A 71,117-nucleotide genomic window follows, 5' to 3' on the forward strand; every position below is an offset into this window, starting at 1 on the left:
ACTTTTTAAAAAATAAGAAATGAGGGTCACCTGGTGGCTCAGTCAGTTAAGTGTCCAACCTTGATTTCGGCTCGGGTCACAGTCTTGGGGCTGTGAGATCAAGCCCTGCGTCAGGCTCCACGCTCAGCAGGGAGTCTGCTTCTCTCTCTCTCTCTCTCTCTCTCTCTCTCTCTTTCCCCCTCTCCCCCCCTTATCACTCTGTCCCTCTCCCCACTTGCACGTGTGTGTGCACTCTCTCTCTAAAATAAATAAATAAAAATAATTTTAAAAAAGGAAATGAGATGTTCTCAGGCATGGTCACTGAGAATCGTAGCATGCTACTGATAGAAGGATGAGAATAGTAAGTTAGGGATTCAAGATTATCCTAGTTAGGTACCCTGTGGGCCCCTGTTACAGTTGCTTTGTTTTTTGGAAGAAGAGAATTATAATTTTGTAGTGTTAAATACTAATTTAATGCTCTAGATGATTTTCATGTTTCTGTTTCCTGGGGGTAGGCAGAGGAATTCCCTAGTGCCATTGGAAAATTAAACCAGCCTCATAGAAAAGACTGGTCTAGAAACATCGCATGCTACATAAGGGATGAAATACTTGATGTAATTTACTTCCTGTACTTCTATATGGTGATTAAGTGTTTGGTAGTAGGGTATGACAGTAACTTTTATACTTATTTGCAATATGTGAGTTAGTAGAGGTTTTTATGACCTCTACAGCAATCTTACTCCCTGTAAACCAGAAGGAATAAACATGTTAAGGAATCCTGCTTTGAGAAAAACGTTACTTCTGACTCAAATGCTATGTCAGGGCAGGGAGTTTTGTTCTCCTTTCCTCTTCTACCTGTGTAAGACTCAGTCCACATTCTGCTTTTTATAAGGTACTATCCTTAGTCTTTACTTGGTTTTAACCAACATTTTAATAAATACATTCTCCCAATTTAGTGGTGGACACTTCAATATCAATCAGTCAATCAATCACTAATTTATAAGTCCCAGATAATTGAAGAGTTACTTTTTCCCCCTTCAAATAGAAATTATTCTGGTTTAAAAAAATTTTTTTTGAAGATTTTATTTATTTGAGAGAGAGATGCACAAATGTGGGAGGGGCAGAAAGAGAGGGAGAAGCAGACTTCCTGGTGAGCAGGGAGCCCAATGCAGGGCTGAATCCCAGGACCCCGAGATCATGACCTGAGCCAGCCAGGCCCCCTGAAATTATTCTATTTTAGCTAATGAGTACAAGTCACCTATTAAATTATTTTGGAAGTAATTCCCAGTTTGTGTATTAAGTTTAGCAAAAGCAAAATGGTTTTTGTGGTGGTGGTGAGTTTCTGTGTTTGTGTGTGTGTGTTTTGTTTTGTGGGGTTTTTTTGTAGTATTGCTTGATTGTATTGTGTACCATCTCTAAATAATATGGAGAGGAACTCCTAAGAATTAGCTTCTCCTTTTGACCAATTGAGCTTTTCTACATTTAATGAAAATGTGAATCTTATTGATCATATGGAGGGGTTCCGCTGTTCTGTGATCTGATTTGTTGTTGTAATTGTGATTTTGAAACATCGTGAGCTGAATTTATCCAAATAGACTATATACCCACTGAAAACAGAACTATTGGGAGTTTGCAGGAGAGGACTAACAGCTGGATAAACTTCAGATTGGTTTTTTTGGACGCCAATAAATAGCTTGTGAATTTTATACAAAATCCTAAAGTTGGCTTTTTAAAAAATAAATTTTATTTTTCAACCTTAACAGTGGTTCTGATTTTGATCCTCTTATTCTCTGAGTCCAGGGATTTATGGTAAAATGGGCACAATAAATTTAGCAGGTTATTATAAAATTTGTGAAGAACAAAGATGGGGTCTATGTAATTTTTGCAGATTTGTTCCTGTTATTGGTGAGGGTTTTTTTTTTTTTTTAAGCGTTTGATTGTACAAAGTTAATACTTCTTTTGTAGGAATACTTTCAAGCTTTTTGTTGTATTTAATTTGAAGTCTTGTTTCCTGAGTCTGGATGTGTAATCACTTCTTTCCTCGTCATGGACTTTTATGAATTGACCTTCCTGGTCATATATCTATCAGATCTCCTTTGTCCATATCTAGATTGTGTGTCCTTATTAGCCTTTCCAGAGAAGTCCTGGATCAAATCTTCTGTGAGTGGAAATCATACATGCCTGTCAAAGAGTTTGTATTTTTTACCTCAGTTGTATTTGGCTAATGTTTTCTTTAATCCAGTGGCTTACAGTAGAGATTGGTGAGGCACACATAGTGAATTGGGCTCTTGAGTTTTGGCCAAGAAATGCTCAAGTCGTCATGGTGTAATGGAATGAGTATGGGCTTTGGAGCCAGCATCTGCTATTGTTAGCTGAATGAATGACTTCATTCAGATTTCTTAATTTCACCAAATTAACTTGCATATCTATAAAATAAGAAAAGGGCCCAACTTCTTGGTTTGTTGTGTGGATGAAATAAATATTTAGTTCATCCAAATGCTCAGTGAATGTTAAATCTTTTCTTTTTCTGAAAGATTTTGATGTTCTTCAGAGCATCAGAATTTGGATAACAGTTACCAAGAAGTATTTTAAAATTTATGGTTTTCAACTTACACAATAAGTACCCTTGGTTTTGGATGATTATGATTGAGCTGAAAAGATCCGGGTTGTTGGCTGCCACGTTGTTCTTAATTTTTCAGGACCCTGAAGAAAAATACCTGTTGGTTTGAGAACATCTGTAGTACCTCTGGACCACTAAGCAGTGTGGTATACAGATGACGTACTGGAGTAAACAGCGTACTGCCTTAGCCTGCGTAGTTTTGGAGAATTAAACTCATAGCTAATGGTAATCACTATTGACTGCTTGGTTGTATCTAAGACTTTTGTATGATCTCAAAGACTGGTAGAAATTGACCGGTGTTTAAATGCAGTAAAGTGTATTCAGTGGACTTAAGTGAGCATGATCTCTGAGTGATGGTTGAAAACAGTCTTCGCTGCCCTGATCACACATAGAACCTGGCGAGCCTCAGTTGTGAATTCATCGCTGCTCTCTTGTGGGGATGTATTCAATAAGAGGAAAATGAATTATTTTCTTGGCCCCATTTTTCACAGACATGATTTCCCTTATCTCCTAAAATAACAGCAGTACCTAGATCTGGGGACCTCTGATGGACTTCTGTTAAGTACATCTTACTGTGACTGAGCTGTCACAACATCATCCACTTGAAGCTTAGCTTGGAGAAGATGTAGGGTTTTCCTTTGTAGTTTGTAAATTATTGAATGCCTTTTTCCAGTGGTGAATACTGCCTGATTCGGATTTAGCTCAGTATTTGTTTTCTGAAAATTGAGGTTAATATTAGATTGCTCAGGAAAACTTTTATTTACAAACTAAAATCTTTGGGTAGGTTATTTTTCTCTGTATTCTCTAGGCTCTAGAAGCTTTAATATTTGGAAAAATAAGGGTTTTGTGAGAGATTCTGATGGAGCTAGTACAATTACGATTTGAGTTTCAGAGGCCCAAATGAGACAGGTGTTTGGGGTGGTATACTGATAGGAGAAATCAGCTGAAAAATAAGGACCCTCCCCCATTATTCCTTATTACTGTTTATAAAGAACTTATTTCCTTAAACAGAGATCCTAGAGTAAGGGTGTCCCAGCCAGTAGAGCTCCAAAACAATTATTACTGCTTTACCTCCTTTTTGGTTTGCTTGGATTTCTTCCCCACCACTTTCTGACCCCTTATGAGTACTTTTGAGAAATAAAAATTCCCATAAAGTAATTTGGAGACAGTCAGTCTAAAACAGAAAAAAAATCAGGAGAAAGTTTCAGACATGTCTAGAGTGTTAGTCTATAGAATGACATAGGATGGTGTGGTAAATGGTACATGGAGGGTGAGAAGTTTGCTGGAATGTGAAGAGGAAAGAGTGTTCTAGCTGGGACACAGGAAAGTGGAATGATACTGCAACCGTACTGTGGCTAGGCCTGAACCATTAAAAATTTGTTTTAATTGTGGTAAAATATGCATAACAAGGGCCTAACCCATTTTTATGGAATATGCATATACTATCATGAGTGCTCTGCTCTGAAACCTTGCTGTGATCTGGTGGGATGTAACTTCAACTGCCTTGAGTGGTGTGAGTTGGTAAACTAAATCAGTGTCTACCTGTGGGACAGCTCCAGGAGCAGATCTTGAATGAACACATCTACTGTCTTATCTATGTCTGCTCCCCTGGCACTAGCAATGAGGGGTAAAGACAAGGAGCTTGGTTGGCAGTGTTTGGAAACTAAACAGTTAAAGCATCATGATTTGAGAGGAAACTAGCTCTCATGAATGAAGGCAAAGTTTGGCACTAGGCCAGAATAATGAGGGGGGGATAGTTAGGGTGGGGAGACTAACTGACTTTGTACCACAAATGACATTTTAAAAAATTAAGAGATAATTCCATGTCCTGAGGTTATAAACCGGCTACAACTGGTTTTTCTCCCCCCCCCTTCCTGCCCCCGCTAGGCATCATGGGTAAAAGTAAGCATCCCCCTGTTTCTTTTGTTTAATGTAACAGTACGCCATGTGATTGGCAGGGCAGTGCCCGCTCGGAGACCGGGTTTATGCAGGTCTCTCAAGGGGGCTGGCACGTATGGGGTCGTCCCTGTGCTATAGAAAAAGCCTCTCCTACGATAGAAAAGAGAAAGGGAACCTTTCCCCACCTCCTCCCCCTCAAAAAACCCCCACAAAAACAAAAACCTAAACCCATCTTTTATGCCTTCTTTTCCTGTCCTCCCTACCCCCTCCCCCTTCTTGTCTCCAGCTTTCCTGGCAGCTAGAGGAGGGAGCAGAAAAATGTATACCTGTAAGTACTTTTAACTGTCTTGCTCCCCCCTCCCTTTTTTCTTTTTCTGAAAGCAGAAACTCAGAATTGCTCTGAGTTCTTCACAGCCTTTTCCTGACTATGTGTAGAAGGTGATATGCTGAGGTTTCTAATGGGATTGAAGTAATAAATACTGTTGACTTTTTAAATTTTTGGTGGAGTAATGGTTTCTCCTACAAAGCTCCTTTCGGTTTGGATCCTCAGTCCTTCTGCTTCATCCTTTTGCTGTAATGGTCTCTGGCTTCTAGTTTTCTTAGCTGAAGCTATACGAAGAATGTTATACTAAGGTTTTCTTTTTCTTTCTTTTTTAAAAAATTTCTTTTGTCTGTGGCAATGATGATTCTAGCTCCCCCTTACCCTCACTTACCCCCCTCTTTTTCCATGTCAGCTCCAACCCTGCTCTGTGAATGGAGTCAGCCAGCTGACTGAGTGCTGGCATCACGCCAGGGGCTGCAAAGCAGTGAGAATATGCGCGCGCTCGCGTGTGGAAGTGTGTACAGAGCACAAAGGGGAAGGCCTGCAGTCTAGGAAATCACAGGCTATTATATAAGGAAATCTGCGTCATCTCTGCTTACTTGGGCTGATGGACAAGGAAAAGGGGATGGTTTAGAACAAGAAAAATACCCATTTGATACGCTCTCTCTCTCTCTCTCCGTCTCTCTCACTTTTTTTCCTTGCTGTCTTAAACAAACAAAAAAAGATATTTTTGTTGTGGCAAAATGAGAGGGAGCTTCTCTGTTCCAGTGATGGTCACCGTGTTCCTAGTGGAACTAGTAACTTCCAGTGATGGTCACCGTGTTCCTAGTGGAACTAGTAACTTTGGGGGGTGAGGCGGTTTGTTCTGCATCTTTTCTTCCTGCCCCCACTAGGGGTGTGCCTGCTTGAGGAAGAAAGGTCCCTACAGAGAATTGCTGCCTGCATTTAACAGCTGTAATTTGTTACGATTCCCCCCCACAAACCGTTTCTAATCATTCAAGATTGCCAAGGCTACAGGAGTTGATGGCCAAGGTGGTACTTTTAAGGAGAAGTAAACGCCAGATAATAGAGCAAATAATATCTGTTAACCACTCCTTTGAGTCCTCCCCCTTTTCCTTTTCTTTATTTCTTGTTGTTGTTCTATTTAGTGTATTATAAAAGTGCAGTGTTCTCCCCTGCTATCTGCTATAGAGTTAGAGTTGTACAAAAGGAAAGTCAGATAGCACATGGAAAGAAGGAAAAATTAGAGATGTAAGCTTCCAGACACTGCAGGTGTTGCCACTTGGAGATTCATTTGGGATGATTGTATCTTTCGTTGGTTATTAGGAGCTCAACATTCATTTAGAAATTATATTTCAACTTACCACCAATTTGTCATGGTGTCTTTTTTCTTAATTTCTCTTTATGTGTTTCCTAAGTGTGATACATATATGAAGTGGTTCTTGTGTTAGGTGGAAATATGAAATAAAGTGTATTAATGAATAAAAGAGGGATATACTGTTAAAGTTGTTTTGTGTGAATTTATTTCTGCTTGTTGTGTGACCATTCAGAATAATGGCACTGATAAACAGTAGTCTGGTAAGAGGGATGAGCAGTAGTTGGAGTGGGAGGGAACTTTGGAACTACTTTATCCTCTAATAAGTTTTGTCAGGTTGCAATCTAGAGGAAGTTCCTTAATTCAATCTTTTTGTTATAGCCTATGAATTTGTGCTCTTGCCACATTGGTGGTTGGTTTTTACAACCAACAGTCTGTGTATTTTTCCCTTTGGTATGTGAATTTTGGTGCAAGTTTTAGGAGGTGCATATGAGGTTATACTTTCTTTAAGGGTTGCTGGATGGGATTTATTAGAGTGGCTGGCCCGTGCTCATTCCTTAGGCTGTCCCCAGTTATTCCCCTACCCCAAGTAGCTGGAGCCACTATTATTCATTTTCTTTATAAATGAATTAAGGGAGATTGTTTCCCAGTCAGTTGAATACTGGAAGGTAAAACAGCATCAGACCAACCCAGCTCAGACCTAGACACCAAAGATTCATTCAGAGTTGTGAGATTCCCTAGTTCTTAGAAGTAATAATTAACTTTTTTAGTTGATGCCATTTTCATACGGTTACTTGGTAATGTTCTCCATGGGAATTAGCCGTTTTACATGTGTGTATGTGTGGTATTAGGTTCCCCTCTTACATTGGTTTATATTAAATATAAAGAGAAGTGAGGATGGAAGGTTTATTTTTCCCCTTACCACCTTCTCTAATTTAAGATTCTGTCTGTATTCTGATGCTTATTGGACCAATAGGTTTCAAAAAAAGATCTTTCGTAACCTTTTATTTCTAACTTTTCTCTTGGTGCTTGGAAGCAGATTAGTAGGGATAATCTTATGATTAGATGGTTATAATCAGTGAGGCATAAGTTAAGACATTTTATTAATGGACAGACTTTTTATTTCTTCTCATTAGGCCCTAGTTATTGTTTAGGAGTGGCTGAAGGGTCATTTTGAAGGATGTGTGAAATCTGTCCTTTGACTACTTTGTCTCCTTTATTCTAATATCCCTTGTTTGTTTTTTTTTTTTTAAAGATTTTATTTATCTATTTGACAGAGATAGAGACAGCCCCGAGAGAGGGAACACAAGCAGGGGGAGTGGGAGAGGAAGAAGCAGGCTCCCAGCAGAGGAGCCTGACGTGGGGCTCGATCCCGTAACGCCGGGATCACGCCCTGAGTCGAAGGCAGATGCTTAACTGCTGTGCCACCCAGGCGCCCCTAATATCCCTTGTTTTAGATGACGTCTGGCAGGATTTTCTTTATCTGTCAGAACTTTTGTGCTGGTTTATTATAATATGTATTAGCATAATAATGTATTATTATTTTGTGCTGATTTATTGTAAGGATTTATTATAAGATGACAGTGGGGGAGGATTGCTTACCTTCTATGCATTAGGTTTTTAGGCAGCATACCCTGAATTGTCACAGTTAAGCATAGAGGCCTTTATGGTAATCTTTGGTGTACATTACTAAACACTATGATACCTAAAACATGGCCACCTAGGTTCTTCCATTCGATGACTGAGCCACGTTTGTGTGGGAAGCTCACTGAAACAGAAGAGACACAGTAAGAGCAAGTAAACAGCAATGGCCTGTCCATTCTTATTAGGAATAACTGTCTTACCAGTTTGGATCAAAAAACCAAGAATGGCAATAAAGATAGATACCACATGGACCTAGAAGTAAGAAGGACCTCTGTGTTTGAATTAGGCTTAGTCATTTACAGACTGTGAGACCTTGGAAAGTTTTGTAGTTTATCTGTTTTCTGTAAAAGAATTATTTAAATTATTAAAACGCTTCTATAAAGGACTTAAATGAGATAATGTTTTGTAAAGCACTTTGGCACTAGGCACTTTAGTACTTAGACAATAATAAGAGCTGGGTGCATTTTAGCAACTGTTACTAATATTCTATTGGGTTTGTTTACTGCTGTTTTCAGTGCTCTTACTAGTTCCTTTTAGCCAATCTGTGGCCACCTCAGTTTTTTTATTTTGGCATATCTTTCTGTTAATACTGGATTTGTTGACCTACGTGTTGGAAGAGTTTAGATTTCCTTACAAAAACAGAATTGAGTAGATGGGTCCACAAAGTCTAAAATATTTACCGTCTGCCCCTTGACAAAAAACTTGCAGACCCCTGGTCTAGATCAAGAGGTTTTTTTTCACTAGAAGAGTGAGCCAGTAAGAAAGTTCTAGCAATCAAAAGGTAATTAAAATAGACTTAAATTTAAATGGATCAGAAGGAGAAGGTTTTAGGTATGGGATTTTGTAGCCTGAGGAATAGTAGAAAGAAGGTCTGTTGACATAGCTGATAAGAGTTAAGGTGAAGGAAAGTACAATTTGGAGTTGGTTAGGCGATAATAGCACTTAGGTAGTCTGTTGGGGCATTTCATATGGTGGGTAGTAAAGACAAGTACAAAGAAGAAAAGTTTACCAACAAGTAGTTTGCATTTAACCTGGAAAACAGTCACCTGGCTGGCTTAGTTGGTGGAGCGTGCAACTCTTGATCTTGGGGTTGTGAGTTTGAACCCCATGTTGGGGTAGAGATGACATTAAAAAAAAACACATGGAAAATAATATGAATTGGTAGGTTGCCTTATTAAACAAGTGTATTAGTTGGAGTAGGCTAGCGGTTTTCGAAGTGTGGTCTTTGGACTCCTGGGGATTCCTGAGAGTGTGATTTCAGGGAGTTTTGAGATCAAAACTACTTTGTAGTAATGGACATTTTTTTCTTTCCATTGTGTTGACATTTGCACTGATGATCCAGAAGCAATGGTGAGTAAAGCTGCTGGTGCCTTAACATGAATCAGAGCAGTGGCACCAGACTGTACCAATACTCATTGTATTTTTCACTGCTGCACAGTTTAAACTTGGAGTTAAAAAAAAAAAAAAAAAAAAAGCGGGACGCCTGGGTGGCTCAGTTGGTGAAGCGTCTACCTTCGGCTCAGGTCATGTTCCCAGGGTCCTGGGATCGAGCCCCACATGGGGCTCCTTGCTTGGTGGGGAGCCTGCTTCTCCCTCTGCCTCCCACTCCTCCTGTTTGTGCTCTCTCTCTCGTTCTCTCTCTCACAAATAAGTAAAATCTTTTTTAAAAATTTAAAATAAATGAAGATCCAATTTCACTTAAGAATATTCTGATGGAGTGAAAATGAATTTTATCTTGACCTTTCAGAACATGGCCTTTGAATATTTTGTGTGGTAAGAAGTGGGAAGCACTCATAAAGCACTTCTGCTGCACATTGTGCTTGTACAGTGGGTACAGGGTTGTCTCAAGGAACAAGTACGATTGAGTTGCAAGCTGACCAGCTGATTTCTTCATAGAATACTGCTTCTACTTGATGAAAGAATAATCAACAAACCATGGTCTTTAGATTTGGAAGAACAACTGATTGTATTTGTGCCCAGTGATAATATTAAAATGAGTAAAAATTAAACCATGAGTTTGACAGCTTCCCAGAACTTACCTTTCTGATGCGATTAGTGGTGACATTAACCAATGTGATTCTTTTATTATACTGTATAATGAAATGTGTCAGCACTTGAAATCTATATGACTTAGTGGACCAGAATTTTCCAAATGACCAGCGCATGATGTAACAAAATCACGTTTGGGTAAAAGATCCATTCAAAGTGTAAGAAAAGGTAGACCAGTGGATTTTGGTGTAATAGTGTAAAGAGGTCATTGATAAGGTTTCAGATTTCACATTGAAAGTAACCCTTAGAAACTACTGTGCTTTATTTATTTATTTATTTATTTATAAAGATTTTATTTATTTAACAGAAAAAGAGAGAGCATACGAACAGGGGGAGCAGCAGGCAGAGGGAGAGAGAGAAGCAGGCTTCCTGCCGGGCAGGGACCCCGATGCAGGGCTTGATCCCAGGACCCTGGGATCATGACCTGAGCCAAGGGCAGACGCTCAACCAGCTGAGCCACCCAGGCACTCCTGTTTGTTTTTTTAATTGAGATGAAAGTCATATAATATAGTATCAACCATTTTAATTTGTACGATTCCGTAGCATTTAGTACATTTGCAGCGCTGTGCAACTACCGTCTTAATCAAATCCCAAAACAATTTCATCACCCGAAAAGGAAACCTATACCCATTAAGCCATCACCACCCATTTCTCTTTCCCTTAGCATCTGGCATCCACTAATCTATCTTGATGGATTTCTCTATTGTGGATATTTTATATGCATGGAGTCATACAATATGTGACCTTTTGTGTCTGGCTGCTCTTACTTAGCATGTTTTTAAGGTTCATTCATGCTGCAGCAGGTATTAAACTCACAACCCTGAGATCAAGACCTGAGCTGAGATCAAGAGTCAGATGCCCAACCAACTGAGCCACCCAGGCACCGCAGTACTTTATTCCTTTTTGTGTGTAATATTCCACTATAAGAATATGCCATATTTTGCTTATCCACGTATCAGTTGATGGACATTTGGCTATTGCAAATAGTACTGCTATATACATTTTTGTGTACGTTTTCGATTGAAGCCGTCTTTTCAGTTCTTTTGAATATTTACATATAAATAGTATTCCTGAGTCATATGATAATTCTGTGTTTTTGATAATTCTGACTTTCTGAAGAATGACCAAGCCATTTTCCAGAGCATCTGTACCATTTTACATTCCCACCAGCAATGTACTGTACCAGGATTCCAGTTTCTCCATATCCTCACCAACACTTAACTATTTTCTGTCTTTTTGATTATAGCCATCCTAATGGGGGTGAATTGGTATCTCTTTGTGGTTTTGATTTGCATTTCTCTAATGACTAATGATGTTGAGCATCGTTTCATGTGCTTATCGGCCATTAATATATCTTCTTGTTCAAGTCCTTTGCCCACATGAATTGAGGGTTTTTTTTTTTTTAAGGTTTATTTATTTATTTCAGTGAGAGAGTGATCTAGTAGGTGCACAAGCAGGGGGAGGAACAGAGGGAAAGGGAGAGAGAGAATCCTCAAGCAGACTCCCTGCTGAGCACAAAGCCCAGTGAGGGGCTTGATCTCATGACATGAGCTGAAATCCAGAGACACTGGACCGACTGAGCCACCGAGGTGCCCCGTATTGAGTTTTGAGTATATCAAAGATGAAGATATCCACAATTCTGATCATTTGAAAAGGTTGTTAGAATACCCTTCCCTGGTATCAGTATGAACTCATGAGTTTTAATATATACACGTATTTATGCACACATGCACACATACAGATAGAGATAGAAATAAATACAGATGAGTGTGTGTGCACATTTACGTATATTTCCTTTTTTTGAGAGGACTTGGGAACAATGACCCCACTGTAGCAATGAGCACACTTTTTTTTTTTTTAAAGATTTTATTTATTGGGGCACCTGGGTGGCTGAGTCATTAAGCATGTGCCTTCGGCTCAGGTCATGATCCCAGGGTCCTGGGATGGAGCCCCACATTGGGCTCCCTGCTCAGTGGGGAGCCTGCTTTTCCCTTTCCCCCTGCTTGTGTTCTCTCTCTTGCTGTCTCTCTCTATCAAATAAAAATTTTACTTATTTATTCATGAGAGACAGAGAGAGATAGAGGCAGAGGGGGAGGGAGAAGCAGGCTCCCCGCGGAGCAGGGAGCCTGATGCAGGACTCGATCCCAGGACTCCGGGATCATGACCTAAGCTGAAGGCAGACGCTTAACTGATTGAGCCATACAGGTGCCCAGCAATGAGCACACTTGACACCAGATGTTGGTTTCTAAATGCCATTCTCCAAAAAGAAACTATAGAGTTCCAGGGCACCAGGGTGGTGCTGTTGGTTAAGCATCCAACTCTTAGTTTTGGCTCAGGTTGTGATCCTGGGTTCCAAGACTGATCCCAGGGTCATGAGTTTTGAGCTGCACTGGGGGTGGGGGGGTGGCGGGCTGGCTGCCTAAAAGACTCTCCCTCTACCCCCACTCTTTTGTGCAGAAACACACTCTCTCTTTCCCCCCTCCCCAAATAAAAATAAATCTTACACACACACACACACACACACACACACACACACACACACAAACTAGAGTTCCTTGGAGAAATGACTAGGGCAGAGAAGAAATCATATGGACCTGAACCATTGCATAGGTATCAGAAAGTAACAAAATGCTTTAAAAAGAAAAAATGGTAAGCCAACATGAAGGAGCTTCCAACAACCAGATCTGGGACAATTTGAAGAACAAAATAAATAATGATAGTAATGGGTTATAACCCATAGGATAAAATAAATATCCACAAGTCCGTGCTGGTATAAATAAATATTTGAATAAATAGGAGATGCTTGTTTACTACAGTAAAATTCAGATTAATAAATATAGAAAGAATGATGGCAACATTAGGCAAATACTAGTAATTGTTGCAGATGAGAACTGTCTATGAATGCTAATGTTAGTGGGTGGAAGTTTGATGCAAAAATGAGATTTGGCATAGCCTCAAAAGTACCTCCTCTTGGTAACTTTCAGTGCAGAAACCTGTCGGACACCACCTCAGTCAAGTGATTGCAGTTAATGACATAGTGCAGCATGCTGGCATCACGTGCTTCGGATAGGATACACTGAGAAGGGTCCAGCTTCGCTTTGTGATATTCTTGTCAAAAATATATAACCTCAGTCTGATGAGAAAACATCAGGTAAACCCAGATTTAGGGGCATTTTACCAAAAAACTGGCCAGTACTCTTTAAAAATGTGAAGGTGAAGAGAGTAAGAAATGGTCACTGTTCGGAGGAGAGACCTAGGAGACATTACAAGTAAGTGCAGTGTGGGGCTGCAGATTGAGCAGGGAAGCAGCTGTGGCAGCCCAGCTGTCAGTGAGGAAGTACGCCACATGTGAGATTTGGGGAAAAAAAATAATGCCACTCTTCTCACTATATTGTTCTTTTTTGGGGGGAAAGGAATTATTTTTTTTATAAAGGATGTGTCATGTTAGCTTGGAATGTGAGCTTTTTTTTTTTTAAATAACATTTTAAATTTCTGTTTTAATTTCTAATATGAACTGTTGATAGCTGTAGCCCATAAACAAAATCTCTTTGGAGTTCTTGATGTTTACAAGTGTGCTCTTAAAGTGATCCTGAAGCCACAAAGTTTTGAGAACCGGGAGTGGGTCTAAAAGCTGCAACAAAGATCAAAAATACAATGGCTCAAACAATATAGAAAGTATCTCTCATGTAATTGTCTAAGGTAGGTGGTTCCTTTTGCTCTGTTGTTTCAGGAACTCCGTTTCTCTTACCTGAACTTTTCTACTGATCCCTAGGACAGTGGTTCTCGTGCTTTAGTAGACAGAGAGAGTCACCTGGAGGGCTTGTTAAAACACAATTCCTAGTCCCCATCCCCGGCATTTCTGATTCATAGGTATGGGGTGGGGCTTGAAAGTTGTATATCCAACAAATTCCCCAGGGATGCCAATGCCTCTAGCAGGGGTGCCAATTTCCAGGGTATTGTCCTTCTCTGTAGGGTTGAAACTGGGTTGCAGCCAATGGGAAGACGAAAGAGCATGGGGAGAGTTTGCCTACCGTTTTTAGTTCTTAGCCAGGAAGTGGCACACATCATTTCCTTTTTATTCCATTGGCAAGAATTTAGCCTAACAGCAGGGAAGGCTAGGAAGTGTAGTGTAGCTGTATAGCCATGTGGCCAGTACTTCTATTACTGTGGAAAAAAGGGAGAAATGATTTTGATGGGCAGTGGGCAACAATATCATCCAGACATCGGAAGAATAAATACTTGAATAGGCTTAATTAACATGGGAATGTGTTTTAGGAGGGTGTGGTACAGGCATATGTAGAAGTGAGACTTTTTTTTTTTTTTTGCCTGGAAGATTGGGACAGAATGGCTTGGTTAAGAGAGCAGAGTAGAGAAGACCAGGCAGTAGAAGTAATAATGGAAGATAAAACATATTGCAAGAAGGTGGATCAAATTTATACCATAAATTGAAATAGCAAGAAATCAGCTGAGAAGCTTAAGGGCCTGGAGGTCTTCTCTGTTGGTGATGCTCTGTATTGTTATTCTCGCACTCTAACTCATAGTCACAAACGCTGTTCTAGGGCCCTAGGTGCCCTGGTTGCTAATTATCCAAATAGTGAACCTGATCCGTAATTTCCCCTGAAGTGACCCCAGGGGTGTCAGTGGCATGTGTACTCATCCCCTCACTTCTGTAGCCCACAAACCCAAATAAAACATGGGAAGCCAAGACAGCGAACCATCTAGAATAGGGTGGGGATATTGTATGGGGGTTGAGGCTTCTTTGCTTTAGAAATGGGGAGATGTTTATGCACAGAATAACCATCAGAAATCTTCATCTATTCAGGGGGCTGAATTAATCCTGAAATAGTAGAAATTACTCCGTTCTGCCCTTGAAATTAGAATTCTTTAGTGTTTGCTCAGTCTTAAGCTCCTCCCCATCCCCTGCTAAAACAGCATCAAGGGCCCAGTTATTCTTTTAACAAATAATTATTGAATGATTTTCAAGTTCCAGGAACTTACCTGAGAACTGGTGATGTAGCAGTGAACAGAGTAGCCAAGTCCTCACTCCATAGACTTTAAAAATCAGTGGGGAAGGAAACCTGCAATAAGCAAGTGGAGACCGTGTCAAAAAACCAAAGTGAAGGGGCGCCTGGCTGGCTCAGTCAGAGGAGCACACGACTCTCGATCTTGGGGTTGTGACTTGAAGCCCCACGTTGGGTGTGGAGATTACTTAAAAATAAAATCTTAAAAATAATAACTGCAGTGGAGTTTAGGTGAAAGGATTAATGTGCTTTTGTTTTCGGCGTAGATCAGTTTAAATAGTCGGATCCATGATACTCTCCCTAAGAAGAGCTTAAGACAAATTCAAGTTCAGTGTCATACATGTAATTTTTGTATCTTTAATTTGGAGGTGTAAGCCTTAGCTCAGCAGGAAGTTGGTAAAAGTGGATTGTACTTTTCTTTGGACCCCAGCTTCTTTCTTTACAGGCTTGATGCTTTTGTAGCGGCTTCGGGTGTTTGCAGTAGTCTGCCAGCATCTCTACAGTTGTGTCAGGTTGTGTTCTCTGATTGGGCAGATTTATTTCCAACCTTGCCAGATATATTGTTAGTATGATAAGCACTTTAGGGTGTGATATGTCCTTTGTGTTTCTATCCCTTGTAGAGAGTAGGCTGGTCGCTTTTGGTTCAGTATTAGCTTCATCTCTTCTGTATGAGAAATAGTTAATAGAGCTCAGGTACCCACATTGATGCATACTCTTCTGGAGCCCTTGTCCACACCCATACTATCTCACCAATTGCTGAATTCTAGAGATTGCTATCACTAGGACTGTGTGGAAGCAGTCTCTAAAATGATCCAGCAAAATGGTACATTTGGAGATAATTTCACTCTTTGTAGCATCTAAGATGAAACCTGTTGTATAGCCATTTTGTTACCCCTTAGGGGCTCTTACCCGGATCTGAGGAATTTGTTTTGTAGTTTGGTTTATATGTGTGTGAGTTCCTTAAGGGAACTGAAGTAGAGAGGTTGCATCCAGGGAAAGTGCAGAGTTAATTGCTGGGAATGATTGGCAATAGGAGGCATTAGGTAACGTGGAAGGAGCTCAGCTGTCTGTCTGGTTTGCATTTGAGTAGGTTGAAGATGGCAGAACAGAATCCTTGTCCTGCAGGACCTGGAAGTGCAGTCTGCTTGTAATTCGGTGGAAGATAAATGGCCATTCGTCCTGCTGTACAGTTGCAAGTAGAGGTCACAAGCCCACTAATCTCTGAAGCACTATTGAGATGGAATTTATATGTGTCATTATGTTTGTCCCTTTAAAGTACATGGATTGTCATTGAGAAACTTTATTAGGCCTCCTCTTTGTGGAATAAATATCAAGCTGGGCTACTGCTAACAACATTCTCCCTTCTCTGTTGTGACTAATTTAGTATATAGAGTTGTGAATATTCTGAGGTTTATTCTGGAGAAATTTTTGTGAGGCCAAAGTCTTGTGAGATTTTCCTCTGGCTTGTAGATCACTGCTGTTTTCCCTGTCATGACCACCTCCCAGCTTTCCTCAAAGTGCAAAAATGTGGTTGCCTTCACAGGCCATGAATTCAATGGCCTCTGGCTTTTGTTAGTCTGTTTATGAGGGTGTGGATGTGGTAAATATGTGGTTTATGTGTGTGCTGCTTTTCTCATATGTTGTACCTATGGAAGATAATAACTTAATAAAAGTCTTTACTGATGGAACAGAATGTTATAGGTGTCCACCATCAATGATACAAAGCTGGCTACACTTGCCATCCTTGGTGTGGTGGAAGGGGGGTGTCCTAGGTACTAGAATTAGACGTAGATTTTGTGGGGGGTTTTGTTGTTTGGGTTTGTTTGTTTGTTTAAGATTTTATCTTTAAGGGTGCCTCGGTGGTTAAGTGTCTGCCTTTGACTCAGCTCATGATTCCGGGGTCCTGGGATCAAGCCCCACATCCCCACATTGGGCTCCTTGCTCAGTGGGGAGTCTGCTTCTCCCTCTCCCTTTGTCTGCAGCTCCACCTGCTTGTGTTCTTTCTCTCTCTGTCAAAAAAATAAATAAAATCTTTTTTAAATGTTTGAAAATTTTATCTTTAAATAATCTCTTCGCCCAATGTGGGGCTTGAACTGAAAACCCCAAGATCAAGAGTTACGTGCTCCACTGACTACGCCAGCCAAGCGCCTTTAGACCTAGGTTTTCATCGTGACTCTCCTATTTATTGTGTGACCTTTAGCAGCTTTGTGTAGTCTTCCTAGGTCTCAGTTACCTCATTCGTAGAATGGGTGGGGATCATACGGACCACACAGGAATGTGCTGAGAATTAAATGAAATAGGTTCTTAGCCCACAGTTTTGGTATTTAGCCATCACTCAACTGTTGTTGTTTTCTCCTGTTTTGCCTCCTCTTTACCCCCAGACACACCTTGCTACTTTTCCTGCTGAAGTGCACTTTCTCCCAGCTGTTCTCAGATTTGTGTGATGAATGTATCACCTGAAAAATGGTTTGAGAAGAGGCTCTTCCAAACGTGTGTATGAAATGTACCTAGGAGATATTCTTGAGAGCAGTGAGAAAGATCTCAACCATTCAAAACTCCTCTCTCCCTCTCCCCGTTGTTATTAGTGCCCTGGGATAAAACATGAAAAAGTTTTTTCTTTGTTTCTCCTTTTAAGTGTTATTTTAATAATATTCCCACAGAAGGCCTACATTTGTTCTATCTTGCACAAAGAAAAACGAAGTTTTATAGATAAGTTCTGAAGGAGGTTGGAAAAATGTGTCTCACTCCTCCTGTTCCTTTATTTAATAACAGTACACCCTAGGTTGCTTACTTGCCTGTTTCTTTTATGAAGGTTTAGGTCAATCATTCTTTTTTTTTTTTTTTTTTTTTTTTTAAGATTTTTATTTATTAGAGAGAGAGAGAGCAGGGGCAGGGGGTGGAGGGCCAAAGGGAGAGGGAGAAGCAGGCTCCCTGCTCAGAGCCTGACAGTGTTGGCCTATTCCAGGACCCTGGGATCATGACCTGAGCTGAAGGCAGACACTTAACCGACTGAGCCACCCAAGTGCCCCTGTGGCAATCATTCTTAAAGTATAGACAGTGCCGAATAATCACCAGGAAAACATAAAATGCAGATCATTTGCTTATGGAATTCCAGTTTATTATTATTATTATTATTTAAGATTTTATTTATTTATTTATTTGACAGAGAGAGACAGCCAGTGAGAGGGGGAACACTAGCAGGGGGAGTGGGAGAGGAAGAAGCAGGCTCCCAGCGGAAGAGCCTGATGTGGGGCTCGATCCCAGAATGCCAGGATCACGCCCTGAGCCGAAGGCAGACGCCCAACGACTGCGCCATCCAATTTATTATTTTTAAATGGGCCTGGAAAAATGCATTTTAAACAAATATTTGTACTAATTCTGGTATAGGTAGTCTAAAACAATACTTAGAGAAACACTGACTTAAAGTAAAAGAGAAATGACAAAACAAAACATGTCTTGGGTGCCATCCATGGGTCACACCTTGGTCTTTATTGTCTTCTATAGACATATTTCTCCAAACCTACTGTGGGAAAGGACCGGTTTTTCGTTTTGTTTTCTTTTTTTTTTTTTTAAAGATTTTATTTATTTATTCGACAGAGATAGAGACAGCCAGCGAGAGAGGGAACACAAGCAGGGGGGAGTGGGAGAGGAAGAAGCAGGCTCATAGCGGAGGAGCCTGATGTGGGGCTCGATCCCAGGACTCCGGGATCACACCCTGAGCCGAAGGCAGACGCTTAACTGCTGTGCCACCCAGGCGCCCCTCGTTTTGTTTTCTATACAGCAGGGACCAATACAGTGAAATGAATTACTAGAAAAGGAAGATAAGAAAAAGGTATACAAGACTGTAAGCCCAGTATTTTATTGTTAGTTTCAACAGTCAAAAAATGACTGTCTAATTAAAATAAAAGTTTCTAAATTCTTACTCTCGAGCTTATCTTGTTGCAGAGTGGTAACTAACGGTTCACAGGCCAGCACCGGTCCCTGGATCACACTTTGAATAGTGTTGTTCTTCAGAAATGAAGATGATTTTGTGTTGGAACTGGCAAGCTGGAAACAGCTTGTCTCCTCTGCAATTCTCAGGAAGTCTGATTTCTTCATCTATAAAATTGAGACAGTTTTACTACTTTGCCTATCTTATAGGAATGTTGGGAGGATCATATAAAACATAATGTATGTAAAAAGTACATTGCAGACTGGGGCACTTGGGTGGCTCAGTCAGTTGAGCGTCTGACTCTTGGTTTTGGCTCGGGTCATGAACTCAGGGTCATGAGATCAAGCCCCATGTTGGGCTCTGTACTCAGTGCAGAGTCTGCTTGAGATTCTCTCTTTCGCTCTGCCCTTACCCCCTGCTTGTGCTCACTTGTATGTGCGCACATTCTCACGTGCTCTCTCTCTCTCTCAAATAGCACCCCTGGTTGGCTCAGTCGGTTAAGTGTCTGCCTTCAGCTCAGGTCATGATCTCGGGGTCCTGGAATCAAGCCCTGCATTGGGCTCCCTGCTCAGGGAGGGAGTCTGCTTCTCCCTCTCCCTCTGCTCCTGCCCGTCTTGTATGCATGCTTTCTCTCTCTCTCTCTCTCTCTCTCTCAAATAAGTAAATAAAATCTTAAATAAATAAATACCCTTTTAAAAAGTACATTGCAAACTTAAAAAACGAATGTAAGTTACATTAATCATCACAAATGTTTATCGAACATATCGTTGAGCCAGGGAGTTTGTCAGCAACTAGGGATGTAGAGAGATATGGCAAGGAGCTTACTATTCAGTTATGTATTTGCCACTTAAGGTTGGCAATATGCATAGGTGATTATATTCCAGATCCATAAAAATTTCCTGGACTTGAGCAGTCTTGCTCTGGACTCCAGTAGCGTGCTTACATTTTTAAAATGTGTAACTTGGTGGTGTTTCTTTGTAATAATTCCAAAATAAGAATTTTTGAAGGCATGTAACATGCTTCTCTAATAGGTTGGAAGCATTTTGGAGTCAGGCACCCTTTTGAGTTGAAGTTCCTGGTACTTCTTGTAGGGTCCTTTCTTGTTAATCCTGGAGCAGATTATTCCTCCTCTCAACTGGCTTCCAGTCTTGGACTGGCTGTACAACTCCACACCCTTTCTCTCCTCTTCCTAGCTCCTCCTCTCAGAGTGTTTGCAAGAGACAGAGATCTTTGAAGCCAGGAATTCATTCAACATAATAATTTTTGAGTGCCTGTTGCGTATAGGTTAGGTGCAAGAGATAAGTAAATGAATAATACATATGGTTCCTGACCTGGGATCTCACAATTTTTTAAGGGAAATGGACAAGTAACTTAGTAATGAGACAGGTAGTGACATGTTCAAAATGTTTTGAGAACACTGAGGAAGAAAAATACTGTCTGGGAGAATGGGGAAGCTTTCATAGAGTGACCATCTAAATTTACCCCTCTAAACTGAGACACTTATCAGAAGGAAAAGGGATGTGTTTTAGCATTAGGAGGGGACGATAGGTATAAACTGGTACTGTTCCACGCAGAGTAGTACACACTGTCACCCTATTCATAAAAGAAATGTCTTTATATAGTGTTAAAGTAATAGTTGGAAAATTTACTAAGAAAATATCACACAGTTAAACTTGGAAGCATGAGAGAGTACGTAGGTGTGTCTGGCCTATTAAAATACTTAGGGGTAGGAGTCGCAGAAGATAAGGTTGTAAGGGTAAATTGGGACCAGATATGTAAGGACCTATGTGCTGTTGTTGTAGGTAATAGGAAGTCTTTGATATTAAGGCTGAGATGTTAAGAACACACTTTTCCCCTTTCCTTCCTTCCTTCTTTCTTTCCTTTCTTCTCTTTCTCTTTCTTTTCTTTCTTTCTCTTTCTTTCTTTCTTTCTTTCTTTCTTTCTTTCTTTCTTTCTCTTTCTTTCTTTCTTTCTTTCTATCACTTTACTGACTCTTAAAAATGAATGGGTCGGGGGCAGGGCAGCCTTATGTGCTGAAACCACAAGGGTCATGGAAAGTATTTGCTATAGATTAGGAGAGAAAAGATGATATTCTGAAGAATGGCAGGAAAGTTGAAAGAATGGAGAGACTCTGGAGATATTTAAATCTTTAGAGATACTTAGATTTGTGGGGAAAAGTCACTCTGCTTCCAGGACACCTACTCCTGGCTTCCTACCTCACAGACCACTCCGCATCTTACTTGCTTGGTGTTCTTTTCAATTCGTAAATGTTGGACTCTTCTCTGTTTGCTCTCACTTTTTCTAAATGATTTTGTTTTACCCCCATGACTTCATGCTCTGTTTGTATGTTTAGGGTTCCTGAACTTGCATCTTCACCCTAATCATCTCCTCTTAGCTCTAGCTTGTGTCTCAGGCATTTCAGGTTTACCATGTTAGAGAGCTACACTTTTCATTTTTCACTCCAGACGTCCCATTATTCACCATTTTCATGGAAGGTATCATCATTCACTGACTTGTAGAGATAAAAGACCTGTAGTCATCCTTGACTATTAATTTTCTCCTATTTCACATCCAGTGCATCAGTATTTCTCTTGTTCCTTCTTTCTCCCTTTTTTTTTAAGATTTTATTTTATTTGCCAGAGAGAGCACGTGTGAGAGAGCCCAAGCAGGAGGAGCAGGAGGCAGGGGGGGAAGGAGGCTCCCCGTTGAGCAAGGAGCCCGATGCAGAACTTGATCCCAGGACCCTGAGATCATAACCTGAGCCAGAGGCAAACGCTTAACCGACTGAGCCACCCAGGCACCCCTCTTGTTCCTTCTTTTAAGGTGTATATCCTAACTGATACTCCTGATTCAAGGTCATACCTGATTTGGTCCCTAGATTACCTCTCCTACCTCATTTCCTACCAGTCTCCCTCTTTGATATGGCATTTCATCTACACTTTTTTTTTTTAACCATTTCTTGCATATACTAAGCACCCATCTCAAGCAGTATTCTTGCTGTACTTGTTACATTCTCTCTCAGATACATGCAAACCTCACTTCCTCACTTAATTCAGGAGATAGGACTTCCTGTGCTTTAAGCATAGTTTTCTCCCCTCCCCATCTAATGCTCTTTAACCGTTTTCATGCTTAATCTTTTTAAAGGTACTTATCCCTACTTTACATATGTATGTTTTATTTATTTACTGTTTTCTCTTTACCACTGGAATGTTAAGCCCAGGAAGATACTTTGTTCAACATTGTATTCTCAGTGCCTAGAATAATGCTAATAATAAGTAGTAGGCATTGCATAAATATTGTATTTCATAGAATCGGAGGTGCTTTCATGCTCCGTCCAGGCACGCCCCTGTCCCAGTCCCTCTAACTGTCCACCAACCTGGAAGCTTCTGCACCCATATTTTTTGGATTTTACGGAGGCCCCGTCACATAGGCTTGATGGATCCTTAACTCCATTTCCAGCCCCTCTCCCCTGTCTGGAGGATGGGGCTGGAGAGTGAAAGTTTCAAGCTTCTGATCAACCCTGATCTGACTTATGACCAGCCCTCACCTGGAGCCATCCAAGCGCCCACCCAGATGCTCTTCATTAGAACAAAAGACGCTCCTAGTGTTCTTATCACTTAGGAAATGACAAGAGTTTTAGTAGCTCTGTGCCAAGAACTGGGGGCAGAGTTCTCTCACACAAGCCCAACAGTAACCATATCCATAGTTCAGGAGGGCTGCCTGAACTTCACCTTCATACAGCTGCTCAGTGGAGTGCCGCTGTGTGTATTCTTCTGCCACATTACTTTCCTGTTCTCTATAGTCAAGTTAAAGCCTCCGTTTGAAACAGGAGTCTGTTCTCTTTGCACCCCCCCCGCCTTTTTCAGTTAAAACAATCTAAAAACTTGTCAATTTTCAGGAAAATTGAAATGTTTAAGTATATATAAAAACAACAACGAACAGCTTGTGTAGCTGTCATCTTCAGTTAACAATACACATTTTGCCATATTTGCTTCATTGGTATGTAGCATATGCATGGTTTTTCTGAACCATTTCAAAGTAAGTTTTAGACTTCTAGATCCTTAAGATTTGCTGTGTTCGGCGGAATACTGCCCCTTCCCCCGAGATAGCCACTTTCTAATTACTAGAACCTGGAATATGTTCCACTTTCTTGTGGCAAAGGGGAATTAAGATAGCAGGTGGAATTAAGGTTGCTAATCAGCTGACCTTAAAATAAGGATAGTAGTCTGGATTATCCAGGTGGGCCCTGTGTAATCACAAGGGTCCTTAACATGGAAAAAGGCGGAAGAGAGTCAGAAAGATGACAGCTTGAGGAGGGGGGCCCGTCATTGACCACTTTGAAGATGGAGAAATGGCCGTGAACCAGGGAAGCAGGCAGTATCTCACTAGAGAAGGCAAGACAGTGGATTTTCCATTAGAGACTCCAGAAGGGATGTAGAGGACCTGCCTGCCGGTGTCCTGAATTTAGCCTAGCAAGACCCATTTCACACTTCTAACTTCCAGGCTGTAGGATAATAAATTTGTGCTGCTTAAGCCACTGACTTTGTGATAGTTTCTTATAACAGCCATAGAAAATGTATATGGTTGCTTCTCCAAAAAAATAAAAACAATTTATTGTTCAATCACATACCTTTTCTCATAACAACTTTTGAAGAGACCGGTTTCTGTTTGCAACATCTTCTGCATTTTAGATTTGTCATATTGTTTCCATATGGTATCATGTAACTTTCTGATTATCTGTATTTCTTGTAAAGTAGACTTCATTGTGAAGGTTGTGTGTTTCCGGCAAAAATACTTCATGGGAGAGACTGTGTACTTCATGCTCTGTCGTATCAGGAGGCCTCTCATATCTGATAGTCTCACTGTTGGCACTGCCAAATTTGATCCTGGGTTAAGGTGACAGCAACATTCCTCCATTGTGAAAGTATGTTTTTCCCTTTGCACTTAGTAGTCTGTGGAATTATTTTGTTTATTGAAGCGGGAGGCCTGTCTGCTCTGAAAAGATACTAAAGTAGTTATTATAAATATAAAATTTACACTTTCAGATTGTCATTTTTGACTCTGGATTATGGCAGACCGTATAACCTTAAAATCCTTTGTAATTCCATTGCAAAACACCAAGTAATACTGGATAAAATTTTAAAAACTTTTTTTTTTTTTTAAACTTCCTTTTAAATGCTTAGCTAAGCTTGAAAAAATAAGGAAAGTCCTCAAGGGCAACAAATGAAAGGGGAACTGAGAATGAGCAGTGTGTATGTGACTTAATGCTGTGACAGTTCTGGGGGCTTTTCTAGTCTCAGTAACCATTTAATGCTTTAATTCTTGGAGTCTAGAGACAGACCGTTGGGCCTGGAGCAGAGTTAGAGATGAGAACCCCTTGTAAGGCCAGGACCCTTAGCAGCTCCTGCTCTCAGGGCAAGGAGGTGACTGTAAAAAATCCCATCCCTAGTTCAAAGAGACAGGGAAACTTCTGTCAACACTGTGAGTTCTGATTAGGGATGGGTGAGAATATACCCTGAAAATTTAGGTATGGGCCTGCACTCATACAGGTTTAAATTATTTTCATCTGGAGATCCCCAAGCCGAGAAATAAATATAAAAAATTGTTCAGAACCCTTTGTTAAAAAAGAAAAAAAAAATCTTAAAAAAAAAAAAAGAACCCTTTGTTACCTTGGGGTAACTGGCACAAGCATATAAAAAACTACTCTGGAGGAACAGGTCCACAATCCAAATCACACAGGATTCCTCCAGATAAAGTCCCAATGAAAACAAGGCTTACAATAAAAAATGACAAAAAGCACAAGAAACAATTCATTTACCATGAAGAAGAGTCACTGTTATAAAAATCAGTAGGAACTGAAACTTCGGATAATACATCTCTCGATTATAGCTTATAAAACAAGTATATTTAAACTATTAAGTACAGGGGCGCCTGGGTGGCACAGCGGTTAGGCGTCTGCCTTCGGCTCAGAGCATGATCCCGGCGTTGTGGGATCGAGCCCCGCATCAGGCTCCTCTGCTATGAGCCTGCTTCTTCCTCTCCCGCTCCCCCTGCTTGTGTTCCCTCTCTCGCTGGCTGTCTCTATCTCTGTCGAAGAAATAAATAAAATCTTTAAAAAAAAATAAAAATTAAAAATAAACTATTAAGTACAAAGATTTTGAAAGAACAGAAAAAATAATTTGGGGGAGACAGATTTGAAAAAAGAAACAGAATATCTAAAAATGCGGAATATGGTCTTCTATTCAGCAGGCCAGGCACTGAATAAAATAGGAAAAATAAAATAAAACCTCTCCCAAGGAGCTTAACATTTTAGTGGGTGGAAAACAGATCACCAAATATAAATGTGGAATATTAGTCATAAAAAGAAAGGAAGTCTTGCCTTTTCCCACAGCATGGACGGACCTTGAGGGCATTATTCTCAGATAAGTGAGACAGAGTAAGGTACCATCTTACTTATATGTGGAATCGAAACAAAACAAAAAAACTCACAGAGAACAGATTAATGGTTGCTTGTGGGGGTGGGGGGATGAAATGGGTAAAGCTGCTCAAAAGGTACAAACTTCTAGTTAAAAAATAAATTATAGAGATGGTTTTTAGTCATGGAGATGCAGGGTATAGCATCGCGTGACCATAGCTAACGATACTGTATTATGTATTTGAAAGTTGCTAAGCGAGTGGATCTTTTTTTTGTTTTTAAAGATTTTATTTATTTGACAGAGGGGGAGAGAGAGCACAAGCAGGGGGAGTGGCAGAGGGAGAAGCAGACTCCCTGCTGAGCAGGAGCCCAATGTGGGGCTCGATCCCAGGACTCTGAGATCACGACCTGAGCCGAAGGCAGACCCTTAACGGACTGAGCCGCCCAGATACTCCTAAGCAAGTGGATCTTAAGTTCTCGTCACAAGAAAAAAATTGATGGGATAGTAAGAGTTATTGTGATCATTATTTCATAACATGTACAAATGAAAGGTCATTATTATGTATATCCGAAACTGATATGCTATATGTCAACTGCATCTCAATTTTTAAAAAAAGCAAGCAGAAATGGCCCTGAATGTAGGCTGAGAACCCAGATACGTGAAGTCCTGAAGGCCAAGTGTCGAAAGCACTTAAAAAGGAAGGAATCTTGGGAGTGCCTGGGTGGCTTCAGTTGGCTAAGCATCCAACTCTTGGTTTTGGCTCAGGTCGTGATCTCAGGGTTGTGAGATTGAGTTTTGTGCTGGGCATGGAATCTGCTTGAGATTCTCTCTCTCCCTCTGCACCTACCCCCCAACTTGTGTGCGTGGTCACTCTCTCTTTCTGTCTCAAAAAATAAAAAGGAAGGAATACTGCTTTGGTTAAATACTGCTGAAAGTTCAAGTAAAATGAGGATCGATTTTTTTAAAAGTTTAGGAGAAAAATAATTGGATTTGGTACCATCAAGTTAACTAGTTTCTTCATGTTGATGGGAACAAAATCTGAACTGAAATAGTTCCAAGAGAAAATAGAGGCAGAGAGAAAGTGGAGACAGTAAAGATAACACTTGCGAGTAATTTTGCTATAGAGTGCACAGGGAAGTGGGACAGTAAATGGAATAGGACAAGAGGTCATGGGACAGTTTTCCCAAGGTGGAAATAGTACACCAAGTTGGTAGGAAGATGGAATGATTTTCAACATTGGCTGAATAATGGAAGCAACTAGGGCATTTGTTAAAGTACAGATGCTTGAACCCTATGGCAGACCATTAGATCAGAATCTTTAGGAGTGAGTGGGACCCTGGTATCAGTTTGGTGGTTTTTTTTTTCCTCATTTCCTTAGATGATTCTGATGTGTATCCAAAGTTGATGTGTTCTGCAGTAGATCAGTGAAATTAAAAACTCAGAAGATGTGGGACGCCTGGGTAGCTCAGTTAGTTAAACATCTGCCTTCGGCTCAGGTCATGATCCCAGGGTCCTGGGATCGAGCCCTGCGTTGGGCTCCCTGCTCAGCAGCCTGCTTCTCCTTCTTCCTCTGCAGCTCCCTCTACTTGTGTGCACGCTCTCTCTCTCTAATTTAAAAAAAAAATCTTAAAAACCCTCAGAAGATATGTTTGTTAAAAAGCATATTCAGGGGTGCCTGGGTGGCACAGCGGTTAAGTGTCTGCCTTCCCCTCAGGGCGTGATCCCGGCGTTATGGGATCAAGCCCCACATCAGGCTCCTCCGCTATGAGCCTGCTTCTTCCTCTCCCACTCCCTCTGCTGTGTTCCCTTTCTCGCTGACTGTCTATCTCTGTCGAATAAATAAATCTTAAAAAAAAAAAAAGTAAAAAGCATATTCAACATAGCTAAAGAGAGAATAAGGAGCAACAGGAGGAAATTACACAGAATGCAACATAGAGATAGAAAGAAATGGAAAATATGACAAAAAGATTGAGATGTGGAGACCAGAGTAAGATGGCCCAAGATATATCTCATTAGGGGTTCTAGGATAGAATAGAAAAAAACTGAGATGGTAATAATGCTTAAAGAGATAATGGCTGAGAATTTTCCAGAATTGTTAAATATATCTTCAACTTCAGGAAAAAATAGGAATCTGAAAGGATCAATAAAACTAAACACAGAACAAATTAGTGATACTGAGTCTTGTAAAACGTCAAAGACAAAGAAAGAAATGAAAGCAACCAGGGAGAAAAAAAATTACCACAAAGGAATGAAAATTAGACTTCAGTCAGACTTCTCAACAAGAAAATGCCAGGAAAGTAATACTTTCAAAGTACAGAGAAAAGGTAAGTGTATTAGAACTCTGTGCTCATTCTAGAGTGAGGATGAAGTAAACATTTTCAGGGAGACTTGAATGTGTTTAGCAGTTAGGTATTTTTTTTTTCCTTATCCTTTTAAAAAATTTTTATTTTTTTAAATTCAGTTAACATATAACATATTATTGATTTCAGAGGTACAGGTCTCTGATTCATCAGTCTTTTATATAACATCTAGTTCTCATTACATCATGTGCCCTCCATAATGTCTGTCACCCAGTTACCCCATCCTCCCACCTGTCTCCCCTCCAGCAACCCTCAGTTTGTTTCCTATGATTAAGAGTCTCTTATGGTTTGTCTCCATCTCTGATTTCGTCGTTTCATTTTTTCCTCTCTTGCTCTATGATCCTCTGTTTTGTTTCTTAAATTCCGTGTGTTAGTGAGATCATATAATTGTCTTTCTCTGATTGACTTATTTCATGTAGCATAATACTCTCTAGTTCCATCCATGTTGTTGCAAATGGCAAGGTTTCTAATTTTTTGATGACCGAGTGGTATTCCATTGTGTATATGTACCACATCTTCTTTATCCATTCATCTGCTGATGGGCAGCTGGGCCCTTTCCATAGTTGACTATTGTGGACATTGCTTAGAAGTTAGGTATTCTACTAAAAGAACTAATAAAGGGTCTGTATTAGGAGAAAAGAATTTGAATCCACTAAAATTGGCAGGACAGAAAGAAACTTGTGGGTAAATCCAAGGTAGCTTTCACTATATATACCACACTAATAATGACTAATTCGAGGGACGCCTGGGTGGCTCAGTTGGTTAAGCATCCCACTCTTGATTTCAGCTCAGATCATGATCTCAGGGCCGTGAGATCAAGCCCTGCTCGGGGCAGAGTCTGCTTGAGGTCCTCTCCCTATCCCTCTACCCCTACCCCCACGCACACTCGTGTGTGCGCACGCACTCTCTCAGTCTCAAATAAATAAATAAAATATTTTTTAAATGACTAATTTGATAGAAGCTGAAAAAACAAAATGGGCCTGAAATGAAATAGAGAAAATGAATAAAGAAAATTTAAGTCAGTCCAGTCAAAAGAAGGCATAAAACACCAAAAAAGGAGCACAGAACAAACAAGATAGTAGAATGAAGATGATAGAAATAAAACTAAATATATGAGTAATCATGATAATAAATGTATATGGACTAAACTAGCCAGCTAAAGAAACATTATCAGGTTGACTGGAAAAACAAATTCAGGTAAATACTATCAAAAAGGCACAGAAGTTTTTTTTGAAAAAAAGGGGGGGATGCAGAAATTAAGAATGGAAAAAGATGTTCCAGGTAAATATAACCAGAAAGTTGATGTCCTCATATTAATAACAGACAGAATAAGCTTTGAGGCCATAATTACTTTTAAGATACAAGTAAATTTTAAAAATTTAAAAAAAGAAAACGCTAACCCTAACCCTAACCCTAACCCCTAACCCTGGGTGATGTAAGCATCTGGCTCTTGATCCCAGCTCAGATCTTAATCTCAGGGTCGTGAGTCAAGCCCCGCATTGGGCTCCACACTGGGTGTGGAGCCTACTTAGAAAAAAATAATAAAATTTTTTAAATGCCTACTTAGAAAAAAATAAATTTTAAAAAATTATAAAGGAGAACATTGGTAAAGGAAATTTCAAATGACTAAAAAGGTCTTTATTTCACCTTTGTTTTTAAAAGACTTTTTTTAAAGATTTTTAAAAATTTTACGTACAGTCTACTCCCCCAACTTGAGGCTTGAACTCATGACCCCGAGATCAAGAGTTACACACTCTACTGACTGAGCCAGCTGGGTGCCCTTGTTTTTAAAAGATATTTTTTTGGGGTATGGTATTTAGGTTGTCAGGTTTTTTCTTCTACTTCCTGTCTTCTCTTTTGCCTTGTTTGCACCAAGGTATCTGGTATTATCCTTATTTTTACATAATCTGTCTTCCCCTTGCCCTATCCTGGCTACTTTTAAGTTTTCATAGCCCTTCTAAGCAGTATAATTATGTCCCTTGGTGTAGTTTTCTTCATGCTCCTTGTACTTGAGGTTTATTGAGATTCCTGGATTTGTAGGTTTATAGTTTTCATTGTTTATTCATTTTTGGTCGTTATTTGTTCCTGTGTTTTTTTCTATCCGCTCCCATTTCCTCTCTTTGAGGGACTCTGATTATCTGGGTATTAGGCTGCTTAAAGTTGTTCCCCAGCTTTAGGGCGCCTGGGTGGCTCAGTCAGTTAAGTGCCTGCCTTCAGCTCAGGTCATGATCCTGGGGTCCTCAGATGGAGCCCTGCATCCAGCTCCCCTCCTCCGCGGGGAGCCTGCTTCTCCCTCTCCCTGCTGCTCCCCCTGCTTGTGCACATGCACATGCTCGCTCTCTCTCTGTTAAATAAATTAATAAAATCTTAAAAAAAAAAAAAAAGATTATTCTCTTAAAAAAAGAAAGTCTCCCACCCCCCTCATGCTCTTCTTATTTATTCTTTATATCTTTGATTTGAGGTAATTTTTATTACTATGTCTTCTGGTTCATTAATCTTTTTTCCTGTAATAACTAATCTTTTAATACCATCCAGTGTGTTTTAACATCTTTATTGAGATATATTTTACAGACCACAAAATTAGTCTATTTTAAGAATGTACAGTTTAATGGTTTTAGTATATTCACAGAGTTGTGCAGTTATCCCCACACTCTGAGATTAGAACATTTTCATCACCCCAAAAAGAAACCTCTGGCTCAGATGGTTAAGCATCTGCATTCAGCTCAGGTCATGATCTCTGGGTCCTGGGATTGAGCCCTGCATTGGGCTCTCTGCTCAGCAGGGAGTCGGCTTCTCCCTCTCCCTTTGCCGGGCTACCCTGCTCATGCTTGCTCACTCATTCTCAAGTGAATAAATAAAAAAGTCTTCAAAAAGAAAAGAAAGAAAGAAAAGAAACCTCCCACCCATCAGCAGACGTTCTGCATTTCAACCTTCTATTCAGCTCTAGGCAACCACTAGTCTACTTTCTGTTTCCATCGACTTGCCTATTCTGGACTTTTCATATAAATGGAATCATGCAATAGGTGGCCTTTTGTGACTGACTTCTTAGGTAATGTTGTTAAGGTTCATCTATGTTGTAATTTTCATTCCTTTTTGTGGCCGTATAATATTCCATTGTACAGATACATGACATTTTGTTGACTCATCAGTTGATGGGCATTTGGGTTATTTGCACTTTTCGGCTATTAGGAATAATGCTGTGGTGAGCATTGGTGTACAAATTTTTTTTAAGAGTTTATTTATTTATTTAACAGAGAGAGACAGCCAGCGAGAGAGGGAACACAAGCCAGGGGGAGTGGAAGAGGGAAAAGCAGGATCCCAGCGGAGCAGGGAGCCTGATACGGGGTTCTATCCCAGGACCCGGGGATCACGCCCTGAGCCAAAGGCAGACGCTTAATGACCGAGCCACCCAGGCGCCCCTGGTGTACCAATTTTTGTGTGGAAATAATGTTTTCAGTTATCTTGGGTATGTGCCTATAATGGAATTGGTGGGTCATATGGTAACTCTGTGTTTAACTTTGTGAGGAACTGCCAAGCTCTTTTCCAAACCGATTGTACCATTTTCCGTTCCCACCAGCAGTGTGTGAAGATTCTAGTTCTCTGCATGCCCCTCAACACTTACTGTGTTTTTTGACAAGTATCTCTCTGCAGTTCTCATCTCTGTGGTACTCTGTCCTTTCACCGTACCTCTTCTCCATCTGTTCAGCTCACAAGTCAGCCTGGCTCTGCCTCAATTCCCCCTGCCCACACCATGTCCTAGAAACTCTCTCAAGACAATATATGAAGGCATTTGGCCAGCTTACCTTGCTTGTTTCCTGTTCCTGTGGCATCACTGCCTTTGTTGCCTGATGTCCAGTGTCTTGAAAAACCTCATTTCATGTATTTTGTCTGGGGGGGTTATTATTTCTGGTGGGTGGGTAGATCCGGCCCTGTTAACACCATCTTTGTCAGAAGTGGACTTTGTGGCATTAAACATCAACAAATTGATGCTTAGTGTTGAACTGGAGAATGGATTACTAAATTGTATATTTTTATAATGGAGTTCTACACAGCAGTTAAAATAAATGAACTTCATATATTGACTTAGATAAATTTTAAATATTAAAAAAAGAACATTGAAAGACAAATGGAAAAGGATATGTACAAGAGCTACTTTTTAAAGTATAATTTATGAAAATACACGAACTATACTATATAGTACTTAAAGATATATATGCAAATATCGTATAACAGTATTTGTGGAAATGATAACAAATCCACCATAATACTGCCTTTTTCTGGGGAGAGAAGGAGGAGGTAGGTAGGAAATGGTTTGGGGATGCAGTTATGCAGGGTGCTTTGACTGTATCTGTAGTGTTTAATTTCACTAAAAATAAGTTATGAAGCCACATATATGACAAATGACTGGGGTCTAAATATGTGAACAACTCTCAAAACTAAATAGTAAGAATAACCCAATTAGAAAATGGCCAGGGGGGCCGCCTGGGTGGCTCAGTCTTCAAGCGTCTGCCTTCAGCTCAGGGTGTGATCCCAGGGTTGTGGGATCGAGCCCCACGTCAGGCTCCCTGCTCTTCTATGAGCCTGCTTCTTCCTCTCACTCCCCCTGCTTGTGTTTTCTCTCTCACTGGCTGTCTCTCTGTCAAGTAAATAAATAAAATCTTTAAAAAAAAAAGAAAGAAAGAAAGAAAAGAAAAAGAAAATGACCACGGGCGCCCAGGTGGCTCAGTCTTACTAAGCGTCTGCCTTCAGCTCAGGTCACGATCCCAGCATCCTGGAATTGAGCCCCACCCACATCAGGCTCCCTGCTCAGCGAGGAGCCTGCTTCTCCCTCTCCAATTGCCCCCTGCTTATGTTCCCTCTCTTGCTATCTCTCACTGTCAAATAAATAAATAAATAAATAATAAATTAAAAAAGAAAAGAAAATGGCCAGGAGACATGAACAGAAGGTTTTCACAAAAGAGGACTTACAGATGGCAAATAAACACATAGAAAGATACTCAACATCACTAGCCATTAGGGAAATGCAAATGAAAACTATAGTGAAATATCACTACACACCTCTCAGAATGGCTTAAATAAAAAATAATGACACTACCAAATGCCAGTGAGGATATGAAGAAACTGGACTTCTCAAAGATTGCATATGGGATTATATGACGGTACAGCTACACTGGAAAACAGATTGGCGGTTTCTTATAAAACTAAACATTTCTCAGCAGTTACTCTCTTAAGCATTTATCCCAGAGAAATGAAAACTATGTTTCTGCAGAAACTTGTGTGTGAATGTTCATAGCAGCTTTGTCATGGCAAAAAAAAAACAAACAAAAAACTAGAAACAACTCAGTTGTCTTTCAGCAGTGGAATAAATAGGGTACATTCATACCATGGACTACTAGTTGGTAATAAAAAGAAACAGACTATTGGTACATGCAACAATATGGATGAATCTCAAGGGAATTCTACTAAAAGCCATTAAAAAAAAGCCAACCCCAGGGGTGCCTGGGTGGTGCAGTCAGTTAAGCATCCCACTCTTGGTTTTGGCTCAGGTCTTGATCTGGGGGTCCTGGGATCGAGCCCCACGTCAGGCTCCGCACTCACTGTGGGGTCTGCTTGGATTCTCTCTCTTCCTCTCCTTCTCCTCCTCCTGCTCTCTCTCTCTCACATGCATGCGCTGTCTCTCTCTCTCTCAGATCTTTCAAAACAGAAAATTTTAAAAAGCCAACCTCTCGGGCACCTGGGTGGCTCAGTCGGTTAAGCATTCGACTTTTGATCTCAGCTCAGGTCTTGATCTCAGGGTCATGAGATTGAGCCCCAAGTCTGGCTCTGCGCTCAGCATGGGGTTTGTTAAGTTTCTCTCTTCCTCTCCCTCTGAGCTTCCCCCCGCCCCTGCATGCACTCTCTTTCTCTAAATCTTTTTTTTTTTTTTTTTGAAGATAAAATTTTAGATATGGAACATAGATTGGTAATCACCAGGGTTTGGGATGTAGTTTGGGGGGGCGTGCAGTAAGAGGGTGGATATGTTTATAAAAGGGCAACATGAGGGATCCTTGAGTTGAGGGAACTGTTCTGTATCTTGATTATGATAGATACATTCACCTACAAATGTGATAACATTGCATAGAACTGAATAAGCACAGATGTATACAAGTAAAACTGGGGAATAGCTGTAGATTTTTTTGTTTTAAGATTTTATTTATTTATTTCAGAGAGAAAGAGGCGCATGAGCAGGGAGGGGGCAGAGGGAGGGAGACAAGCAGACTCCCCACAGAGTGGGGAGCCTGGCGTGGGGCTCGATCTCAGGACCCCGAGATCATGAGCTAAGCTGAAATCAAGAGTTGGAGGCTTAACCAACTGAGCCACCCAGGCACCCCAAAAGTCTTTAGATTTTAAAAAGTATCAGAATGTATAAGAAGGGTATATATATTTTATATATTTGTGTGAATATCTTACACGTACATGTATATTAATTATATGTTAAGTACTTAAAAAAACAAACGAAAAAACAAGCTCCACACCCAACGTGGGGCTCGAATGCACGGCCCCGAGATCAAGAGTTGCATGCTTCTCCGACTGAGCCAACCAGTCATCCCAAAACGACTTATTTTTTATATGTTCAATTAACTGGTCTTCAACAAAGCAGGAAAGAATATCCAATGGAAAAAAGACAGTCTCTTCAACAAATGGTGTTGGGAAAACTGAACAGCCATATGCAGAAGAATGAAACTGGACCATTTTCTTACACCATACACAAAAATAACTTCAAAGTGGATGAAAGACCTAAATGTAAGACAGGAAACCATCAAGATCCTAGAGGAGAAAGCAGGCAGCAAACCTCTTTGATCTCAGCTGCAGCAACTTCTTACTAGACACGTCTCCAAAGGCAGGGGAAACAAAAGCAAAAATGAATTGTTGGGACTTCACCAAGATGAAAAGCTCCTGCAGAGCAAAGGAAACAGTCAACAAAACCAAAAGACAACCTACACGGTGGGAGAAGATATTTGCAAATGACATATCTGATAAAGGGTTGGTATCCAAGATATATAAAGAACTAGTCAAACTCAACACCCAAATAGCAAAAAATCCAGTCAAGAAATGGGCAGAAGACATGAATAGACACTTTTTCAAAGAAGACATACAAATGGCTAACAGATATATGAAAAGATGCTCAACATGACTCATCCTCAGGGAATTCAAATCAAAACCACCATGAGATGCCACCTCACACCTGTCCGAATGGCTAAAATCAACAACTCAGGAAACAACAGATGTTGGCAAAGATGTGGAGAAAGGGGAACCCTTTTACATTGTTGGTGGGAATGCAAACTGGCGCAGCCACTGTGGAAAAGAGTATGGGGGTTCCTCAAAAGTTAAAAATAGAGCTACCCTACAACCCAGCAATTCCACCACTAGGGATTTATCCAAAGGATACAAACAGTGATTTGAAGGGGCATGTGCACCCCAATGTTTATAGCAACAATGTCCACAATAATCAAAATTTGGAAAGAGCTCAGATGTCCATCGACAAATGAATGGATAAAGAAGATGTGATATATATACAATGGAATATTACTCAGCCATCAGAAAGAATAAATGTTGCCATTTGCAATGACGTGGATGGAAATAAAGTGTATTATGCTAAGCAAAATAAGTCAATCAGAAAGACAAATGCCATATGATTTCCCTCATATGTGGAATTTAAGAAACAAAACAGATGAACATAGGGGAAGGGAAGGAAAAATAAGATAAAAATAGAGAGGGAGGCAAACCGTAAGAGACTCTTAAATATAGAGAACAAACTGGTTGCTGGAGGGGAGGTGGGTGGGGAGATGGCCTAGTGGGTGATGGGTATTAAGGAGGGCACTTGCTGTGATGTGCACTGGTGTTGCATATAAGTGATGAATCACTGAATTCTACTCCTGAAACCAATATTATACTATATGGTAACTAACCTGAATTTAAAATTTTTTTAAAAAGGAATACTGTTTTGCTTTTATATAACTATAGGCTTAAATTTCATCATTTTTGAAAATTAGTGTTTGTCTTTCTTTCTTTCTTTTTTCTTTTCTTTTTTTTTTTTGTGAGTAGGCTCGACAACCAGCATGGGGCTCAAACTCAGCAGCCCCAAGATCAAACCCCAAGTCCCATGCTCTACTGACCAAGCCAGCAGGTGCCCCGAAAATTGGGGTTTTCTAACTTAACTGACAATTAAGATTTTTCTGTTAATCCTCTGATGTGATTAATTGGGAAAGCAAATAGAGCCTTGTACATTGCCTGGTGAACAGCAAGCATTCAGTAGATGTTAATCTAGTTTGCTCATCCTCTCCATCCCTCCATCCTCTTCTCTCTCAGGATCCTCGAAGTCTTTGCTGCAGACCTGGATTTTGGTTTGGGGTTAACAGTGAGATGAAAACTTGACAAGCGTGGATCTGAAGCTGTGTTCCCACCTGGCTGTTCTTGTTTTTTACAGCAGTCAACTGTAACAACAGCAGATTTAAAGCTGGGCATTTTTCTGCAGTAATTGTTGGACATAATTACTCTCTTCTTGGAGCTCTCCTTTAGTTGTTGATACGTCCTGTTTTCCTAGTTTTCCCCCAGCTCTCTGGTCATTTTTTAGTTTCCTTTGACCAGCCAGCCTTTAAATGTAGATATTGCCCAAGGATCTATGCTTGACCCTCTTTTCTTGTGACTTTTTGTTTTTTTCTGGGCAGTTTCACTTATTCCCCATACATTATTACTTCCATTACCTCCTGTACCTCTTCAAGTACTTATCTCCAGCCCTGGCCTGAACGCTGCCTCCTTAGTTTGTTTGCCATGTATCCACCTGTTTATGTCCACCTTGATTTCACATTGGCACTTTGGACAGTTTTCCGTTAAGGTATTTTCAGTTCAGGTAACAGAAAGCCTAGTTCATACTGGCTCACACAGTAAGGGAGTTGATTGGCCTGTGTAACTGGAATCCAGAAACTAGCTTCGGGGCAGTTTGATGTGTGGCCTGGCTGTGTGATTAGCTTCCATCTCAGTGCTGCTGTGCGGTGTCTGCTTTATCTGCAGGCTGCCTGCCTTCCCTCACGGCCTCAAGATAGCTGCCAGCAGCAACATGCCAGGACTGCATCTTTTCACATTCACATTCAGAGGAAGAGAGTACAGGGCTGGATAGGACCTGGTGACTGAGATTTAAAAGTCAGGGAAAGTCAGGGATGATTCCCAGGCTTCTAGCTTTTGTCTGTGGATGAATTCAGTTCTCTTCATTGAAATATAAGGAAGAAAAGCCGGCTATAAGAAGGCAGAGAAGATGGGTTCATGTGAACACCCAAGTACTCATTTTAGTTACATGGACATCTGTCTCCTATCAGAATGAAATCGTTAAAGGACAGTGACCTAATCTTTTTTCACCTTTATTCCACCAGCTCACTGTGAACTTGGCACATAGTGTACTTAGTATTTGTCGGGGATGGATGGATGTGCGCATGCATGAATATGCAACACTGCTTCCCGAGATTATCCCACTCTGATACAGGAGTCTGTATGACAGATTTTTGAAGTGAGCCAGTCCTGCATAGGAATCCCAGATTCACTGTCTAAAGCTTTATAGTCTTGGGACACTTGATTTAACATTTTCCCAACTGTAAAGTAGGGGTAATACCACTTACTTAGTAACTTGTTGAGGATATTTAAATGAGAACATGAGAAGTGCCTAGCAGTGTGTTTGGCTTTTAAGTAGGTACTTAAGAAAGATAAGCTGTTATCGTTTAGCAGCCCACAAGAAAAAAGGCTGGTTAGGCATTAAAAGGCAGAATACAGGGACACCTGGGTTGGTCAGTCAGTTAAGCCATCGGCCTCTCCCCCAGTTCGTGCGCACACGTGCGCTAAATAAATAATCTTTAAAGGGCAAAATACAACATTTATTTTACAGAAAAATTTTTTAAAGATTTTATTTATTTGTTTGACAGAGAGAGAGACAGCCAGCGAGAGAGGGAACACAAGCAGAGGGAGTGGGAGAGGAAGAAGCAGGCTCTCCAGCAGAGGAGCCTGACGCGGGGCTCAATCCCAGAACGCTGGGATCACGCCCTGAGCCGAAGGCAGACGCTTAACGACTGCGCCACCCAGGCGCCCCTTATTTTACAGAATTTTTAAAATTTTATTTAAGCGGGCTCCACACCAAGTGTGGGGCTTGAACTCATGACCCTGAGATTGATTAAGCAACGCGTGCTCTACTGACTGAGCCAGCCAGGTGCCCCTGTTTTGCAGAATTTTTGTTTTGCTTTTTTGGAGAATAATTTTTGTGTGATAAATTTACATTGAATATTGTTTTCACAGCTTTTTAAGATTTTATTTATTTGACACAGAGAGAAAGAGCAGAAGTAGGCAGAGTGGCAGGCAGAGGGAGAGGGAGAGGTAGGCTCCCCACTGAGCAGAGAGATCATGACCTGAGCTGAAGGCAGACGCTTAACAACTGAGCCACCCAGGCACTCCTATTTTCACAGCTTTATTGGAGTATAAGTTTATGTTTCAGTAATTTTTTAAAAGATTTTATTTATTTATTTGAGAGTGAGCAGGAGGGAGGGCAGAGGCAGAGGGAGAAGCAGGCTCCCCGCTGAGCATGGATCCCGATTAAGGCTCCATCCCAGGACCCTGGGATCAGCCTAACTGACTGAGCCACCCAGGCACCACCAAGAACTTTTTCTTCATCCCAGAGATTCTGTTCCCATTAAATAATAGCTCCTCACTGCTTTTTCTCCACTTGCAGTCACAGGTAGCCTCTAATCTACTTTCTGTCTCTGTGAATTTGCCTGTTCTAGGTACCTTATATCAATGGAAACATAAAATATTTGTCCTTCTGTGTGTGACCTACTTCACTTTGCATGATATTTTCAAGATTCATCCATGTTTTATTGGATTTTGAGGCAAGATGGCTAGATCGGTGAAGAATGGGCAAGGAAAATTTGGTCCGAGTTCTCAAGGCATCTCTTGGGGAAGATTACTTACCTTAGACGTTCGAATATCTGTTTCTTGTTTCTCCCAACTTAGAGTGTATCTGTTTATTTCATTGGAGTGTAATAAAGGGGGTTGGTGTTTGAGCAGTGTCCACCTGTTTGTGTAACCGTCTGAGAAGCCCGGATGATGATGGCACCCAGACTCCATTTAGCTCTAGGTTATTGAAGCTTTGTTGCATATTTTCAGTGCTTGTGAATATAATTTGCCTCAAAACTTGGAACACTGTGCCGTATTAATTTGCATTTGTATATCCTGCTGTGTACTTTTCTGGAGTATTTTTTTGCATCTAGGTGTATGATCAATTGAGTAACAGACTTCGCACCTGCAACTTCCCATGGCATTCTCAGTGGTCCTCTCAATATGAGATGTTTTATTTTGTTGTTTTTAAAGATTTTATTTATTTATGGGGCGCTAGGTGGCTCAGTTGGTTAAGCGTCCACCTTTGGCTCAGGTCATGATTTCAGGGTCCTGGGATCAAGCCCCACATCGGGCTCCTTGCTCAGAGGAGAGCCTGCTTCTCCCTCTCCCTCTGCCTGCAGCTATCCCTGCTTGTGCTCTCTCTCTCACTCTCTCTGTCAAATAAATAAGTTTTTAAAAATTTTTTAGGGGCACCTGGGTGGCACAGCGGTTAAGCGTCTGCCTTCGGCTCAGGGCGTGATCCCGGCGTTATGGGATCGCCCCACATCAGGCTCCTCTGCTGTGAGCCTGCTTCTTCCTCTCCCACTCCCCCTGCTTGTGTTCCCTCTCTCGCTGGCTGTCTCTATCTCTGTCGAATAAATAAATAAAATCTTTAAAAAAATTTTTTTTTAAATTTTTATTTATTTGAGAGAGGGGGGAGAGTGAGGGAAAAGCAGACTCCCTGCTGAGCAGGGAGCCCAGTGTGAGACTTGATCCCATGTCCCTGGGATCATGACCTGAGCCGAAGGTGGACGCTTAACTGAGCCACCCAGGCACCCCTCAGTATGAGATGTTGGTCAAGTTCCCTGGAACACTGCTACTGTGGAGTTGGGGGTTAACTTTTGATCTTCTGTAGCGTTCAGCTTTCCAGTTTCCACCTTGTCGGTATTTTTCAGAAGTAAACCACTTCAGAAATAACACATATCAAAATACCAGAACTTTAGGGGGACCTGTAGCTTAAGACTGTGTGTATATTCCATAATATGTCTCCTATCGGAAGCTGTTAAAATAAAACTAAGAGGATATGGAAAAGTTGGAACCTCATATGCTGCTGGCAGTGACATAAGATGGTACAGCCCCTTTGAGAAGCAGCCCAGCACTTCTTCTAAGTGTTGAGCAAAGAGCTACCATGCAGCCCAGCAGTTCTCTCCTAGGTCTTTACCCAAGAGAACTGAAAACAGATTCACACAAAAACTTACACACAAAATTTCACAGCATTTTTCATAATAGCAAAAAGTAGGGGAAAAAACAAATGTCCATCAGTTGATAAATGGATAAACAAAATATATCTATGCAAATGGAATATCATTTGGACATAAAAAGATACAAAGTACTAACACACGCTACAAACGTGAATGAACCTTAAAAACATGATGCTTAGTGAAAGAAGCCAGTCACAAAAAAAACACATATTATATGATTCCATTTATGTGAAAAGTCCAGCGGTGCCTAGGTGGCTCCGTCAGTTAAGCATCCAGCTCTTGATTTTGGCTCAGGTCGTGATCTCTCAGGATCGTGAGATCAAGCCCATGTCACACTCTGTGCTGGGCATGGAGTCTGCTTAAGATTCTCTCCCTGCCCCTCCCCTCTCTCACGCACACTTGCTCTCTCTCTGTCTCTCTCTCCCCTTCTTTCTCAAAAAATAAAATAGAATAAATAAAAGTTCATATAAGCAAATTAAGAGACAAAGTAAATTAGTTGCAGACAGACATGGGAGCAGAGGGACTGCTAATGGGTATGGGTTTTTTAGGGGGTAGATGATAAAAATGTTCTAGTATTGATTGTGGTGGTGGTGGTCACACAGCTCTGTGAATATACTAAAAACCATTGAAATATGCACTTTATTTTTTTTAACATTTATTTATTTGAGAAAGCACCCATGCATGAGACGTGGGATGGGGAGAGGGAGAGAAGAGAATCCTCAGGCAGACTTCCTGCTGAGCCCACCGCTGGGCTGCATCCAGGACTCTGAGGTCAGGACCTGAGCCAAAATCAGGAGTCAGCCACTTAACCAACTGAGCCACCCAGGCACCCCAAAGTGTGTGCTTTAAATAGGTGGGTTATGGGGCGCCTGGGTGGCTCAGTCATTAAGCTTCTGCCTTCGGCTCGGTGTGATCCCGGCGTTCCAGGATCGAGCCCCACATCAGGCTCCTCCGCTGGAAGCCTGCTTCTTCCTCTCCCACTCCCCCTGCTTGTGTTCCCTCTCTCACTGGCTGTCTCTCTCTCTCTCTCTCTGTCAAATAAATAAATAAATAAAATCTTAAAAAATAAATAAATAGGTGGGTTATGTGATCTATGAATTACATCTCAATAAAGCTAATCTTTTTATTTTTTAATTTTTTTTAAAGATTTTATTTATTTATTCGACAGAGATAGGGACAGCCAGCGAGAGAGGGAACACAAGCAGGGGGAGAGGGAGAGGAAGAAGCAGGCTCATAGCAGAGGAGCCTGACATGGGGCTCGATCCCATAACGCCGGGATCACACCCTAAGCCGAAGGCAGACGCTTAACCACTGTGCCACTCAGGCGTCCCAGCTAATCTTTTTAAAAAGAGAATTAAGAAATACTGCCCAGAGTGCCTGGGTGGCTCAGTCGGCCTCTACTTTCAGGTCAGGTTATGGTCTCATCGTCCTGGGATAGAGCCCTGCATTGGGCTCCCTGCTCAGCAGGGAGTCTACTTGTCCCTCTCCCTTTGTCCCCCCTCCTGCCCAGCTCCCCACTCATGCTGAATCTCTCTCAAATAAAATCTTTTTAAAAAAAGAAAAGAAACATTACCCAAATTTCAGCAATCTGGCTTCTGACTTTTTTCTGGTCTCCAAAATGTCTGTTTCCTTTTGTTGGATTGATTGATTGATTGATTGATTGATTTTTTTTTTTTTTTTGGTCATACCCAGGAAAGGGTCACATAGCTCTTATTTTACTCCTCACTACAAGAAGGAAGATGCCTCAAGCACATATTTTTCTTTGTAAGAGCACCAGTTAACATTGGTAGTCTTCTCTGTCCTGCTACTTGAGTCTGTGAATTATTGGGTCTGATCTCACATTTTAGATATAGAAGTCATAACCCTAGGGGGACCTTGGTGGTTCAGTCGTGAAGCGTCTGCCTTTGGCCCAGGATGCAATCCCGGGATCCTGGGATCGAGCCCTGCATCAGGCTCCCTGCTCCACTGGGAGCCTGCTTCTCCCTCTCCCACTCCCCCTGCCTGTGTTCCCTCTCTCACTGGTTGTCTCTCTCTCTGTCAAATAAATAAATAAAATCTTTAAAAAAAAAAAAAAGGTCATAACCCTAGGGTATAGAAATTAAATTTTGTTGAGCATCTTCTAAGTACCTACTTTTACAGATAAAATTGAGATTTAGGGAGGTAAAGTAACTTATTAAATATTTGACCTTATAAAAGTAATTAGCAGTTTGAACCTATGTTTCTATGATTCAAAAAATTTTCTTTCCCGTGCCTCATTGCTGTTTCCTACCAGGAAAACAGCCCTGGATTTAAAAGTATGGAAGAAATTCTGCATTTAGATTTTGTTAGCATAAAAAAAATCACAGTGAGAGGGAAAATGATAATTTCCTTGCCTTTAATAATTTTGCTGCATAAGTAGAGAAAGTATTACCTCTTACCAGCCTAAATACCTGAATCTTTCATTAAAGCCAAGTATCTTTTTTTTCTGAGTAGGCTCCATGCCCAGTGGGCTTGAACTCAAAGCCCAAGATCAGGAGTCACCTGCTCTACCAGCTGAGCCGGGCAGGCACCCTATAAAGCCAAGTGTCTTTTTTTTTTCCCTTAAAGATTTTATTTATTTATTTGACAGAGAATGACCGAGATAGAGCACTAGAAGGGAGTCAGAGGAAGAAGCAGACTCCCTGCTGAGCAGGGAGCCCCGTACGCCGTACGGGACTCGATCCTGGGACTCCAGGATCATGACCTGAGTGGAAGGCAGTTACTTAACCAACTGAGCCAGCCAGGCGCCGTAAAGCCAAGCATCTTAAGATATTTAATCTGTATCTGTATAGACTTGCTGCATCCAGACAACTGAGGCTTCCCATTAGATACTCTTTATTTCATCTTTCTCATATTCCTTCGTAAGATGGGCCAATTAAAGATATGCCTGGGTGACTTGAGGAACTTCCCTGTTCATAAAAGAGTCTTTTCCAGGAGAAGAATGTGGTATGATAGTTAAAACCAACGCATCTGACTTTGAGCATACAGGCACAAAAAGCCAATCACAAAAGAATGTTTATTTTCTGAGAGATGTAGGCCTTTAATGGACCATTCAGGTGAGTATAGTGGTGATATAGTGAGGACGTCGATGACTAGAAAGTAAGTTTTTGGTGCACTGGGTGTTACACGCAACTAATGAATCATGGAACTTTACATCAAAAACTAGGGATGTACTGTATGGTGACTAACATAATATAATAAAAATTGTTATTAAAAAAAAAGAAAAAAAAAAGTAGTTGAATTTTACTTTCCACTGCCGAAGTTGAGTGGAGAAATCTCTGTACTAGTATAGGTGTTCTGGGAAGATAGAGGGTAGAAGGTTAGCTCAGTGACCTTTGAACGTCCATGTATCTATGATTTTTTTTTTTTTCAAGTAAGCTCTACACTTAACTTGGGGCTTGAACTCACAACCCGGAGATCAAGAGTTGCATGCTTTACCAACTGAGCCTGCTGGGTGCCCCTGCGATTCTTCTGAGTACCTCTACCACCCACCCTCGTTCCTTACAGACTCTTGAAGGGGCTGTGTTCTGATCTCACTTGTATTTTCCTTTCCGTAGGATGGATAGAATGACAGAAGATGCTCTTCGCTTGAACCTGTTGAAGCGAAGCTTGGACCCAGCAGATGAGCGAGATGATGTCCTGGCTAAGCGACTCAAAATGGAGGGGCACGAGGCCATGGAACGCCTGAAAATGCTGGCGCTGCTTAAACGGAAGGATCTGGCGAATCTTGAGGTGCCACACGAGTTGCCTACCAAACAGGACGGCAGTGGGGTCAAGGGCTATGAAGAGAAGCTCAATGGGACTCTCAGGCCTCATGGAGACAACAGGACTGCTGGGAGACCCGGCAAAGAAAACATTAGTGACGAGCCTGTGGATATGAGTGCAAGGCGGAGGTATGGCGCTGTTCGGCTGCCTCCCACAGTGGGGTCTCCTCATAAACTAAGCTTGTGAAATGGGGTGGATTCCAGTGAGAGGAGGTGCTTCTTGAAGGAAGACGTATGTGAGCCATTTGGCTTGACCATGAATTCCTCTCACTTCCAAATGAAACTCGGTGCCTCATACAGCTGTTTAGCACACAGAGAATCCTATAGATAACATCCTTAAGATAAAGGTCATATCTGGATGAAGGAGGCGCCATAGAGCTGGAAGTGCGATGGTCCAGGCTTCACTCCAGTCTTAGGGCCATTTTAGGAGGGCAGCAGACATCTTTCAGGTCACCCTGAGAGTTTTAGAATCTGTTGTGGAGTTCCCACTTCTGTTACATTCAAAAGCATGAGCCCAGCTTCTCTTGTGTGAACAAGGAAATTGTCTTCATGTGCTAATTCTCTGCATTCTTGCTTTGTTTGTGCCACTCTCTTCAACCCCTGCATACACTTAAACATTCGTATGTTGTTTTTTTTGTTGTTGTTGTTTTTTGTTTTTTTTAAAGATTTTATTTATTTATTTGACAGAGATAGAGACAGCCAGCGAGAGAGGGAACACAAGCAGGGGGAGTGGGAGAGGAAGAAGCAGGCTCATAGCAGAGGAGCCCGATGTGGGGCTCGATCCCAGAACGCCGGGATCACGCCCTGAGCCGAAGGCAGATGCTCAACCGCTGTGCCACCCAGGCGCCCCAACATTCGTATGTTGTACACGCACACTTATTCTTGTGCATGTACGCTCTCACACTTCACAGGACTTTTTTCTGGTGTCTGTCAAGACTGAGTACTTGAAACGGTGGAGCACGTACTAAGAAGAGGTCCTGGCTGAGGGTGACAACTTCCAGGACAGTGAATCACAGTGTAGACAGCCCTAGCTTTAAGAACATTCCGTTTAATTAATAGTTCAGATGTAGCTGAATACAGGGCATGAGAATGGTTCTTTAGTGTCCACTTGCCCTTCAGCTGGCCTTGCTGAATTTGTCTTATGACTGAAAGAGAAAGAAAGGAACAGTTAGAGCATTACCTGTGATTCTTTCTCTAGCCTTTAATGTTCACTTACTAGTACTGTCCCAGTATTATTTTTTTATTTTTATTTTATTTTATTTTTTTTTTTTTTTAAAGATTTTATTTTTTATTTATTTGACAGAGATAGAGACAGCCAGCGAGAGAGGGAACACAAGCAGGGGGAGTGGGAGAGGAAGAAGCAGGCTCATAGCAGAAGAGCCTGATGTGGGGCTCGATCCCGCAACGCCGGGATCACGCCCTGAGCCAAAGGCAGACGCCCAACCGCTGTGCCACCCAGGCGCCCCCCAGTATTATTTTTTTAAACCACACCCAATGAGGGAACATTATTCTTGGTAGTAGCATTTGAAACCCTTAGGAAACTTTAAAGAAATTCCCTATTGGTCATAAAAGAGGAGAAAAATCCTTGGGTAGCTTGGAAGCTGTATGTAGTGTCAGCAGAATATTATGAAAATAGTTTAATTCCGAGATCCTTTGGCAAAAAAAAAAGAGCAGATGAATAAGATCATGGCCCACTTGCCCATAACCACCCTCACCTGGAGCAAGTACTGATCCTACTTGACTGGGGAGGAGGAAGAAGACAAATGTTGGCTGGACTCTTCACATCCAAAGTTGGCCCTGAAAATGCATTTTTCATAGAAACATTGTTACACATTTTGGTGAGATCTCAGTAGCGCTATTACTGGTATTGTACTAATAAATAAATAAATAAATTCTATGTTGAAAAGTCAGACTGCCCTGAAAACCCTACCATTGCATTTAATTTTATTTTAGAGAGATGAACTTTTGAAACTTGCTCCTCTGGAAACTAGAAACTGTTTTTAATGGTCTCCAGCAAAAGAGGGTTGATGTAAACTATCTGGATCCCCATTCTACATGGAAAAAGAGGCCCTGTTGGCCCTTGCCACTCTTCTCCCCTTTCACCAGATATACTGACAGTTATTTCCACTTAGCCCCAAGCTTGTTATAAGAATGAACGGGATTGATAGATTGTTCAGCAGGGAGAAAAACAGTGTCTTTGATCTGGATAAAAGAAGACAATTTAAAAGCAGAAAGAATGAAGAGCCCCTGACATCAACGATAATGACATCATAATTGCCTGAACCTTTTTTTTTTTTTTTTTGCCATCAGTTGGGCAGGTTACAACATATATGAAATAAGGTGTGTGTGAAACCAAGTGCTTGGTTATATTTTGGAATGCTAGAGAAACATGGCAGTTTTCTGTTTAGTTGCTTTTACTACTGGAATAAGGATTAGAAATTACGTAGCTTTAGGGAATTTGCCAGTCTGGGTCATAAGTGAGGTGAGCAACAAATCAGGCTTTTAGTAATCTCTCTCTGACAGGTAAAGTTTCATACTTCAGAACACCAAGTAATGTAACTCATGAGTATATTTGGGAAAGTAGCAAAATAATTTCTGTCCCCAGAAAGCTTAATTAATGAGACCAGAATCTCAAGTCAGATGTAAAAAAACAAAGAATGAAACAAAACTTGACTTGGGTTTTGCCTGGCCTGTGCTATTATCTAATGTGCGTCTGATTATATCCAGGAATAAAATATCATTTAGTTACGGTTATTCTCAGATGCAACTTCTTGATAAATGCTGCTCAGTTCCACAGTCTCCATCCAGGAATGTCTCTGCCTGTCTTGTTGCTGGGCAGTCCATCAGGCTTGGGTGGCATTCATTTGAGCCAGGAAGAATTCTTAGCTTAGAGATAATACTGATGTACGTATCCAGCCAGGACCAGAATGGAAGGAGCTTCGGACTGTTGATGTAAATAAACATTGGGAAATCAAGTAGAATTAGAAATCCACCAGATCTCAAAAGCAGTCACCTGTGTTAGTGTAAGGGATGGGAGGCAGGGATGAAGGAATATAGAAATGAAAAGTGAAATCACCAGAAAATAAAATCAAAAAACTATAAGGCCTGACCATTATTTCAGCAGCTCGGGGTCAGAAAAAGACAGGCTCTTCTCTCTCTAGTCGCTTCTTTCTCTGTAACCTCACACCCTCAGCTTGCCCTCTGCGACCGGTGCTTATAGAGCAATCCAGGCAAATGTTAGTAGTTTGCAACATAGTCATACATGTCACTCTGTCCCTCTATTCTACTTTCTCAGCTAAATTTGGTTGATTTTACTAACTCTGTTTTACCCTGTTGAAAAATTGGGTGCTTATCCGATATAGGTAGGGTGCCCTATTCAAAAGGCATCTATGTCCCAATAGCTGGGAGAAGAGACCCAAGGAATGGTAGAGAGGCTCTCAGGACTAAAGATCTGTGGGTGTTAAGGATTCGAGTTTCATGTTTAACAACTACACATTGCTTTAGATCTTTGTATTCCTAACTATAGTGCGGATCTCGGGAAGGTAGGTTCTGGGAGGATATCTTTGAGTTAGGAAATCAGAGAGTTAGAAGATGTGGTCATTGATTTGGGAACCTGAGGCAATTAGAATCTCCAGAATTCAGTGCCATTTTTTATCATCTGTAAATATGATGCTTTTACGGCTAGCCCCAAAAAACCAGAACCACAATTGTCTAATAAATAAGATTGGGAATACGGGGACCCATTGTGGAAGATTTAGATTTCACAGTTGTTTCTAGAGAGTTTCTTGCTGAGGGAAGATGCTCAGTAAAAGTCTGGCAAGTAGATGCAAGTTGTGTATATCTAGTTTTGGAGTTTCCGTCCTCCAGAAGGCTGTGGACTTGGCACTGTCCGTTCTCTCAAGCAGCTGACACTACCTTCTTTTGCCTTAACTCGTGACAGGACAGACTACCATTAGGGTTGTCATAGAACCTTCTCTTTTGTAAATCCTCAGGTGGCCAGGACCATGTCGTTATGGGTATGATGAGTCCTCGTTAGCATTGTACCATCTGTACCTAAGCTCTGCTGCCTTTGCCTTTCTTCCCCCTCAAGCTAGCCGTTTCCTTCTCGAGCCTCCGCACAACTAATGAGACAACCCAAAGGACAGTGAGATATAGAGGAAACATTCAGAATTTTGATTCACATCAGTGTGATAACACTCATCTCTTATTCCCATTTCTGAAGCCAGTCGCTGGGTATGTGTCTTGTCCCTACACGAGGAGTTTAGATGGAAGGTACGGTGACTGAGGCTGTAGCACCACTTCTGTGTTGGTGTTTTCTTCATCCTAGGATTTGAATCCCCCGGGTGAATTGGGACAGACCTAAGTTCCCTTGGAGTCCTTCGTTCAGCGTAGAAAAAAGTTTTAACTTTTCTATGAACCTTTGCTGTTGAAATACCTTAATTTTTTCTTTTCTTGTCTAGTGAGCCAGACCGAGGAAGGCTGACTCCCTCCCCAGACATCATTGTTTTATCTGATAATGAGGCTTCCAGTCCCCGTTCCAGCTCCCGAATGGAGGAAAGACTCAAAGCAGCCAACCTAGAGATGTTTAAGGTAAAAATAAAAAACAGAAGAAAGAAAAAATAATTTCTTTCTTCATTTTTTGCTCCTCCTATTTTCTTCAGTTCTTTAAGAGTTCCAGTTCTGTGTTTTTATAGTTTACTTTTTTAATCTAAATAATTACCCGTTGATGAAACTTTTTATACGTGATTCTCAACCCCAAGGCCAATCCTTTTAATTTTTTAATTTTCAAAAATTTTTTAAAGATTTTATTTTATGTTGTTTTTTAAAGATTTATCTATTTTTATTTGAGCGAGAGAGCACAAGCAGGGGAAGGGGCAGAGGGAGAGGGAGAATCTCAAGCACAAACTCCCCACTAAGTGCAGAACCCAACACGGGGCTCCATCTCACGACCCCGAGATCATGACTTGAGCTGAAATCAACAAACACTCAACCAACTGAGCCACCCAGACACCCCAAAAGATGTTTGTTTGTTTTTTTAAGATTTTTTTTAATTTGAGAGAGCATAAGTGGGAGGGAGGGGCAGAGGGAGAGGGAGAAGCAGGCTTCCTGCTGAGCAAGGAGCCCGATGTGGGACTAGATCCCAGGACCCTGAGATCATGACCCGAGCTGAAGGCAGACGCCTAACTGACTGAGTCCCCCAGTTACCTGTAAAGATTTTAAGTAACCTCTACACCCGACATGGGGCTCGAACCTACACTCCCAAGATAAACAGACACTCACTCCACCTACCTACTGAGCCAGCCAGGCACCCCAAAGGCATGCCCTTTTATAGGGAATTATTAGAACTGAGTGAAGAAGAAGGTTTGACAAAGCATATTCAGTGTAACTTATCTTTGGAAAATACAAAAACAAAACTTCATAGTCACATAAACTTTTGGCTGGAAGCACTCTATCCTGGTTCTCATAATATGGAGGGATTCCTAAGTTTTTATGTATTTCTAGAAGAAACTTGGCTTAAAAAGATCCAGAAACATTGTTTTAAAGGAAAGCAGTGTCTCCCTGTGGCCGTTCTTCTATTTTGTCAGACGTATGGTTATGATTTATATGTGGGCTCTCCTTTCATTCTGTAAGCATTTTTTGGAGTACCTGCTGAATCCAAGCACTGTGCTGGACTCCAGGGACACAAAGATAGCAGTCCCAGTGCTACTTCTGCCTGGTGTGGAAGATGGTTTCTGACCGGGAAGAAGAGACCGTCTTGCAGGAAGGGCCTCTGGGTGTCTGCTCACCTCACTCACCCCCCGTCTCCTTAGGGGAAAGGCACAGAGGAGCGGCAGCAGCTCATCAAGCAGCTGAGGGACGAGCTGCGACTGGAGGAAGCCCGGCTGGTGCTGTTAAAGAAACTGAGGCAGAGCCAGCTACAGAAGGAGAATGTGGTCCAGAAGGTATTATGCCCTAGAAATAGGGGTCTGAGTTTGAGAATGGACTCCCCCAGGTAGGTTCAGTTGGGTGGCCCATTCTTCTCTGGTTCCATAGTTTTTAGTTTCTAAGAACGGGGATTTTTTTTTTTTTTTTAATCTTAGGCTTTAATCAAGAAAGCCTTCATTCCATTTTTCTCATTTTTCCTTCTGGTCACAGAAGCTTCACCCCAACAAGGAATTTTAAAAGTCTGAGAGTATACCAGACTTCTGCCTCCGTTTCATTGTCTCTTGTCTCCCTCAGACCCCAGTTGTACAGAATGCAGCATCCATCGTTCAGCCATCTCCTGCCCATGGGGGACAGCAGGGCCTGTCTAAGCTTCCCTCCCGGCCTGGGGCCCAAGGGGTTGAACCGCAGAGTCTGAGAACATTACAGGTATGTGTCTGACCTTGGGGTCTTTGTGTCGGAGAGCCCTATCTATCCCATCTCTGGTTTGGGACTTCCTGTGGCGATTACAGAAGAACCTGGCCATGGTAGGGGTGTTGTTCCCCAGTCCTGCGTCCCTGCTGGCATGACTTGGTGTGTGGTACTAGGTGGCATAGTAGGATGAATAATCCTCATTTTCCCATTGTGGCTTTTCTTATCTGGACGTTTGTAGCTTAGCCCTTTTCCATCTAGGGTTAGATAGCTTATACCAAGAAAAACCAGGGAATTCCTACCATGAATCAGGATTTACATTGATGGTACATTTATTCCGTATATCATTACACAGAATTACCAACTCTTTGTTTCCACTCAGCTGTGCATTACAGACAGCGTTATCTCAACGTTTTGGTGGGGCATTTTAACCACCTATGACTACTTCTTTTCCTCTTCTCCCCCCTTCAGGGTCACAGTGTCATCCGTTCAGCGACCAATACCACTCTCCCACATATGTTGATGTCTCAACGTGTTATTGCACCAAACCCAGCCCAGCTACAGGGTCAGCGGGGCCCACCCAAGCCTGGCCTTGTACGCACCACAACACCCAACATGAATCCTGCCATCAACTACCAACCGGTAAGAGAGCCCTAATGTGGAAACAGAAAAGTCTTTTATTGCTTTCCCTGTTGAAAGGACCACAGGATTTAGGTTTTGGACATGGAGAAGCTGTAGGGCAACCCAGGGTAGTTTTGGTGGAGCTTGGATTGACAGCAGGCCTGAAAGTGGTAGCACAGGGGAATTCCCTGAGGACAGGAGTGGACAAAGGGAGGCCCCAGCGAGCCTGACACCTGCCTGGAAGAAAGCAGGGCCCTGGTGAAGAAGAGGCATAAGGGCAAAGGACAGAGAACATCCCCTTGTTTTCCTCTCAGCAGTTGTCAGTCGTAGCCACTACCATTCTCCTTTCCTGTGTGCTGGAGAGCTTTTTCATTGAGGTTGGACACCTCTTATCTTTTCCTGAGTTTCGGGAAAGCTAAGCAGTCCAGACTAGGCTCAGATTGTGTTTTCTGCCATGAAAGCAAGACTTGGTCCTTGCTCCCACATCCCGTCACTGACCCCTGTGCTCCCTGCATTCCAGCAGTCGAGTTCTTCTGTTCCCTGCCAGCGCACAGCATCCTCCGCCATCTATATGAACCTTGCCTCCCACATCCAGCCAGGGACCGTGAACAGAGTGTCCTCACCACTTCCTAGCCCCAGCGCCATGACTGATGCTGCCAATTCCCAGGCCGCAGCCAAGTTGGCTCTTCGCAAGCAGCTGGAAAAGACGCTCCTGGAGATTCCACCCCCTAAGCCTCCTGCCCCCTTGCTTCACTTCCTGCCTAGTGCAGCCAACAGCGAGTTCATCTACATGGTGGGCTTGGAAGAAGTCGTGCAGAGTGTCATCGACAGCCAAGGTGAGGCTCCTTCCTCCGGCCGGTCTTTTATCTAAGCAAGAGGCTGCCGAGCCTCCTGGACATGGGCCGGAGGTCACAGGGTACTGGGTGCTGTCAAGGACCCTCTCCTCACTCTTGCCAGACCGCCTCACAGTCGTTACTCAGAGGCTGTTTGGGCGCAGTATCATCAGAGACGCTTTTTGTGTGTTTGTATAGCTTAGGCTTCATGTTTTTTATTGTATTTTGTGTGTCTCGCGTATTTCTTGCAGTATATTGTTTAGTTCTTTTCAGTGGTCCCTAGCATGATGTATGCATAATCTGATGACTAGAACACTTACTTTTAATGTCCACGTTTGTGTGGCCTTGTGCTACGTTATTATGTTCAGTCTGAGTACTGACGGTCGAGAAGGTAGACTTACTGAAGGAGACACTGACCACATAAAAGCCGTGAACCAGCACTGAACCAGGCTGTGAAGTATTAACACTAACAGAAGTTACTAAGCCTGAACTTCCAAACATACGGACTTTGGGGGAACACCGGACAGTAGAGGAAAGTGCCTGAAGACTCAGTATTGATTCTAAACAGATCACAAAGTGAGTGGTTCAGACACTGATAACTAAAGATTGTAAATGTCTGTGCCGGGGACAAGTGCAGTCCGATGTAAAAAGATGCTATGAAGGAAAAGTGGTGGTGGAATTGGATGGAGTCGGCTATGCTCCAAATGAAACATGCTTCCGTCCCGCTGGACGAGGAAGTCAGGGAGCCTGGGTTCTTGTGCCGGCATTGTCCTGCACGGCCATGCTTCTTAGACTTGGCTTCCTTGTCTGTTAACGGGGTGGTGCACTCTGATTTCCCTAAGGTGACGTTGTTACAGTCGAATGAAATAAAAGTATTTTCTAAATTGTAGAGTCTCCTTCTTACTTCAGCAGAATAACCTTCCGAAAAATTGATTTGGTGAAGAAACAGGAGGTGGGGAAATACAAAAGCCCTGATTATTCTTTTTGTTGGCGTCTAGGCAAGAGCTGTGCCTCACTCCTGCGGGTCGAACCCTTTGTTTGTGCCCAGTGCCGCACAGACTTCACCCCCCACTGGAAGCAGGAGAAGAATGGTAAGATTCTGTGTGAGCAATGTATGACCTCCAACCAGAAGAAGGCTCTAAAGGCTGAACACACCAACCGGCTGAAAAATGCTTTTGTTAAAGCACTACAGCAGGAACAGGTAAGAATTCTGACTTCTCACCGGCCACCTCCTTAGGTTGGTTTTCCCAGAAGGTGGTTCCTTCTAGTTTAGAGGAGTTGTCTTTGTGATTCCCACAGTCCTGACAACCTAGGCTCCCGGAATCTCAAGGCCTGGGTTCCCTGTTTCCTTACTGTTCTGTCTTCCCATTTCCATTTGACTGTCTCTGATTGGACAACAGCATAACGACAGAGTGGTCCAGGGTGGGGAGGAACAGGAGGCTGAAACGTGGCTTTCCCTCCTTAGTGGCGCCAAAGAAATCCCTCCATTCACTCAACTTCGTTTCCTCTTCAAACAAATAGATTTTGGTGGGAGGGATTTATACCTGAACCTCTTTGAGAGAGAGAATCTCTTTGGTCCGTGTTTGGCAAGGGAATGACAATGGAGAGAGTGGACTGTGACATGGCCCAGGGAAGAGGAGTGGCGGGGAGTGAGTGGACGTGCCTTGTAGTGTAAACGGAGTCAGAACATCTGGGAGAGGGAAAGATGTGTTGGGAAGCTCAGCTCCTTCTCCTTTATCCCGTCTCTACCCCACCACCCATCAGACCCCTTTGGGTAGCATCATGGATCTTCTGGAAAATGGGTAGACAAGAGTCAGAACTAAAACCTTGGTAAACTTGTCAGCGTTCACCAGTCAGCCGGTTGCCACCACCCAGACCTCTCCTGCCAGCTTCTGAGCACCAGCTTTCCTGGACAGATGGATCCCCTAATCAGTGAGGCAGTGTTGGCTGCTTGTGCCCAGAGATCTTAGCGCATCTACCCCACCCAACTCTTGCCTTTTCCGTATCCCTCCTACTTGCTGCGAGCATTAGAAATAAGAAGACCTCTAGGTTTTCTGGGTAGGAAATTGAGTACTGTCCCGCCAAGTTGACCTGATGACTCCCGACAGGAAATTGAACAGCGACTCCAGCAGCAGGCAGCCCTCTCCCCTACTGCGGCTCCAGCCGTGTCCAGTGTCAGTAAACAAGACACCATAATGAGACATCATACGCTTCGGCAGGTGAGGTTCTCTGGGAGGGCTTGTCAGCCGTTGATCACATCTTATCCTTCTTCGGTGGGAAGTCATTCTGCTCTTCTGTACTCCCATACCCTTAACCTCCCCGTATCCCTTCCATGGCGGCAACGTGGTGACCCACATCTGCTCACCATTGCAGGCTCCACAGCCCCAGAGCAGCCTCCAGCGTGGCATACCCACCTCTGCCCGTTCCATGCTTTCCAACTTCGCACAGGCGCCCCAGCTGTCTGTGCCAGGTGGCCTCCTCGGGATGCCAGGTGAGAAGGGCTGATGGGACCAGCTGGTTAGGATGCCATCAGCTCTGTGGGTGAATAGTTTATTCTTCTGTTTCTGCTCTCTCTTTAGGCCCCTCTCCCTTCACACTGTTATTGGCAAGTGTTGGCTAAATTCATAACACAGGCAAGGCACAGGACACTAGGGTTTTGGTAGTGAAAGCAGCACAGTCCTGCCGTTATTGGTTCGCTGTCTAGTGCGCCCTGTTGGTGGGTGTGTGGTTGCTGATCTCTTGACAAGAGGGGCAGGGTGCTTGTTTGAATGATGGGGGGATGCTTCTTCCCAGTTGGCAGCCCCAAACCCAGAGCAGATTCCGTGAGTGCATCTCTCTGCCTTGGTTAATCCCCTCTCACCACTGGTTCCTCTGACTCTCCCAGCCCATCAAGACCATGCTTGTTATATTCCTGGTAGGACCAAAGTGTCAAGAAGACCTCGTGTCCTAAAGCTGGGGTGCAGGGGGGCAGTTGGCTGCTGACATAAAGCTTGACCGAGTCCGGACAGGTGCAGACAGCCCTGCTGCCTCCTCCCAGCTCAGCTCCACACCCCCGCTGGCGCAGTGCAGAAGGTGTCACTGCCTCTTCTAATGCCCGCCCCCCATCCCCCACTTTTGTCTCCTGGGTCCAGGTGTCAACATCGCATACTTGAACACCGGCATTGGAGGACACAAAGCTCCCAGTTTGGCAGACCGACAGCGGGAGTACCTTTTAGACATGATCCCTCCCCGGTCTATAGCGCAGTCCATCAGCGGGCAGAAATAACGCCTGTCCACTCGTACTGCCCCAGCCTCGAACCCTTTACCCCTCCTCTCCCATTGCCCCCAACTTCCGTCGCATGCAGTGCCTGTACTGGTGCCTACCATACACGGAAAACAAAACCGAGAAACAGAGGACAAACCTAGAAATCAACAGGAAAACGCGCGCCTGCCCCGCCACCCCTTCTCTCACTGCTGCGGTCCTGCTGCTCTTGTCTTCTCTCCGGTTTCCATTCACAGTGAGGTGCTCTTCGCCTCTGGTAGAGGTCAGAGTGAGGTCCTGGGGAGACATCTAAGCCCTCTGACGTGTGTTTCTGAAGTTTTTATGCTATAATTATTGTCATTTTTAATGATGTTGTGTGTCCTCCCTTTGTTCAGTGGACAGTTAAACCTTTTTATTTTCCCTCAATATTTTTCTTTTTCTCTTTTCTTTTGCTTTTTTTTTTTTTTAAACACAGGTGACATTCAGATAAATGACAGGAGCATTGCAGGGGGTTCCCCAAAGGGACATGACTGGGAGTGTTGGGGGCAGAAGTTTTTAATGCACTTAACGTGGGGGGGTGGGCATGAAACAGAGGACATCAGCCCTGGGTATCTCTGGTCTGGACAGTCTGGGTGGCAGTGTTCGTACTGAAGTTGGGCTCTAAGAATGAGGGGAAAGAGCCTGGAGGGAGAAGCTTTAACCCACAGAAAAGGGGATGAGGGACATGAGGACAAACGTAGTGTTCAGCCAAGAGGGATGGAGGCCGGTCTTGGCCTCCTGGATGCTCTCCTGGTCCCAGTGGAGATGGAAGTCTTTTCCAGGTCAACTGGCCCAAAATTATTTCATCTTATTTTCTTTGTAAAATTCTGCTCCCCCCCCCCTTTTAATCCTGATCAGCTCCTGGCAAGAGGGAAGCGCAGCTCCATCTGTAATGTGGCTGTTCCAGCCCAAGTTAGCCCGTGTCCTGGAAGTTGGGCCGGGCATGGTGAGGAAGACAGAGGAGGAAAGAGATATAGACTGGGGGTGGAGGGGAAGAAGGGCTTTCTCTCCCAGCAGCTGAGACCCATCCGTCTTTCCGACCACCCTCAGTGCCGGGAGCAGAGGGCAGGGAGGCCTGAGCAGCCCAGAGTCCTGCCCCCAGCCTCCTGCACGAAGTGCTGCACCAACTGCTCGGAGCCAAACAGCTCTCGTCAGGACGGGCTCTGGACCTCTGTGCAAAGTAGCTGTTGCCTCCCCGCCCCCCCCCCCAGAACCCTATTAGTTTTCCTTTTGTGGTGTTTTCAGCTTTTTCTTAAGCGCTACTAATGTCGAGAATGAACTGAATTGTGCAATGTTGCTGTTCTGAGGTCAGGGGAGGTTTGCATCCCATCTGCCCACACCCGGGGGCAGGGGGCGGGGACCAGGCTGGTTTTGAGGTAAGGGAAGCCCCTTCAAGGCGGGGGTTTGTGCTCTCCTGTAATGTTCGCTCACCTGCCTCTGCAGCCCTAGAAGCTGCCAGAGTGCGAGGAAGGGGGGAAGGGTTACTTGGAGCAGAGAGGTGTGAAGACTGGAGTTTAGCATTTTGCCCTTAAAGCCACCTGGAAAAATTCCCCCACTTTTATTTTAAGAAATTAAATAATTCTTTTAAAGTAAGAAGGCACTTTTAAAATGAATACACACAAACTGCACACCTTCCCCATAAAGTTTGGGGGTTGGGGTGGAGAAGGAGTTGGGATCAGGCTCAGTCCCCCTCTCCCATACCCCAGAGCCACTGCGGGTTACGATACTGGCCCTACGGGCCTCCCTGGGCTTTTTCTTTTCTCCCTTCCCCCAGATTCCTTGAGCACTTAGTAAAGGAGCAGAGAGAGAGCCTGTGTCTGGGCTCCCCCGGTGGTGAAGTGATCAAAGCTGGATGCTAGTGACAGATAGTGATGGGGTTGCTTGGGGTATTTTTCAGGGGGCATGTGGTACCCCTGACTGTAAGTGATGGGAGAGGGAGGGGGGTTATGAAACTGGGTCTGGGGTTATTTTAAAATTATATATATATATATAAAGATATATTCTTACATCTTTTCTTTGCCCTCTGTGCTTTGAAAGCACTGGATAAATCGTTTGGTTTTGCTTTTCTCTCTTCCACGAAATTGGAAGCTCCTCCCTCCCCAAGTCATCTTGCCTTGTGGCATGTCTGTCTAGCCTCTTTCTCCCCGCCTGCCATGATGAAGTGCCATTTCTGTTATGTCTCCCCTGCCCCAGTTCGGAGGTACCAGGTGCCCAAGTCTGTCACTTGAGATTAGAAGTAAGGAACAGAGAATGTGCAATACCGTCTGGTTGGGGGCCATCCCTGCCCTGAGCTGAGCCTCCTTCCTGGGAGCCAGGCCACCTTTGAATGGGGTTTGGAAGTAGGATGTGTAGATGAGAGGGGAGTGATGGGGAAGGAATGCCCAGCCGAGTGCCTGCCAGGGTGCTGAGGCGATGGGGGAGGACGGGGGGAGCCTTCCCTGCTTCTGTCTCCTCAGGCTCAGTTGCATAGAGGCTGCTTGTTGACTAGTATAGCTCTGTGACCCTTTGCTCAATCGCTGAGGTTTGATTTCTTACCCCTCCTCCCCATTTTCATACCCTTCCCTGGGATTAGTGATGGGGGTGAGTTTTCCTTAATCATGGTATTAGCCTTCCACCTCCTCCCTTGCTCCCCACCCCCATCCTTCTGTCTTCCTTATATTTCTAGTTTTTCATCACTGATCACCTTGTGTCCCTCCGAGTCTCTTGTTGCTTTCCATCCCCAGGCTGGGCCCCTAGACACTAAACCTCATGCCTAAAGATAGGAGGAAAGATGCTCTGTTCAGAGCTATCCTCTCCCCCAGAGCTCTGAAGCTCAGGGGACGACTAGAATGAGGATCCCCCTGGTTCTTCCTGGCGTCCTCCGTACCAAAGGCTCTCCAAGTAGTCATTGGTGGACAGGGGCTTGCTCTCCAGACGCCCGAAACGGGTAGATGAGCAGGAAAGCTTGGGTAAAGCTGAGGGACAGAAGTCCTCATTTGTCAATTTTTTTTTTAATTTTTAATTTTCATTTTCTGTTTTTGTCATTTGACCACAGCATCTGGACTTTCTCCATCCCCAGAATAGGTATTTTTCCACATTTTTGGATGTACGTATGGTAGACAATTTTTTTTAAGACACAAAGGTAAATGTTTTCCTGCTTTGGTTACCTGTCCCCCGAAGGACTTCGCTATAGCGCCGCTCTGTAAAGATGCTTCTTGGTGTTTTACTTTTGTCCCTTTCCCCGAGCACCCCTCCCCTAACCCTCCTCTCCACACCACACCCACCCCACCCGGCCCTAGGCTCCCCTGCCCTCCAACAAGACCTTCATTAGCTTATGATACTTGCTGCCGAGATGTTATAACAAGGACTCATTCGTGTATATAAGCTATTTCTTGATCCATTTAAAAGGAATTGTACATTGTGTAGAAAAAAAAAAAAACTGAAAAAGAGAAAAAAAAGCCCTCGCCATGGATATTGTGAAACTGTGTTATGTCATTTTGTAATGTGCCCGTTTGTGTATGATCCGTGCAAAAGGGTTTCTGGGGAAGGGGCGGGGGTAGGGAGGCAGGGCTGTGGAGGGTGGGGCGGGGAGTGGGCCGGGCCCAGCACACTGAGACTGGCAGCTGCTCCAACCCCATCCCTCCTTAGAGATGCCACCTCCCCCACCACCCACCCCTGATTTGTGCCTTGCCTCCCCGCCCTGGAGTAGTCCTCCAGGTCACCAGCACTGCCTTGGCAGAGCCCACTCCCTACCCTAACCTGCCCACCCTCCCCACACCCCAGCATTAGGTGGACCCTGTGGGGAAGTGCTGGGGGTCGGGAGGTAGCCGAGGAATGGGGCAGTTCCCGGGGGCATTGAAACCAAGTATTATTATGAATTGTAACTGTATTTGCACTGTTTTTTTTTTCCTCTGATTGCATCAGCATATATACAATATACCTATATAACAAAATTCAGTGTCAAGCTTTCTTATGCAAGGGATTTCCCCCACCCCACCCCCCAAAAAGAACCTAGTTCCATGGGTCTTTGAGAGTAGATTATCAAGGGATGATGGAAAGAAAGGATTTTAACGAGTCCTCCTAAGAAAGCCTCACGGAGCCACATGCATCTGCACGGTTTCCGGCTTCCTAAATTGGGGTGAGGCGGGCCACTGTGAAAGCTAGGGTTCCTCATCTGGGCTGTAGAGAGTGGAGCGCCATAGCACACGGGGTGGGGTGGCAGCACCTGTCTGGAGACCTGGGGTCTGGCCCCAGGCTTTCCCACTAACTTGCTGTGTGACCTTTGGTAGAGTTCGTTCTCCGGGTCTCAGTTTCCTTTTGTGTGAAGTAACAGGGGAGATCATCTGACCACCAAATGTAAAACCCTACCGTATGCTTCCTTCCTCAGCTGCAGAACAACAGCTTGAGGTGGGGAAGGTGTGGGGCTGAAGATGCAGGGAGGACACCTCCGTGTTGAGGTGGCAGTGTGTGTGACGGCGCCTGTGGGGGCTGCCCGCCCCCCGCCATTACTTTGGTTCCGGGAAAGGCAGCAGAGTGATGTCTAGACATCAGGAGACCTGTGACAGCTTTGCCCTCAGGCCCTCAACCCCGTCACAAGCAGCCACAGGGCCCTGGGGTGTTCGCGTGGTGGCGCCCAGGCTGGTGGTCTGGTCACGCACCTTTCGTGAGCTGCAGGGTGCGGAACTTGCCCATCCTCCTGGTGACAGCGTAACAGCTCAGGTGCGCCCGGTTCTTGTCTCCTTCAGAGCTCCTGTGAGCCCTGGCGGGCGGCTCCCCACAGCCTGGGCTGAGGCTCCCACACTCCAGGCTCCTTCCTGGCCGGGGAAGGTGGCTGAGGCCTGGCAAAGGTTGGGGCAGAGCGGGGTTGGGGCGGGGAGTGGGGCTGGGGCGGGATGGGCCTCTCTGGATGGGGGTGGGGGGGGCAAGACCCTTTTGCACAGGCTCTAAGTTTCCTTTTTTTAACTCATTCTGATTTTCTGCATTGTGTTTGGAAATTAAAATGAAAAAAACTAAGACCAACAGAAACTGGTTTTCAAAAAGGCAAATACACTCCCATCTGTTTCAGATGCTGCTGAGCATTTCAGCAGTAACAGATTCAAATAATAAGCTAATTTTTGGAGAAAGGATTAAAAGAAAAAAACTTTGTAATATTTATCACTTGCAAGCTTTAATAAAGAAAGGAATGGTTTCTAAACTTTGCTGTGGCTCGTGCTTTAGTCATGGCTGGTATGGGGGTGGCAGTTTGGTGGGGGAGTCCAGGGGTGATCGGGGGAGGAGCTCTGCCCGTGCTCCCTGCAGGCATGGTGCAGCTTTGGGGTCCCCTTTGCTTCCACCGCAGTGGTTCCACCTTCACATGGAACCGGTGTTCTAGAAGCCACTGACCTGATGACTGAGGGTCAGTCCAACAGTATCAGGAAGGAGGCTGGGTCCCCAGCTGTCCTTGGCCCTTCCCATCATATTGCTCTGGTCTGTCCTAGTCACTGAACCCTCTGTAATGTGCTGGCTGGTTGCTCAGAATAGCAACTCCCATCAGCTCAGATGTTCAGGACTTCCATGGTGTTGGGACAAAGGGGCCGGGAGCTCCCTTTGCCCACCTGCCCACTCAAGACTATGAGAAGTGCAGGCTGCCCGTCCCTGGGTCAGAGCCCAGCTCGGGCACGAGGAGGCGGGTGTCAGACTGGAGGTTCTGGTCACGAGGTGGAGGTGACGACGGAGCCCCTTGCCCTGCTCCATGCGTGGGGGAGACCCTCACACTACCCATCTTTGGAGCAAGAGCGTATCCTGGATGGGGTATGAGGCAGGTGTGGTGCCAGGGATGACTCCCAGCTGAGCCTGGTTTAAGGTGAGGCTATTCTGGGTGTTGGGGAGAATGACGCCCATTTCCTAAGGAGGAGGGAGGAACAAAGAAACCACGCCATCTTCTCTCCCTCTGTGGTCAGGCCTGCACTTCCCCAGAAAGGAGCCGAGAGACCTCTGGTTCTTTCCTGACTCCAGGGTGACAGGGACACGTGAGGCATTCTCTGGTGGGCCAGTTAGTGACATCAGGGAGGAAGCCCACTCAGAGGGCCCTAGGCTAAGTCCCCGCCACCTGCAGGCCTCAGCCCCGGGCCTCGAGCACACCATGGTCCCCACCCGCTCCCCTCCCGTGAATCCCCCTCACCTGGAGGATGAGTTCAGTCTTCTCTCCCTGGAGCCTGGCCCCAGCGGTCCCCAGCGGTCCCCAGGGCGGTTGGAGGCAGGCAGCCAGAGGCAGTGCCGGGGAGCCCTCTGGAGACCCGTCTGCAGATGAGGCTGCCCAGGCAGGAAGCATCAGCACCTGGACCTGCATGGGGCCTCCCTCTGGCCTAGCGCACTCCCGTGGGTGGGTGGGTGGGTGGGTGCGCAGGGCGGCAGCCACCTGGCTCTGGCCCACCTCTGCCACCACCACCCCGTCCTCTGCCTGGGGGGGGGGGGGCGCTCTGCCCTCCAGGCCAGCCACGCTCCGCAGCCCTGGGAGCGGCAGCCAGCTCTTCCTCTCCTCTCTGTGGCCCCAGGCCACCGTATGCGGATGTCTCCTAGCAGCTTTGCACGTGCTGAGGGCAGGAGGGCAGCGAGGCCCGTGTGGACACCCACCCCAGCCCCAGGCGGCGGGGGGCTCCCAACCCAACCCGACTGCAGGAGCACCCAGCCTGGACGCCGTGCACACAGCGCTGTCAAGTCGGTGCATCAGGTGGAGGCAAAGCCCAGCCCCTCCGCCTTCCTGAAGGCTGACATTCGGGGGTTCTGTGGGAGGGGCTGCTCTGCCCGAGGCCTGCCACCCTCCCGCTGGACCCCACCTCACGCAAGGAGAGAGCGAGCTGCGGGCCTGTCCCCGTAGCCACTGAATGCCTGAAGCTGGACCTCGTGCAGGGTGGCGGGCTCTGCGGGGAGCAGGACACGGTGAAGGCAGCAGGCCTTCCTGGGCTGGAATGCTCCGTGCCTGGGGAAGGGCACAGAGAAGGCGGCCAGGGGGCAGAAGAAGGGTCAGGGTATCACCCAGATCCGTGCAGAGGAAGGCGCTGGCAGTGTCAGGCGGGAGGAGGGGTCCCTCGGAACGAGCAGCTGGCAGCTGGCGGTGGAAGAGTTGGAAGCCAAGGATGGGCCGCGGGCTGGGGTGGCAGCCGCCAGAAGGCGGCCCACAGGTGGCATTGCGCACTTTGGGGGAGAAGCCCAGGCGGCGGGAGCCGCAGAGGAGATGGTGTGAGCTGACTGGCAGCCCCGCCGCCTGAGGCCAGGGGCTCCGCGGGGCCGGAGAGGCTGCCACTCACCACCGCCCATGGTGGCGGCGTCCGTGGAGGCGCCCTGTGCTCACCGGGCCCGCGCGTGCAGGGAGTGGGCCGTGGGCTCCGGGTTGGAGACTCGCAGCTCCGGGCTGGCTCTGAGGAGCAGAGCAGCTTGGCGGCTTAGCGCCCTCTTCCCCAACACGAACACCCCCGCAGAGGGGACACGAAGCTCCTTCTGGTGCCTGGCTGGGCCAGAGAACACAGGGAAGGGGCTGCAGAAACGAGCTACGATGACAAGGGGCACAAGGGCCTGAGGAGACACCAGGGGGCCACAGACCCAGAGGCCTGGCAAGGGCCCAGACAGGTCTGGGGATCACGAGGAGTGGAAGGAACCTGCCCAGGGTACCACCATCAGGCACAGAGGTGGCCAGGGACTCCTGTCCACCCACCCACACCCGATCTCCCATGGGCCAGAGGTTCAGCACATAGCCAGTGATGTCCCTGTTGGAGGCAGGTGGTTCCCAGGACCCAGGAATGGCAGAGGTGGAGAGGGCCATCACCGGCAGCCCCCTTGGGGCAAGGGGTGGCTCTGGGTCCCCTGTCACAGCCAGGAGGCCGCTGGCCTGGTCGGAGCCCACTCTGTTCTCAGTCGCCCTTTGGTAGATGGCCTTGATCTCATCTGAGAGCCCCACTAGCGTCCGTGTGCTAGGGAAAGACTCGGCAGCTGGGGGGCTCCTTCCTGCCAAGCCCCCTGCCCCAGTCAGGTGGCCTTAAGGAGGGGACTGTCTTTCTCAGAGACCACAGACCTGTCCAGGGTCGGGACCCACCACCTTTGTGTGGGCATTACCTGCAGTGGAGCTAGTGGAGCAGAGCTCCGGAGGGGGCACGCTTGCTGGGATTTGTGGGGACTTGAGAGGGAGGTAGGGTGTTGGGTTAGGTGGGCGCACATGCCTGGGGTGGCAAAGGCACCCACTTCGGGGGCAGGGGCGGGACACAGGAACCTGGGGCACGTGTTGTCGTGGGCCAGCCGAATGTTATCCCTGGGACTCAGCACCTTCCCATTCTTCAACCAGACCAGACGGGGCTCAGGGACGCCCTGTGCCACGCAGGTGAACATGGCGCCACTGCTGGAGACTTGAACAAGGACCGTGGCCACTGGACAAACCTGGGGTGGGGGGAGGCAGAGGGGAGGACAGTGCACGGTGGACAGCACCGTGAGGCCCTGCGTCTTGTCCCCTCCTGCCCCTCCCTCTCCCCATGCAGGTTCCCGTGGGTGGAGAGGGAGCCCAGGGCGCTCCCCACCCAGCCTCGGGACTCACCAGCGGGACACCCCATGCCGTGCGCTGGACACGGCTGCCCCGCCGATTGGCAGCACAGACACAGACACAGTGCTGGACAGACACCTCGGGAATCATGAAGTGCCCAGTGCCCAGGACTTGGACGCTCTCCCCACCGATGGGAGTCAAGCCAGGGCTCAGGGCTGGGAGAGGGCCAAGGGCTGGGGGCTCTGGCCGGTGGGGTGGGGTGGCTGCATACCCAGGCTGCTCCAGGAGGCGAGTGACCATGGGTGGCCGAGAGCGATCACCATCCAGTGTACGGTGGGCATCAGATTCTGAGGCCCAGACAGGATCTCGGGCTCCCACAGCAGCCCTGGGGATCCCACTGTGTGGTGGAAACAGCAAGTGGAGAGAGGGAGAAGCAGAGCTGCCCTGCTCTGCGCCCAGGCATCAAGCGACCGGGCCTCAGGGCGGTGCTGGGCAGCTGCTGCTTTACTCCCGGGTCACAGGCAAAGAAGACGGCTCGCCCAAGTGCCGTGCCAGGAAACACCAGAGCTAAGGTTCAACGGGTGGGAGGGGAGAGGAACAGCTAAGTGTGTCCCCCCACCGAACCCCAGATGGCTCTCCCGCAGGCTGGCAGGAGACCCTCCCTCAGAAAGCCAGCCAGGCCCTCCTGAGAACTCAGTGATGTCCCAGCTGCTCGGGGGGATTTAAACGTGCTTTGAAATTCAGTGCTCTTTGGGTTTAAGCCAAGTCTTCACCTATGCCACCCTCTTCCAGTTTATTAGGTGATTCTGCAAAGCAGTGGGGGCTGCCATGTGCCCCGTCCTCACCCCGGAGCATGGCTGCGAACTTGCAGAAAATGTACCTTTGTTTTCCCTTAGCTTGTCACCCTGTTCTTATTTTGCACTTTGTATTTTATGTAACTTTGTAACATATCTTAAACCCTTTCATAAATGTCCTTCCTTAAGAACGTTTCATACAAATTTTTGTCTCTCTAAAGTGAGAGTTTCTCAAGAACTGGTATAAAGTCTTAACACATGTTTACATACTCCTTGGAACCTAGAATAGTTTTCCCTTTCTTCCTCCCTCTCTCTTTCCTTCCCTCCTCCCTCCCTCCTTCCTCCCCTCCCACCTTCCTTCTTTCCTTTCTTCCTTTCTCCTTCTCTCCTTCATCCATCTATCCCACAACCAGATATTGGGGACCAGGCTAGGTACCCCTCAAACTGTCTCTCATGATCTCTCGTTCAGGCCAAGACCATCCTGGAATGTCCCGGCCTTGGCCAACGAGGCTGTGCTCCTCCGGTGGGACTGTTCTGCCTGCGGCAGGACCCCACTGTAGCCAGCCCCCAGCTGAGTCCTTGCCCCTGCCGGGACTTGTGCTGTGACCCCGCCCATGTCGCGTCCTCCCTGCAGACTGTGAGGCAGGGGCTTCTGTTCCTCCAAGCTCACAGAGGAGAGAAACCAAGCATCAGAGAGGGCAAGTCACTTGTCCAGTGCCAGAGGGACTAGACCAAGAGGGGCCAAGACTGGACCCTGGAATTGTCGACAGCTGGCGGCACGCGCTCCTGCCGCTCTGGGTGGAAGTCTGGTAAGACCCCTCTCCCCGCGGCCTGTCTGGGGTGAGGCCTGCCCCAGGGCACTGTGTCAGCCCCAGCGAGGGGTCTGGGGCCTGGGTCCTCAGCTCCTGCCCTGGGGAAGAGTCCACGCTGACCGCAGCTCCTTTCCTGACCTTTCCCAGCAGGTGCCGCCTCCGACGTCCCGGAAGCTCTGCCTGGGCCCCGGCAGCCGAGCCCCCGGAGGCCCCGTACCCCGCCCTGCCCTCCTGCCCCGGATGCTTGACCCGCGGGCAGTGGGAGGCCTTCCTCTGCCCTTGGGGGACCCCCGACCCCCAGCCTGCGCTTTCAGTTGCTAAACAGCTGCGCGTCAGAGACACAACCGCTCCCCCCACGCTCTCGGTCTGCCATTTAAAAACCACGCCCCCTTCGGTGACCCGGCGTCCGCGGGGTCGCCCCGCCGCCGGCGGCCCCGTTAGCTGTGCTGTGGCGCCCCCTACCGGACAAGCCGGCGGGGCCCGCGTCTCCTCGCGGGCTCGGCTCCGGCGCCCGCAGCGCTCGGCCCGCACGCGGGGCCGCCCGGGTGTGTCGTCCTCGCCCCGGGGAGCACACACACGGCCGTGTGCGCGCAGAAGGGCGCCCCGGCGCGGAGCCTGGGCCGCTCCAGGGCCTCTGGGGCTCGCCGGGCCGAGTCCGCGCGCTCGGTCGTGCCGGCCCTGCCCCCGTGGCGCCTGCCGCCCCGAAGCCTGCGCTCCGGCACCTACCCGCCGCCCGGGGTCAGCTGGGCATCTCGGCTGCGGCGGGCCACCCAGCGGGAGGTGCCCCGTCAGGGGGTGGAGGGCTCGGCACCCCCGGGTCAGGCACGGACGCGGGGGACTCCCCTGCTCTCCGCCGCGGTGGTTTCTGGCTGCTGGCAGAAGTGGGACAGACCTGGGGCAGGGGGCCGCCCACAGACCCAGCCCTGGCCTCTGCCACTCCCTGCCGACCTCTCCACTCTTCAGCCCTGCAGCCTCCTGCCTCGACTTCCGTGAGCCTGAGCCCTTGCCTTCCTCCATAAAAAAAAACATTTAAAATCGGGGCGCCCGAGGGGCTCAGTCGGTTCGGTGTCCCACACTCGGTTTCGGCTCAGGTCGTGATCTCAGGGTCCTGAGCTCTAACTGGGCACTGGGCTCAGCGGGGCGTCTGCTGGAGCGTGTTTCCCCCCTCCCCCGTCTGCCCTCCCCCCACTCATGCACGCACACACACTCTTTCTCTCTCTAAAATAAATAAAAACATTTAAAATTGCATTTTATAGGAGTGCCTGGCTGGCACAGTCGGTGGAGCCTGTGACTCTTGATTTCAGGGTTGTGAGTTCGAGCCCCACAATGGGAGGAAAGCTCAATATATATATATATATATATATATATATATATAAAATACACACACACATACAATTGTATTTTATAATTGCACTGGTATAAAAACAAAAATAATCCACTTTTATATATTCAATATTATATTCATTATTGTTATATATTATTATGTTCATTTTTTTCTTCTGGTTTTAAAGAAACTTAGAATAAACCTTTTTTGTGGGCCGCTGCAAGTGCTCTGAGCCCTAGGCACTGGGCATACTGTGTGTAACAGCTAAGTCGCCACTGCCGGGACCCGCTCTGGGCGACTCTGTGCCCCATGGATGCCTCTGCCCCCAGGAGCAGCCCCATCATTTACTTGTACCCGGGCCCGCTGGCTCCCCAGCCTCTCACGACAGTTCTGGGCCTTGCAGTGGTACTCGTGGGCTCAGGAAAGGGAGCTCCAACATGGGCGCGGGCAGGGAGCCATCAGGCATCATGGTGGCACTGCTGTCATTGGCCAGGAGCAGCCCATCCCGCTGCCAGGAAGTGGAAACACGGGCGACTCACCCTCCACCTGGCAGGGTAGCCCCAGCAGACGCTCCTGGACAGCCACCAGCTCTGAGCCTGCAGTGCGGCCTGAGCGGACAGAGAGGCCTGGACATGGTGGCCTCCTGGGGCCCACTGCCTCCCCTTAGTTTTGACTGCCTCCCAGCCTGGGTGAGGAGAGAGGACACAGGACTTCACCCTGGGGCCTTGGGGCAGCAAAGGAGGGGAGCAGGGCCTGGCAGTCTGAGAAGCAGGACCAGGCCACCAGCCACTGCCTGGATGGCGGTGAAGGCCAGGCCTGGCAGGTGGCCACAACTGACGGCCTCTTTCAGCTGGCCCTGGCAATGTAGAGGGGGTGGGGCAGGCACAGTGCTGAGATCAGGAGCGTGGGCATTGTGCTTTCTGGGCCACGCGGGGGTTGCCTCCCACCACTCCTGCCATCCCATCTGCCTGTCCGCTGGCAGGGTCAGCTTCCCAGGACTCCTGACTCTTCCCTTCCCCCTCCCACTGCCAGGACCCTGGCCCCCAAATAGGGAAGGAACACACTTACACGCAGACATTCAGAGACACACACACTTGGACTAAAATCCCAACCTCACAGGCCACTCCCTGTTCTAGAGACAGTTAGGCTCCATCCTAGATACATACTTATAGACAGCACAAACCAGGTCACACAGATTTCCCTACAGATTGAAAGTCACAAATACACAAGCACAGGGCAACAGACACCGATGTTAGGACCTCAGAACTACATGAGCAGGGGGCTGTGAACCCACATGCATAGACCCCCTTACCACACACACCCTTAAACACAACTCAGCCTGCAAGGCTGGGCTGCAGCCCACCCAGCAGACTGCGGAGTGGATAGGCAGACGGTGGCCTTTAAGGGGCCAAAGCCTGCAGGCCTAGGACTCAGCCAGGCTCAATACCCTCAGGGACCTCTCTGTGGGGAAACCTCTTGGTCCCTGCCTCTCCAAGACCCTCTGTCTGACAGCCCCTTGTAACCACACACCAGCAGGACCCCCAGCTCCCCTTCCACCTGGCAGCCCAGAACTGGAGCCAAAGTCCCTACTCCCCAGAGGCCCTCCCTCCACACAGCTCCCTCCTGCATGCACCTGTCCTTCCCGCTTGCCACCCCCTCCACGGACACCCTCCAGAGTTTCTGCACCTCAGCTGTCCCTCGGTGCCCCCCACTCTCTTCCACAGTCCTCATCTCCCTTCTCCGCGTGCTGTAGGGCTCAGCCCCTTACCCCAGGCTTCAAGCAGGAGCGGGAACACTTCCAGGCCCATGGCCTCGCTGGCCTGGCCCCTCTGCCTCTGGCTACTCCCCAAGTAGCCTGGTCCTCTGTCTTTAGCCTGGGGGCCCTTGGGCTGTGGGCATCCCCCACCCCACCCCAGGGGGCACACTGTGGGGGTTCTGGCCTTGCTTTGGAAGCCTGGGATCTGCCCCCCCAACCACCCCCACCCCCAGGTCTGGGTAGAGGCTGGAGGCTGCTGTCTTTGGTAGGTCCTCTCTGGAGCTGGGTCTCTCTCTGCTTTCTGCCTGCGACCCCTCCCCACTCCCATCCACACTATCCCCTCCTCTTAGGGCCAGGACCCAGACACCCAGACAAATGGGGAAGGGGAAGGAGAGGAGGTGGGGGCCAATGACAGAAGGGAAAAGTTGGGCAAGTCAAGCCCACCCCTTTCCCAGCCTGCAGAACCCTCTCCCAGCCCATTAGACTGTCCCTTTTCCCTCCCCAACTTTGCTGAATGAGACTGGAGTTCCGGGGAGCTGGGGTATCTGCCCCTCAAAGCCGTCTCCGAGGACCCAGTGTCCAAACAGGGGTGGCTTGGAGTCTGATTTGGGGATCCGGGGAGGGGTGCAAGGCCCCACCCTCCCAGCAGAGTGGTGTCCCAGATGCTCAGCTAGGGGTCATCCCATTAGTGTGGTCGCGCCGCTACCCTCTCTGGTCACCATGTCACTTTCCAAAGCATTCCCTCTATTCTTGTGGAAACAATGGATTAAGGCTAATCAGGGGCCAGGAGGGACAAGCCGCAGCCTCCACTGCCCCATTATAAAGAGAAGAAAGAGGCCCAGAACCCCTCTCCTTGCCAATCTGATCATTTAAAACATGCAAAAAATGGGGCTACCCTTCTGCCAAAGGAGCCTGGGGCTCAGAAAGCGGCTGATTCTGCAGGACCTCCTTTCCCCAAACTGCAGCCTCCCCCAAAAAGAGATTCTGGAAAGATGACGGAGGTGGGGGGTGAGAGGTGGGAGTCTCTGTGAGAGAGGCTAAGGAGAAAAAATAGGGGTGGGGGAATCATGTTGGGGCAGAACTCAACCCCAGAAGCTCCAGCCCATCTGGCCCTGAGCAACGCCCCTCCTCCCCCCGCTTTCTCTGGCGCGGACGCGACCCTGCCCAGCTCAGGCTGGTCCCCTTTCTTGCACAAGCCCCCATCCACAGACTTCGCTGACCTGCTCAGCCTACTCTCTGGCTCTCCTCTCTTACACAGGCCTCCGAGGCCTGGACTGCCCCTGAAAAGGGACTGTCTGGTGGCAAGAGAATTTGCAACCTCCAGGCCCACCCCCCAGGCCTTCCTCAGGTAGCCCTGCATCTCTGTCCTGGATCCACCCTGTGACTCCTGCCCCTTCCCGGGTTGGGGGGGGCAACTTTCTTGGTCAGACATCAGGGAGACAAACGGGGTCCAAATCACTTAACAGCTGTGTGTCCTTCGATAAAATGGGGACGGATAGGTGATAGAAACAGCTTCTGCTCGTGCCCGCCCACGCACAGAGTGTGGCCCAGTGAGCTGCGAACATTGGCTCAGGGCCTCTCCTCCTTCGGGTCTCCCTCACTCCCTCGCTCCCTCGCACCTAGGGAGAAGACACCCCTTCTGCAGCACCTGCCTCTTCACCTCTAACCTCACCCTCCAGCAGGGCCCACAGAACAAAGAATGACCAGTGCAGAAGACCTGGGTACAAGTCAGAAACCAGCCATCTTGCCTTGGGCTGGTGTCCCTTACCTCTGAGACTGCCCGCCTAGGAAGGAGGGGGACACCTGCCCTCAGAGTCAGTGAGGAGCACTGAGGAGCACGCACTTTAAGGGCCAAGCAACCACCTCTTTGTCTCTTCCCCCTTCCTCTGTCTGTCTGTCTATCTATCATCTATCTATCTATCTCATCATCTGGTAAGCTCTACCCCCAGCATGGGGCTTGAACTCACGACCCTGAGACTAAGAGTCGCTGCTGCACGGACTAACCCACTTGGGTGCCCCAGGAGTTAACTTTCTATTGGTCCCAGCCCCTCTGAGAACTCGTTGAGACCTTCCTGCACCTGCACCAAGGAGATGCGCTCACGCCCCCGTTTGCTTGCGTTCGCCCTGGGTTGGGAGGTGCTGTCTCGGGGGTAGTGCCCCCACAGGATTGACTTGCCAGAGCGGCCCCTCTTTTCCTCCCTCCCCAACAAGTAACCATTGGCCCAACCCTGAACAGCCCTAGGCTTTTCTGGAAGAACTTCCCTGGAAGGTCTCTGCAGCAGATGAAACCCTCTGAGAAGGCCTCCAGGGCACCAGGACCTTGTTTCCCTTTTCTCTCCCAAGCGTCTCTTCTCAGCCACTCTGCCTCTCCCCACATCCCTTCCTGGCCCTTCTTTCCCTGCCTCTGCAGACACAGTAATGGGCCCTGAAGAAATCCATGTCCTAATCCCTGGAATTTATGAATGTGTCAGGTGACATGGCAAGGCGGAATTCAGGTTGCAGATGAAATAAAGGTGACTAATCACCTGATCTTAAAATAAGGAGATCATCACATTATCCTGGTTATGCAATCACAAGGTAATTGCAAGGATTCTTAAACGTGGAAGAGGCTGGCAGAAGTCAGAGGCAAGAAGAAGGTGAGAGTGCTGTGATAGAGGGACCTAACCTGACCTGGCTGACTTTGAAGAGGAGGAGGGAGGGAGCCAACGTGTGCTCATGGCCTCTAGAAGCTGGAAAAGAAGATTGACCCCTGAGCCCCCGGAAGGGAACACAGCCCTGCTGATCTAAGCCCCAGGGGGGCTGTGTTGACGTCCCGCCTGCAGAGCGGCCCCATGCTACGCCCGCTACGCCCGGGGTTCAAGCCGCTGCGTTTGTGACCATTTGTGACAGCAGGAAACAAAAGGCGCGACAGGATTGCCGTCTAGTCTGCTCTGACGTCCTCACGAAGTTCGTTCCGCATGCGGTTTGGTTGCGCGTCTCCTCCAGCAGCGTGTGAGCTCCACGAGGTCGGGGGCCGCGCGTGGCCGCTGCGAACCCAAAGCCTGGAGCACAGCGTGTTCGACAAGGGGGAGCAGGAAGCAGAGCCAAGCACCTCGAACACCCAAGCCCAGAACTTCCCTCTTCTGCACCGGGGCCGCTGCCCCAGGGCGGTCCCAAGTGCACAGCTG

General features: G+C 45.7%; 1 protein-coding gene and 1 long non-coding RNA gene across 2 annotated transcripts; one reads left to right on the plus strand and one right to left on the minus strand.

Moving 5' to 3' along the window:
* The first annotated feature begins 43,505 nt into the window (after positions 1-43,505).
* Positions 43,506-58,711, plus strand: GATAD2B (GATA zinc finger domain containing 2B). Its single transcript, XM_002922503.4, has 10 exons — positions 43,506-43,841; positions 48,173-48,302; positions 49,523-49,654; positions 49,932-50,063; positions 50,517-50,687; positions 51,187-51,502; positions 52,498-52,700; positions 53,608-53,718; positions 53,873-53,990; positions 54,631-58,711. Exons 1-10 carry the CDS (start codon positions 43,507-43,509, stop codon positions 54,762-54,764), a joined length of 1,782 nt encoding a protein of 593 aa, XP_002922549.1. The 5' UTR covers position 43,506; the 3' UTR covers positions 54,765-58,711.
* A 772-nt stretch (positions 58,712-59,483) lies between these two features.
* On the minus strand, positions 59,484-64,371 carry LOC117803509. The gene is made up of 3 exons (XR_004627482.1): positions 63,536-64,371; positions 60,919-63,164; positions 59,484-60,641 (listed from the first exon to the last, which is right to left on the minus strand). It is a non-coding gene; the product is annotated as an uncharacterized LOC117803509 (long non-coding RNA).
* Between the last annotated feature and the right edge of the window lie 6,746 nt (positions 64,372-71,117).

This window comes from Ailuropoda melanoleuca, chromosome 8 (genome assembly GCF_002007445.2).
Source record: "Ailuropoda melanoleuca isolate Jingjing chromosome 8, ASM200744v2, whole genome shotgun sequence".
Taxonomy (NCBI): Eukaryota; Metazoa; Chordata; class Mammalia; order Carnivora; family Ursidae; genus Ailuropoda; species Ailuropoda melanoleuca.

What these genes read in the sequence shown, in the direction of transcription:
- GATAD2B (XM_002922503.4), top strand. Translation starts at nt 43,507, where the DNA reads ATGGATAGAATGACAGAAGATGCTCTTCGCTTGAACCTGTTGAAGCGA. An exon ending in AGAGTCTGAGAACATTACAG is followed by an intron (nt 50,064 to 50,516) that starts GTATGTGTCTGA and finishes TCCCCCCTTCAG; the next exon opens with GGTCACAGTGTCATCCGTTC. An exon ending in GAGTGTCATCGACAGCCAAG is followed by an intron (nt 51,503 to 52,497) that starts GTGAGGCTCCTT and finishes GTTGGCGTCTAG; the next exon opens with GCAAGAGCTGTGCCTCACTC.